General features: G+C 37.9%; 2 protein-coding genes and 4 non-coding genes across 6 annotated transcripts; 4 read left to right on the forward strand and 2 right to left on the reverse strand.

Moving 5' to 3' along the window:
• Positions 1 to 1,207: 1,207 nt before the first annotated feature.
• On the reverse strand, positions 1,208 to 1,311 carry LOC130977404 (small nucleolar RNA R71). The gene has a single exon (XR_009085095.1). It is a non-coding gene; the product is annotated as a small nucleolar RNA R71 (small nucleolar RNA).
• A 15,769-nt stretch (positions 1,312 to 17,080) lies between these two features.
• LOC130978252 (small nucleolar RNA R71) lies at positions 17,081 to 17,184 on the forward strand. Its single transcript, XR_009085905.1, has one exon. It is a non-coding gene; the product is annotated as a small nucleolar RNA R71 (small nucleolar RNA).
• A 9,176-nt stretch (positions 17,185 to 26,360) lies between these two features.
• LOC130975335 (uncharacterized mitochondrial protein AtMg00860-like) lies at positions 26,361 to 26,696 on the forward strand. The gene has a single exon (XM_057900145.1). It carries the CDS (start codon positions 26,361 to 26,363, stop codon positions 26,694 to 26,696), a length of 336 nt encoding a protein of 111 aa, XP_057756128.1.
• A 4,019-nt stretch (positions 26,697 to 30,715) lies between these two features.
• Positions 30,716 to 30,823, reverse strand: LOC130977839 (small nucleolar RNA R71). The gene has a single exon (XR_009085513.1). It is a non-coding gene; the product is annotated as a small nucleolar RNA R71 (small nucleolar RNA).
• A 10,018-nt stretch (positions 30,824 to 40,841) lies between these two features.
• On the forward strand, positions 40,842 to 40,949 carry LOC130977312 (small nucleolar RNA R71). Its single transcript, XR_009085010.1, has one exon. It is a non-coding gene; the product is annotated as a small nucleolar RNA R71 (small nucleolar RNA).
• An 18,213-nt stretch (positions 40,950 to 59,162) lies between these two features.
• Positions 59,163 to 59,840, forward strand: LOC130975337 (uncharacterized mitochondrial protein AtMg00810-like). Its single transcript, XM_057900146.1, has one exon. The coding sequence runs from the start codon at positions 59,163 to 59,165 to the stop codon at positions 59,838 to 59,840; it is 678 nt and encodes a 225-aa protein (XP_057756129.1).
• Positions 59,841 to 72,089: the final 12,249 nt, after the last annotated feature.

Here is a 72,089-nt window from a genome sequence, read left to right on the forward strand (position 1 = left end):
CTTTTTCTTATCTTTATATCAAAATTTTCAAAAATTCACTAACAATTAATGTGATTGATTCAAAAATTTGAAGTTTGTTACTTTCTTGTTAAGAAAGGTTCAATCTTTAAGTTTTAGAATCTTATCTTGTAATTTCTTGTTTGTGAAGTAAGTAATTTCAAATTTTTGAATTAAATCTTTTTATATTTTATCATATCTTTTTCAAAAATTTTATCTTTTTCAAAATTTGATTTCAAAATATCTTATCTAACTTCTTATCTTCTTATCTTTTTAAATTTTGATTTCAAATCTTTTTCAATCAACTAACTAACTTTTTGTTTGTTTCTTATCTTTTTCAAAACCACCTAACTACTTTTCCCTCTCTAATTTTCGAAAATATCTCACCTCTTTTTCAAAAATTCTTTTTGTTCTAAATTTTAATTTTAATTATATTTTATCTTTAATTTTTGAAAAATTACTAACCCCTTTTTAAAATTATTTTTGAAATTTTCCCTCTCTTTTCTTATTCTATTTAATTATTTAATTACTAACACTTCTCTTCACCTCTCTCCATCTAAATTTCCGAACCCACTCTTCTTCATCCTTCTTCCCTTTCTTCTTCTACTAACATAAAGGAATCTCTATACTGTGACATAGAGGATTCCTCTTCTTTTCTTGTTTTCTTCTCTTTCATATGAGCAGGAACAGGGAAAAAGGCACTCTTGTTGAAATTGATCCTGAACCTGAAAGGACTCTGAAAAGGAAACTAAGAGAAACTAAATTACAACAATCCAGAAACAACCTTTCAGAAATTTTCGAACAAGAGAAGGAGATGGCAGCCAAAAATAATAATAATGCAAGGAGAATGCTTGGTGACTTCACAAATCCAACGTCCAAATTTGATGGAAGAAGCATCTCCATCCCTGCCATTGGAGGCAACAACTTTGAGCTGAAACCTCAGCTAGTTGCCTTAATGCAACAAAACTGCAAGTTTTATGGACTTCCATCTGAAGATCCTTATCAGCTTTTAACTGAGTTCTTGCAGATCTGTGAGACTGTAAAGACGAATGGAGTTGATCCTGAAGTCTACAGACTCATGCTTTTCCCTTTTGCTGTAAGAGACAGAGCTAGAATATGGTTGGATTCACAACCTAAGGATAGCCTGGACTCCTGGGATAAGCTGGTCACAGCCTTCTTGGATAAATTCTTTCCTCCTCAAAACCTGAGCAAGCTGAGAGTGGATGTTTAAACCTTCAAACAAAAAGATGGTGAATCCCTCTATGAAGCTTGGGAAAGATACAAGCAGCTGACCAAAAGATGTCCATCTGACATGTTTTCAGAATGGACCATATTAGATATATTCTATTATGGTCTCTCTGAATTTTCAAAAATGTCATTGGACCATTCTGCAGGTGGATCTATTCACCTAAAGAAAATGCCTGAAGAGGCTCAAGAACTCATTGACATGGTTGCAAACAACCAATTCATGTACACTTCTGAGAGGAATTCCGTGAATAATGGGATACCTCAGAAGAAAGGAGTTTTTGAAATTGATGCTCTGAATGCCATATTGGCTCAGAACAAAGTGTTGACTCAACAGGTCAACATGATCTCTCAAAATCTGAATGGATGGCAACATGCATCCAACAGTACTAAAGAGGCAGCTTCTGAAGAAGCTTATGATCCTGAGAACCCTACCATGGCAGAGGTTAATTACATGGGTGAACCTTATGGAAACACTTATAACTCATCATGGAGAAATCATCCAAATTTCTCATGGAAGGATCAACAAAAGCCTCAACAAGGCTTTAACAATGGTGGACGCAACAGGCTGAGCAATAGCAAGCCTTTTCCATCATCTTCTCAGCAACAGACAGAGAATTATGAACAAAACACTTCTAATTTAGCCAATCTAGTCTCTGATCTGTCAAAGGCCACTTTCAGTTTCATGAGTGAAACAAGATCCTCTATTAGAAATCTGGAGGCACAAGTGGGCCAGCTGAGTAAGAAAGTCATTGAAACTCCTCCCAGTATTCTCCCAAGCAATACAGAAGAGAATCCAAAAGGAGAGTACAAGGCCATTGATATAATCAATATGGCCGAATGCACAAGGGAGGAGGAGGACGAAAATCCTAGTGAGGAAGACCTCCTGGGACGTCCCTTAAGCAAGAAGGAGTTTCCTATTAAGGATCCACAGGAATCTGAGGCTTATATAGAGACCATAGAGATTCCATTAAATCTCCTTCTGCCATTCATGAGCTCTAAAGACTATTCTTCCTCTGAAGAGGATGAAGATGTGACTGGAGAGCAAGTTGCTCAATATTTAGGAGCTATCATGAAGCTGAATACCAAGTTATTTGGTAATGAGACTTGGGAAAGTGAACCTCCCTTGCTCATTAGTGAACAGGATACCTGGATTCAGCAAATTTTACCTCAAAAGAAACAAGATCCTGGCAAGTTTTTGATACCTTGTACCATAGGCACCATGACCTTTGCAAAAGCTCTGTGTGATCTGGGATCAGGAATAAATCTTATGCCACTCTCTGTAATGGAGAAGCTGGGGATCATTGAGGTACAACCTGCCTTGTTCTCATTACAATTGGCAGACAAGTCATTGAGACAAGCTTATGGAATAGTGGAGGACATGTTAGTAAAGGTTGAAGGCCTTTACATCCCTGCTGATTTCATAATCTTAGACACAAGGAAGGAAGAGGATGAATGCATCATCCTTGGAAGACCTTTCCTAGCCACAGCAGGAGTTGTGATAGATGTCAACAGAGGTGAATTAGTCCTTCAGTTGAATGGGGACTACCTTGTGTTTAAGGCACATGGCCATCTCTCTGTGACAAAAGAAAGTAAGCATGAAGAGCTTCTCTCAGTTCAGAGTCAAGAAGAGCCCCCACAGTCAAACTCTAAGTTTGGTGTTGGGAGGCCACAACCAAACTCTAAGTTTGGTGTTAAGACCCCATATACAAACTCTAAGTTTGGTGTTGGGACTATACAACATTGACCTGATCACCTTGCGACTCCATGAGAGCCCACTGTCAAGCTATTGACATTAAAGAAGCGCTTGTTGGGAGGCAACCCAATTTTATTTATCTAATTTTTATTTTATTTTATTTTATTGTTATTTTGTGTTTTATTAGGTACATGATCATGTGGAGTCACGAAAAAAATATAAAAATTAAAAACAGAATCAAAAACAACAGAAGAAAAATCACACCCTGGAGGAAGCACAGGCTGGCGTTCAACGCCAGTAAGAAGCATCTGGCTGGCGTTCAACGCCAGAACAGAGCATGAATCTGGCGCTGAACGCCAGAAACAAGCAACATTCTGGCGTTTGAACGCCAGGAATGTGCCTAGAAGAAAAGCTGGCGCTGAATGCCAATAACAAGCATGAAACTGGCGTTCAACGCCAGAAACATGCTTTACATGGGCGTTGAACGCCCAGAACGTGCACCACTCGGCGTTTAAATGCCAGAATAGTATGCAAAGGCATTTTACATGCCTATTTGGTACAGGGATGGAATTCCTTGACACCTCAGGATCTGTGGACCCCACAGGATCACCTCAGGATCTATGGACCCCACAGGATCCCCACCTAACATATTCCCACCTTACCTCCTAATCCTATTTTACTCTTCCCAATAAACACTCCTTTCCAAAAACCCTTCACCAATCACCTCAATCTCTCTTCCCAAACACTTATTCACCACTCACATCCATCCACTCTTCCCCATAAACCCCACCTACCTTCAAAATTCAAAAATAATTTCCCACCCTAAATGGCCGAACCTACCCTCTCCCCTCTCCCTATATATACCCTTCCATTCTACTTCATTTTCACACAACACTACCCCCTCTACTATACCCTGGCCGAATCCATCTCCCCTCACTCTCCTCCATTTTCTTCTTTTTCTTCTTCTTCTTCTTCTTCTCTTCTTTCTTCTATTGCTTGAGGACGAGCAATATTTTAAGTTTGGTGTGGTAAAAGCATAAGCTTTTTGTTTTTCCATTACCATCAATGGCACCTAAGGCCGGAGAATCCTCTAGAAAAGGAAAAGGGAAGACAAAAGCTTCCACCTCCGAGTCATGGGAGATGGAAAGATTCATCTCCAAGAGCCATCAAGACCACCTCTATGATGTTGTGGCAAAGAAGAAGGTGATCCCTGACGTCCATTTCAAGCTCAAGAAAAATGAGTATCCGAAGATCTGACATGAAATCCGAAGAAGAGGTTGGGAAGTCCTAACCAACCCCATGCAACAAGTCGGAATCTTAATGGTTCAAGAGTTCTATTCCAACGCATGGATCACTAGGAACCATGATCAAAGTATGAACCCGAGTCCAAAGAATTATCTCACAATGGTTCGGGGGAAATACTTAGATTTTAGTCTGAAGAATGTGAGGTTGGCATTCCACTTGCCCATGATGCAAGGAGATGAACGCCCCTACACTAGAAGGGTTAACTTTAATCAAAGGTTGGACCAAGTCCTTATTGACATATGTGTGGAAGGAGCTCAATGGAAGAGAGACTCCAAAGGCAAGCCAGTCCAACTAAGAAGACTGGACCTCAAGCCTGTAGCTAGAGGATGGTTGGAGTTCATTCAACGCTCTATCATTCCCACTAGCAACCGATCTGAAGTTACTGTGGATCGGGCCATCATGATTCATAGCATCATGATTGGAGAGGAAGTAGAAGTTCATGAAGTCATCTCCAATGAAATCTACAAAATAGCCGAAAAGCCCTCCACCATGGCAAGGCTAGCTTTTCCTCACCTCATTTTCCATCTATGTTACTCAGCTGGAGTTATCATAGAAGGAGACATCTCCATTGAAGAGGATAAGCCCATCACCAAGAAGAGGATGGAGCAAGCAAGAGAGACCCTTCTCGGATCTCAAGAGATGCATGAGGAAGCTCATCATCAAGAAATCCCTGAGATGCCTCAAGGGATGCACTTTCCTCCCAACAACTATTGGGAACAACTCAACACCTCCTTAGAAGATTTAAGCCACAATGTTGAATAATTAAGGGTGGAACATCATGAGCACTCCATCATTCTCCATGAAATAAGAGAAGATCAAAGAGCAATGAGGGAGGAGCAACAAAGGCAAGGAAGGGACATAGAAGAGCTTAAGAACATTGTTGGTCCTTCAAGAAGAAGACGCCACTAAAGGTGGATTCATTCCTTGTTCTTATTTCTTTCTGCTTTTCGGTTTTTTATGTTGAATTTACCTATGTTTTGTGTCTCTACTTCATTAGTATGTAGTAACTATGTCTTAAAGCTATGAATAAAATCCATTAATCCTTCACCTCTCTTAAATGAAAAATGTTTTAATTCAAAAGAACAAGAAGTACATGAATTTCGAATTTATCCTTTAATTTAATTTAATTATATTGATGTGGTGACAATACTTTTTGTTTTCTGAATGAATGCTTGAACAGTGCATATTTTTGATCTTGTTGTTTATGAATGTTAAAACTGTTGGCTCTTGAAAAAATGATGAACAAAGAGAAATTTTATTGACAATCTGAAAAATCATGAAAATTGATTCTTGAAGCAAGAAAAAGCAGTAAATAGCAAAAGCTTGCGAAAAAAAATAGAAAGAAAAAGAAAAAGCAAGCAGAAAAAGCCAATAGCCCTTAAAACCAAAAGGCAAGGGTAAAAAGGATCCAAGGCTTTGAGCATCAATGGATAGGAGGGCCCAAGGAAATAAAATCCAGGCCTAAGCGGCTAAATCAAGCTGTCCCTAACCATGTGCTTGTGTCATGAAGGTCCAAGTGAAAAGCTTGAGACTGAGTGGTTAAAGTCGTGATCCAAAGCAAAAAGAGTGTGCTCAAGAGCTCTGGACACCTCTAATTGGGGACTTTAGCAAAGCTGAGTCACAATCTGAAAAGGTTCACCCAGTTATGTGTCTGTGGCATTTATGTATCTGGTGGTAATACTGGAAAACAAAATGCTTAGGGCCACGGCCAAGACTCATTAGTAGCTGTGTTCAAGAATCAACATGCCTAACTAGGAAAGTCAATAACACTATCCAAAATTCTAAGTTCCTAGAGAAGCCAATCATTCTGAACTTCAAAGGAAAAAGTGAGATGCCAAAACTGTTCAGAAGCAAAAAGCTACAAGTCCCGCTCATCTAATTATAATTAATATTCATTGATATTCTGGAATTTATAGTATATTCTCTTCTTTTTATCCTAATTTATTTTCAGTTGCTTGGGGACAAGCAACAATTTAAGTTTGGTGTTGTGATGAGCGGATAATTTATACGCTTTTTGGGATTGTTTTTAGGTAGTTTTTAGTAAGTTCAAGCTACTTTTAGGGATGTTTTCATTAGTTTTTATGTTAAATTCACATTTCTGGACTTTACTATGAGTTTGTGTGTTTTTCTATGATTTCAGGTAATTTCTGGCTGAAATTGAGGGACTTGAGCAAAACTCTGAAAAAGGCTGACAAAAGGACTGCTGATGCTGTTGGAATCTGACCTCCCTGCACTCAAAATAGATTTTCTGGAGCTACAGAACTCCAAATGGCGCGTTCTCAACCGCGTTGGAAATTAGACATCCAGAGCTTTCCAGCAATATATAATAGTCCATACTTTATTCGGAAATTGACGACGTAACTTGGCATTGAACGCCAAGTACATGCTGCTGTCTGGAGTTAAACGCCAGAAACACGTCATGATCCAGAGTTGAACGCCCAAAACACGTTATAACTTGGAGTTCAACTCCAAGAGAAGTCTCAGCTCGTGGATAGATCAAGCTCAGCCCAAGCGTACACCAAGTGGGCCCCGAAAGTGGATTTATGCATCAACTACTTACTCATGTAAACCCTAGTAGCTAGTCTAGTATAAATAGAATAATTTACTATTGTATTAGACATCTTTTGATAGTTTAATCTCTTGACTGTTTAGTCTTTGATCATTCGGTCTCTTGATCATTCAGGGGGGGCTGGCCATTCGGCCATGCCTGAACCTTTCACTTATATATCTTCAACGGTGGAGTTTCTGCACACCATAGATTAAGGGTGTGGAGCTCTACTGTACCTCAAGTTTCAATACAATCACTATTACTTTCTATTCAATTCTCTTTTATTCTTATTCCAATATATACGTTGCACAACACTTTGATGAATGTGATGATCCGTGACACTCATCATCATTCTCACCTATGAACGCGCGTGACTGACAACCACTTCCGTTCTACCTTAGACCGGGCGCATATCTCTTAGATTCCCCAACAGAATCTTTGTGGTATTAGCTAGATAGATGGCGGCATTCATGGGGATCCGGAAAGTCTAACCTTGTCTGTGGTATTCCGAGTAGGATCCTGGGATTGAATGACTGTGACGAGCTTCAAACTCCTGAAGGCTGGGCGTGATGACAAACGCAAAAGAATCAATGGATTCTACTCCAACCTGATTGAGAACCGACAGATGATTAGCCGTGCTGTGACAGAGCATTTGGACCATTTTCACTGAGAGGATGGGATGTAGCCATCAACAAGGGTGATGCCTCCAGACGATTAGCCGTGCACTGACAGCGCATAGGACCAATTTTCCGAGAGGATTAAAAGTAGCCATTGATGATGGTGATGCCCTACATACAGCTTGCTATGGAAAGGAGTAAGAAGGATTGGATGAAAGCAATAAGAAAGTAGAGATTCGAAAGGATTCTAGCATCTCCACACGCCTATCTGAAATTCCCACTATTGATTTACATAAGTATTTCTATCCCTTTTTATTTTCTATTTATTATTAATTTTTGAAACCCATAACCATTTAATCTGCCTAACTGAGATTTACAAGGTGACCATAGCTTGCTTCATACCAACAATCTCTGTGGGATCGACCCTTACTCACGTAAGGTATTACTTGGATGACCCAGTACACTTGCTGGTTAAGTTGAACGGAGTTGTGGAAAGAAAGTGCTGAGTTAGTTTTTAGGGACATGCCAAAGAGCCATTATTGTTGATCACAATTTCGTCCACCAAGTTTTTGGCGCCGTTGCCGGGGATTGTTCGAGTATGGACAACTGACGGTTCATCTTGTTGCTCAGATTAGGTAATTTTCTTTTCAAAAACTTTTTCAAAATTTTCTTTTCTTTTTCGTTTTTCCAAAAAATATTTTCGAAAAAAATTAATAAAAATCCAAAAAAAATTAGAAAATCATAAAAACAAAAAATATTTTGTGTTTCTTGTTTGAGTCTTGAGTTAATTTTTAAGTTTGGTGTCAATTGCATGCATTTAAAATTTTTTTCTTGCATTTTTCGAAAATTCATGCATTCATGGTGTTCTTCATGATCTTCAAGTTGCTCTTGGTAAGTCTTTTTGTTTGATCTTGATGTTTTCTTGTTTTGTGTTGTTTGTTATTTTTCATGTGCATTTTTCGTTTGTTAGAGTCCATGCATTAAAGATTTCTAAGTTTGGTGTCTTGCATGTTTTCTTTGCATCAAAAATTTTTCAACATTATGTTCTTGATGTTCATCATGATCTTCAAAGTGTTCTTGGTGTTATAAAAATTTTAGTTATTTCTTATTATGATTTGAGCATTTTATTGAAAATAATTATAAAATTGATGAACAAATAGTATTTTATACATTATTATTATTAGATTAGAATTTATTTCTAATTACTATATTATCCCTATTTTTAAATAAAATTACTAAAATGTCCCTAACCCTAATTTTCAAAATGATGAAACCCTAAAACCGTAACCCAGTACCCGTTTCCCCCATGACCCAGCAGCCGCACCTCCCTACCCTGTTTTCCCCTCTCAACCTAACGGTTACCCAACACCCACAGAGCTGAGGAAGAAGCTTAGAGATGAGAAATGGAAAAGAATTAGAGAAGGAAGAGAGGAAGAAGGCCGCGCTGATGTCACTATCAATCTGCGCAGCCATGGTCATCTTGTCCACGGGGCTGTGAGTCGTGCCTTGTCACCGAGAGGAGGAGGGAGAAGACACGCCGCTGGAGGAAAGGAGAAGGGAAACTCACCGCGTCGTCACCGACCATGACGCTGCCGCCGATTCGTCACGCGAGGAGCCATGCCGTTGCCGATCATCCTTGCACAGCGTCAGAGGCAGAACCGCGACCTGAAGAGAGCGCGAGCCATGGCCACCGATGGAGAAGGAGGAGCGCGCGCGGAGAAGGTGAAGCCGCCGCTATCGTTGGCACCTCCAGGCCGTGTCACCATCGAACCCACCGAGGTCCTCCGCTGCTGTGTACAGAGAAGAGCAGCGCCGCGTGAATCAAGGAAAGGAGATGCCTTTTTGCCTTTGCTCCTGGGTCTTGGAATCTGACAAAATGCCGCTATCGCTGTTGGAGTTGATGTTGCTCTAGCCTTGCCCTGGCTCCATCTTGAACCGTGAGAACCGCTACTGTTGGGTAAGCTTTACCCTGTTTCTGATTCCCTCTTGTTCCATCAATTCGTTTCTACCTAGAAGCATTGTTGCTGACACTAGTTGTATTGAATAAAATGGTTATAGTAAGTTGCATTGCCACTGCCCTTATCGGAGGTAGTTGCTGGCTGCGTTTGGAGATTTCTGTTGCAACTAGTGATCGTTCTGGGACTGTTTCATCTATTGCTGGAACTACTGACGGAGCAGGCTGAGTCACAGTGATTTTGGCTGCCAAGGGCGGTTTTGTGGCTATCGGAACCACCATTGAGGCTTCTGTTCTTTGGTTCAGACGGTATTCTTTAGTTACAGTAAGTATCTCGGTATTGAAACCTCCCCCGTTCGTATCCCATTATGTGTTTTAAGGCTTTCGCAATAATAATGTTTACTAGGATTAATTTATCAGAGCCATATGTGCGCGTAAGTGTTGTATTTGCTGCTGCAAAGGTGAACAAAGCTGTGATGCAAGCTGCCAGTAACTTCGGGTTGATAGAGACTTCTGTGAGGCGCTTGGGTTAAGGTTTTGTGTTTTGAGGTAGGGGCACTTTCCGAAAATTATAGTTTATTATTGGAATTATTATATATAGATACTGATGTGAGAGAATGTGTATTTGGTGATTATATCGGTCTTATGTATGGTTTGATTTGTCTCGATTGATTATGAACTTTGTTGGTTGGATTGTTGTGTTTTGTGAAACGAAATGCTTTTGAAGTTGTTTCTTTCTAAAGCTTTGAAATCGAGTTTAATCCGTTGTGAATTGATTTGAGTTAAGTTAATTTTCTTAATAATGTGGAAAGTAGAATGCACTTTTGAATTCAGCCTGGTTTACTTTAATTGACTTGGTTTTGATAAATTATTTATTGCTGAACCGATTTTTTAAAGCTTTGGAAATGAGTTAAATCGGTTAATATTGAATTGATTTTGAAATGGTTTCCTTGAGATATGCCACTGAGGCGACTGTTGGATTTAGCTTACTTTTGAATTGATTTGTGGTTTTGAGCTGTTGAAAAGGAATGAGATACGGTTTAGTTGGAACCCGAACCGGGTGGCAAAAGTCCAAGTTTTAGGGGAAGTGCTGCCAAAATTTCTACAAAATCCTAGTCTTGTCTGAAAAGTTATTTAAAAAGGGTTGGATTTGAGAAATTGTATTATTTGATTTATTAAGAGAATATTTATGTTTTCAAGCTTAATTTTTTTAATGAACTTTATGCGTTGAGTTCGGCTTATTTAGAAATGAACTATTTTTACCGTTTGAATCACTAAAGGAAAGAATGATGCTCTAATATTGATTTCAATATAAAAAGGAGTTTTTAGTGATTTTAAAGGAATCTAGACTTTTGATTGAGTAATTAAGTTTGAGGCATTTCGGAAGAGTTAGAAAAATTGATTCCGAAAGAAAAACCTGAAAGTAGTTTGATTCAAATGAACCGGTTCCGTTTCAAATGAGTTGATTTTTGGACCGGGTTGGAACTTGTGATTTTGTATGGTCGGTTTCATAATAAATTCAGTTTTATTTACTTGAACCGAGAATCTATGATTTTAAGAGTTTCAATGAATTTTAAGGAACTGATATAGGTTGACCTTCCCTAAAGACTTGGGACTCTGTCGGGAAACTTTTGTTATAAAATCCCATTGTTGGAAGGGTGATTTTAAATACTTTGAAATAAATCCTTAACTTGCCATGGTTTTGGAAGTTTTGGAATGAGAATGCCGAGAGTGGCTTTGTTTTAAAAAAAGGGAACTCATTTTGAGTAAATTTGGCTTATGAGCCTGAGATGATTTGAGAAATGAGATCTTTAAAGCCAAGGCTGAAAAGAGTTGAAACTTGATTTCAAAGTGAAATGGATTGAGAAAAGTGATTTATGGCTTAAATGTCGATGTATGAATTTGATGATGTCGAATGGTGGAAGTGCTATTTTGTTATGAGCCGGAATGACTGTGTAAGCTATTGAACTATGGCTGATTGCCGAATGAGTTGTGGGCTGTATGGATGATTATGAAATATAAGTTTAAGCCGAAGGACTGTATTTATTGATAAATTGACTGGTTCTGTATTGAACCGTAAGCCGGATGGCTGAGATGAATGTTGTATGTGAACATGCTTGTGTTTTCTCTCTGGTTGTAAGGGTGACAGGGCACCGATACCCTCTAATGGCGACAGGGCGCAGATACCCTCTAATGGCGACAGGGCGCAGATACCTTCTAATGATATTAATGCGCAACAGAGAGACTGTGCCTGGGTTAGCTACTGGACACGTCGGGTTGGCTTGGTAACCGACAGATGATATCATCAGCCACTATTACAGGCATGCATCATATGCATCTATGTGACATTGTTTGGGTGTGCATATTGTACTTAGTTTGCCTATGTGATTAACTGCTAATTATTATACTTGCTGTAACTGTTTGTTTGTGTTTGAACCTTCCTACTTGTGTTTGCGACTGAAACCCTGTTGGATTGTGGTGGATTGGTTGCTGTTGGATTGTATGGGCCCAGGGCTGTGGTTGAAATGAGATGGACCAATGGTTGGTTTCGGTTGTGTTTCTGGTTTGGAGAAATATGAAAGGCTATTTTGGTTCAGCATAGATAAACCTTTTTGAAAGGCTTTTGAGTTTTAAGAACTGAACAGCTCCTCTTTCAGAAAAGACTTCCAACTTTACTTTTACTGTAAATCGTTGTTTTTGAAAAGAGGCATAAGACTGTTATTAATCACTGGTACGGTTTATCTTCACGTATCCTATTATAGTAATTCCCAAAAACCCTCTACTGAGAACTCTTTCGATGATGATGTTCTCACCCCTACATTTTTCCCCTTTCAGGATTTGGGCGCAGAAGTCACGAAGAGTTTAATTATTTGTTGTTGAGATGCTCTGTATTGCTTTAGATTATTATTTATTATATCCTCGCCCTTATCTTGGTATATTCTGTAAGAGGGATAGGAATTGTATTGGCTAATGCTTGTAATATGATATGTGATGTACCTTTTTGGAATGAGTTTTTGTATAGTATGTATGGATGTACGTTGTATAGCAAAAGTATTTATTTTGGGAGCGTTTTTGCGGTTTAAAGTTTTAAACAGGCTCATAATTCAGTATTAAATAGTATAAGTGTCGTCGTAATGTCCGAGCTATCAGAGTCGCGCAGCCGGAAGAATGAGTTTTGGTAGTTAGGGTGTTACAGAGGAGATGGTGGGAGAGATAGTCAAAACTGATCCAATCCGAACAAAACCAACCAACCGAACAAAAAAAACCGATAACCGAATAAACCAAAAATCGAAAAAACAAAAAAAATGAGATTTTGCAGTTTTTCTGCGGTTCGGTTCGATTTTCGGTTCTGATAAGAAAAACCCTAACCGAACCAAACCGAACCAGTTTTATAAAAAATCCTAAACTAGACCTACCCCCAAGCCCAAATGACCTAACAGCCGCAGCAACAACATAACCCTAACTCTCTTTTTACCCCTTTGCCTCCAATCCTTTGAACCCTCAGCAGTGCCTTTTGCTCTCCCTTTCCCTTCCTCTTCGTTCTTCTGCTCCGCGCCTCCATCATTGCTGCCGGCCTGCTGTTGGATAACACCAACCCTGACTCGCGTCCCGCGGTGCTGTTCTCTCCTTCTCCTTTCCTCGTAGCACCACTCTCTCTCCGTCGTCCTCCCTGGCACGGCTCCACGCAACACGTCGTCGTCCTCTCCCAGTAGGACGCCATCATTCTCCACGGATCCACGAAGGCCGCAGCAACACGCCGTCGTCCTCGTAGCGCCTTTCTCTCCGTCGTCCTTCCTGCCCTCATCCAGTCTGTCTGTATCAGCAAATCATCAAGAATGGAGCCTGAGTCAGGTTGGTTCTTTTACTTCTGATCCGGCCTCTTGCTATTTTTTGCTTTTTGATTTTCTGTGTTCTATTGATTTTTTTACTTCTTGATTTACTGTTCTCTCTTTTAATTTTTGCTGGCTACTGCTAAGAGTATCTTTTTTTTAATTTGTTAATTATTAATTTTAATTTGTTAATTAATCATTATTATTTCTACTGCTACTGTTAACTGTTATGGTTTATTGTAGGTTCATATTTGTTCACTAGTTTGAAATTGATATGAAGCAAATCATGAATATGGGTTCTTGCTACAGGAATCAGGGTAAGTGGCAAGTTAGACTAATGAATTTGTTTAATGCTTCTTTTTAAATTGTGAAGTAAGGGGAAATGATTGCGATTTAAAGAAAAAATGAATACTTAACTGAAAATAGTTATGTTAATGAGAAGAAATTTTGAATTTACCAATTATGGAGATTTTCAGTGATTACAGTTTGTGCTAGTTTTAGAATATTATGGCTAAGGAAGATTGATGCTATTGAAACTTGGTTGATTAACAGAGTAATTGGAGAAATCTACTTTACTAATGCTTTAATTGTGAGATGCAGGTCAGAAGTTTTATTTTTACAAAGGGTCTGCCAGCATTGCATAGTAGCAGATATAAAATCCATCAACAAAGCCACTCCATTTCTGAGGTTAGTTAATTTATGCACATTGCTATACTGCTTTGAATCCCATTTCTTATAGTTTTAAAGCTATATCATATTTCACTTTCTTTACATAGAAGCTTCTACATTGCAGAACAGAATTAAAAAAATCTATTTGAGTTGCTACATTATTTATAAATTTCACTGTTAGGATATCCATAACTGTAGATGTTCTCTAGAGAAGCTTAAACTAGTTCGATGATTTATTGTTATTCTATTTTTAGTTTTAATTCACAGTTGTGTTAATATTTAATGTTGTATCTTAATATTTTTGCAGTTTGGTCATAGTATGAAGGATAATATTGGTGAAAGTGAAAGGTAGAACTAGTGGAGTGGTGGACATGTAATGCTCCTCCAAACAAATCTGCAAATATAAGATCACTAACAAATTGATTGATTGAATCATTTTTTTCACTAATCTAGCTTTTTTTATAAATATTATTTGTTATGATTGTTCCTTGTTTTATAGAAGTTGTATCCATTCCTATCCTTTTTTATATGTTTTATATGATTCTTCCTTTTTTTAATTTTGTATCATTATGAATTTATGATGAGCTATGTGCTCATATTATTCATTGTTTTTGTCTGAATTAATTAAAAAAACTGAACAAACCTAATTGGTTTGGTTTGGTTCGGATAGTCTTGGCAAAAAACTGAACCAAACCGAACCGCAGTTTTAATAAACGATCGGATCGGATGGCTTTTCCTTAAATAACCAAACCAAACCGCACCGTAAACACCCCTAGTGTGAAAATGAAGGAGTGAAAAGGGGTATTTATAGGGAAAGAGAGGGAGAGTGGCCGAATGAAATTGGGTGGGTTTGGGAGGGAAAAGTGTTTGAATTTAAAAAGTGAGGTAGGTGGGGATTTTGGGGAAGAGGGGTGGAGGTGATTGGTGAAGAGAATATAGGGAAGAGGATAGGATTTGATAGGTGAGTGGTGTTTTGGGTAGAGTGTTATAGAGATGTGTGAGGGGGAGAGAGAGAGGTGGGGTAGGTGGGGATCCTGTGGGATCCACAGATCCTGAGGGGTCAAGGACTTCTCATCCCTGCTCCATTTAGGCGTGCAAAACGCCCTTAGAGTGCAATTCTGGCGTTTAACACCAGACTGCTGCTTGTTTCTGGCGTTAAACACCAGCTTTTATACCATTCCTGGTGTTTAACGCCAACTTGATGCTCTGTTCTGGCGTTAAACGCCAGTCTAGTGCCCATTTCTGGCGTTAAATGCCCAGAATGGTGCCAGGCTGGACGTTTAACGCCCATTCTGCTACTCTTACTGGCGTTTAAACGCAAGTAAGCTTATCCTCCAGGGTATGCTATTTTTAATGCTATTTTTGAATTCGCTTTGATTGTTGCAGTTATTTTTGTTACTCCACATGGTTATCAACCTAAAGAAAACATGAAATAACATAGATAAATAAAAATTGGGTTGCCTCCCAATAAGTGCTTCGTTAATGTCAATAGCTTGATAGTGGGCTCTCATGGAGCCTCACAGATATTTAGAGCATGGTTGGGGCCTCCCAATACCAAACTTAGAGTTTGGTTGTGGCCTCTCAACACCAAACTTAGAGTTTGGTTGTGTCCTCCCAACACCAAACTTAGAGTTTGAATGTGGGAGCTTTGTTTGATTCTGTATTGAGAGAAGCTTTTCATGCTTTCTCTCCATGTGTACAGAAGGAGAACCTTGACTCTTGAATATAAAGTAGTCCTCATTCAATTGAAGGACCAACTCTCCTCTATCAACATCAATCACAGCTTTTGTTGTGGCTAGAAAAGGTCTGCCAAGGATGATGGATTCATCCTCATCCTTCCCAGTGTCTAAGATTCTGAAATCAACAGGGATGTAAAGGCCTTCAACCTTCACTAGAACGTCCTCTACTAGTCCATAAGCCTTTTTCATGGATTTGTCTGCCATCTCTAGTGAGATTCTTACAGCTTGAACCTCAAAGATTCCCAGTTTCTCCATTACAGAGAGTGGCATAAGGTTAATACCTGACCCTAGGTCACACAGAGCCTTTTCAAAGGTCATGGTGCCTATGGTACAGGGTATTAAGAATTTACCAGGATCCTGTTTCTTTTGAGGTAAAGTTTGCTGAACCCAGGTATTCAGTTCATTAATGAGTAATGGAGGTTCATCCTCCTAAATCTCATTACCAAATAGCTTGGCATTCTGCTTCATGATTGCTCATAAATACTGGGCAACTTGCCCTTCAGCAATGTCTTCATCTTTTTTAGAAGATGAATAGTCATCAGAGCTCATGAAGGGTAAAAGGAAGTTCAATGGAATCTCTATGGTCTCGGTATGAGCCTCAGATTCCTTTGGTTCCTCAAATGGGACCTCCTTTTTGTCCAAAGGACGTCCCATGAGGTCTTCCTCACTGGGATTCACGTCTTCCTCCTCCTTTCTAGGTTTGGCCACACCAAGTAAGGTTATGGCCTTGCACTCTCTTTTTGGATTCTCTTCTGTATTGCTTGGGAGAGTACTAGGAGGAGTTTCAGTGACTCTTTTACTCAACTGGCCTGCTTGTGCCTCTAAATTTCTAATAGAGGACCTTGTTTCATTCATGAAACTGAAAGTGGCTTTAGATAGATCAGAGACTATATTTGCTAAGCTAGATGAATTCTGCTCAGAATTCTCTGTCTGTTGCTGAGAGGATGATGGAAAAGGCTTGCCATTGCTAAACCTGTTTCTTCCACCATTATTATTGTTAAAGCCTTGTTGAGGCTTTTGTTGATCCTTCCATGAGAAATTTGGATGATTTCTCCATGAGGGATTATAGGTGTTTCCATAGGCTTCACCTATGTAATTCACCTCTGCCATTGTAGGGTTCTCAGGATCATAAGCTTCTTCTTCAGAAGATGCTTCTTTAGTACTGTTGGATGCATTTTGCAAACTATTCAGACTCTGAGAAATCATATTAACTTACTGAGTCAACATTTTGTTCTGAGCCAATATGGCATTTAGAGCATCAATTTCAAGAACTCCCTTCCTCTGAGGTGTCCTATTATTCACAGGATTCCTTTCAGAGGTGTACATAAACTGGTTATTTGCAACCATTTCAATGAGTTCCTGAGCTTCTGCAGGCATTTTCTTCAGGTGAATAGATCCACCTGCAGAATGGTCCAATGACATCTTAGACAATTCAGACAGACCATCATAGAATATATCCAGGATGGTCCATTCTGAGAGCATGTCAGACGGACACTTTTTGGTCAATTGCTTGTATCTTTCCCAAGCTTCATAGAGGGATTCACCTTCTTTCTGCCTGAAGGTTTGAACATCCATTCTAAGCTTGCTCAGCTTTTGAGGAGGAAAAAATTGGCTAAGAAAGTCGTGACCAGCTTATCCCAAGAGTTCAGGCTATCTCTAGGTTGAGAGTCCAACCATATTCTAGCTCTGTCTCTTACATCAAAAGGGAAACGCATAAGCTTATAGACCTCGGGATCAACTCCATTGGTCTTAACAGTATCACAGATCTGCAAGAATTCAGTTAAGAACTGAAAAGGATCTTCCGATGGAAGTCCATAAAACTTGCAATTCTGTTGCATCAGAGAAACTAATTGAGGCTTTAGCTCAAAATTGTTTGCTCCAATGGCAGGAATTGAGATGCTTCTTCCATGGAAGTTAGAATTTGGTGCAGTGAAGTCACCAAGCATCTTCCTTGCATTATTGTTAGGTTCGGCCATTACTTCTTTTTCGAGATTCTCTGTAAGGTTTTCTATGGATTGTTGTACTTTAGCTTCTCTTAGCTTCTTGTTCAGAGTCCTTTCAGGTTCAGGATCTGCTTCAACAAGAATGTTCTCGTCCTTGCTCCTGCTCATATAAAAAAGAAGAGAACAGAAAAGGAAGAGGAATTCTCTATGTCACAGTATAGAGATTCCTTTATGTGAGTAGAAGAAGAAAAGAATAGAAGAATGATGTAGAGAGAAGAGATGAAGAATTCAAACACAGAGAGGGAGAGAGGGCTCGAATTATAAGAAGAAGAGAAGAGTGTTAGTGATTAAATAAATAAATAGAAGAATATGAAAGAGAAAATTTTCGAAAATAATTAAAAGGAAAAGGAAAATATTTTTGTTTTTATTTTAAAATTTTGTTAGAGTTCGAAAATTAAGAAAATGAATAAAATTAAAAGTTAAAACAATTAGTTAAATAAAATATTTTTGAAAAAGAGGAAGGTGATTTTCGAAAATTAGAGAGAGAAAAGTAGTTAGGTGGTTTTGAAAAAGATAAGAAATAGTAAAACAAACAAAAAGTCAATTAGTTAATTGAAAAAGATTTAAAAATCAATTTTGAAAAGATAAGAAGTTAGAAAAGATTTTGAAATTAAAGTTTGAAAAAGATATGATTTGAAAAAGATATGTTTGAAAAGATATGATTGAAATTTATTTTGAAAAAGATTTAATTTTTAAAATCAGAATTAATGACTTGACTCACAAGAAATCAAAAGATATAATTCTAAAATTTAAAGTTTGAATCTTTCTTAACAAGAAATTAACAAACTTGAAATTTTTGAATCAAAACATTAATTGTTAGTATTAATTTCAAAAAAATGAGGTAAAAATAGGAAAAAGATTTTGAAAAGTTTCGAAAGAGATCTTTGAAAATTTTCAAAAAACAAAGAAAAAAATGAAAAAGATTTGATTTTGAAAAGATAAATTTTTGAAATTGAAATCTTGACTTGACTAACAAGAAACAACTTATTTTAAAAAATTTTGACTAAATCAACCCAAAGATTTCGAAAATTATGAGTAAAGTAAGGAAAAACTTTTTTTGAATTTTTAATGGGGAGAGAGAAAAACACAAAAATGACACAACATGAAAATTTTCGATCAAAACCAATGATGCATGCAAGAACACTTTGAATGTCAAGATGAACACCAAAACACTTTGAAGATCATGATGAACATCAAGAACTTATTTTTGAAAAATTTTCAAGAAAAGAAAAACATGCAAGACAGTAAACTTAGAAATTTTTAATGCTTAGACACTAACAAACTAAAAATGCATATGAAAAACAAGAAAAGACACAAAACAAGAAAATATGAAGATCAAACAAGAAGACTTGTCAAGAACAACTTGAAGATCATGAAGAATGCAATGCATGAATTTTTCGAAAAATGCACAAATTTTAAAAATATGCAATTGACACCAAATTTAAAATGTGACATTAGACTCAAACAAGAAACACAAAATATTTTTTGTTTTTATAATTTTATTAATTTTTTTTGGATTTTTTTTCGAAAATTAATTTTGGAAAAACAAAAAAGAAGAAAAATTTTGAAAGATTTTTAAAAACTTTTTAAAAATAAAATAAAGGTTGAAACAAAAAGAAAATTACCTAATCTGAGCAACAAGATGAACCGTTAGTTGTCCAAACTCGAACAATCCCGGTAACGGCGCCAAAAACTTGGTGCACGAAATTGTGATCTCAATGGCACCAACAACTTGGTACGCACAATTGTAATCTCAACTCTTTTTCACAACTTCACACAACTAACCAGCAAGTACACTGGGTCGTCCAAGTAATAAACCTTACGTGAGTAAGGGTCGACCCCACGGAGATTGTCAGCTTGAAGCAAGCTATGGTCATCTTGTAAATCTCAGTCAGGCGGATTCAAATGGTTATGGAGTTTTGATAATTAAAAGATAAATAAACATAAAATAAAGATAGGAATACTTATGTAATTCATTGGTGGGAATTTCAGATAAGCGTATGGAGATGCGTTATTCCTTTTGAATCTCTGCTTTCCTACTGCCTTCATCCAATCCTTCATACTCCTTTCTATGACAAGCTGTATGTTCGGGCATTACCGTTGTCAATGGCTACCTCCCGTCCTTTCAGTAAAAATGGTCCTCTACGGTTTCCCGCATGGCTAATCATCTGTCGGTTCTCACTTGTGTTGGAATAGGATCCAGTGATCTATTTGTGTCTGTCACTACGCCCAACAGTCATGAGTTTGAAGCTCGTCATAGTCATCCCATCCCAGATCCTACTCGGAATACCACAGACAAGGTTTAGACTTTCCGGATCTCAAGAATGATGCCAATTGATTCTAGCTTATACCACGAAGACTCTGATCTCAAGGAATTGAAGGCTCTGTTGTCAGGAGAGGCAATCAAACGCATGGACCAGGAATCCAAGTGATACGCATTCAAGCTTGTTTTCATGTAGAACGGAAGTGTTTGTCAGGCACGCGTTCATAAGTTGAGAATGGTGATGAGTGTCACATAATCATCACATTCATCATGTTCTTATGTGCGAATGAATATCTTAGAACAAGAATAAGCATGAATTGAATAGAAGAACAATAGTACTTTGCATTAATACTCGAGGAACAGCAGAGCTCCACACTTTAATCTATGGTGTTTAGAAACTCCACCGTTGAAAATACATAAGTGATAATAGAGTAGGCATGGCCGAATGGCCAGCCTCCCAAAACGTGAACAATGGTCCAAAGATGTTCCAAAAGATGTGAGTACAATAGTAAAAAGTTCTATTTATACTAAACAAGTTACTAGGGTTACAGAAATAAGTAAATGATGCAGAAATCCACTTCCGGGCCCACTTGGTGTGTGCTTAGGCTGAGCATTGCAGCTTTTATGTGTAGAGACTTTTCTTGGAGTTAAACGCTAGTTTTTATGCCAGTTTGGGCGTTTAACTGCAACTTCTCTCCTGTTTCTGGCGTTTAACGCCAAAATAGGGTAGGAAGTTGGCGTTTGAACACCAGTTTACATCATCAAAACGCAAGCAAAGTATAGACTATTATATATTTCTGGAAAGCCCAGGATGTCTACTTTCTAACGCAATTATAAGCGGAAAAATTGGGCTTCTCTAGCTCCGGAAAATCCATTTCGAGTGCAGGGAGGTCAGAATCCTACAGCATCAGCATTCCTTTTTCAGCCTCTGAATCAGTTTTTTGCTCAGGTCCCTTAATTTCAGCCAAAAAATACCTGAAATCACAGAAAATACACAAACTCATAGTAAAGTCTCAAAATGTAAATTTTGCTTAAAAACTAATAAAAATATACTAAAAAGTAGCTAGATCCTACTAAAAACTACCTAAAAACAATGCCAAAAAGCGTATAAGTTATCCGCTCATCACACATCTAGGTTTGGAACGCATTGCAGAAGGCGTTCTAGACAACTGTGCTTAAGCACGTCATATCACCCCAAATAGAAAGGACCATGCAGACATTGGAAGACATGTTAATAGCTTGTGTCCTATATAGACTGGGAAAGTGGAAAGGTCACCAACCACAGATCGAGTTTGCTTATAACAACAGTTATCATGCTAGCATTGGGATGGCACCATATGAGGCCCTTCACGGGCAAAAATGTCAATCTCTTTTATGTTGGTATGGACCATAAGAAAGAGGATACTTAAGACCGGAATTAGTAAGACAAACCACAAAGGATATCAAAAACATAAGGGAAAGAATACGTATCGTCCAAAGTTGACAAAAGAGCTATGCAGATAAACGAAGGAAGCCCCTCGAGTTTCAAGAGGGTGATCACGTGTTCTTAAAAATCACCCCCACCACCAAGGTAGGAAGGGCTCTTAAGGTGAGAAAATTAAGCCCACAGTACCTGGGTCCATTTTAAATCCTTTGATATATAGGAAAATCAGTATATCATATCACCCTACCTCCAAATCTATCAAGGTTACACAACGTGTTTCACGTGTCTCAACTCTGAAAATACTAGCATGATCCAAGCCATGTATTGCGACAAAAGGATATAGCGCTCAAGGATGATCTAATTTTGATCTACCAGCCATGGAGATCGTAGACAAAAGTGTGAAGCAACTAAGGAAGGAGACAATACGGTTGGTAAAAGTGGCACAGGGTAGTGGCAACTCAAGGGACTACACATGAAAAATAGAGGTGGATATAAAACAGAAGTTTTCAGACTTGTTTACAGGTAACAATCATTGTGGAGTTTTTCTTTCCTTCCCAATAGCAGAGAATTTCAAACAAAACACCTAAGCTATCTAATAACCCTCATCGACCAATTCAAGATGTGAAATTTGGGGACAAATTCTTTTATAACGGGGGTGGTAATGTAACAATCTCCCCTCACCCTTTCTAGAAAATTCAATTTGAAATTTAAAAACGATAGACTTAGAATTTTAAATTATAGATAGAAATCTAACAACCGCCCATCTTTTGTATTTAAAATACCCTAGTCACACCTACCACTAGAAGTATATAAATAGGGTTACACCGATAAGTAGAAGATCACCCCCTCTTAAACACTAATCCTCCCCCTTCTCTTTCTACAAAATATTCAGTGTATAAACACAAGAGTTAGCCTCATAGTTAATAAAGAGGTATTAGAAAAAAGTAGGAAATTATGTTTGTTTACTTTTACCCTTGACATGCACTATGTTCTATTTTATTATTTATCATCTATATTGCTGCTATATGATGCTCTTATACTGTTATCATGATTATGTTTTTGTGGCATTATTTTCCCTTTTCCTTTTCCTTACACACATGCATTATGTTCATCATCAAAGTTTCTTTCATATGCAAATCCATCATTATTTAAGACTTTTTGATCAAGAGTACATGCATTCTTTTATAATTTCGTGATGAATGCTATTCCTTTAATTGTTACTACTACCTTACAAGCCATTTAAGTCAAGAGTACATGCCTTTTTATAAACTTTGTTTGATTATTTAATATGCATTATTTTCATTATGTGCATTAAAAATATGATACTACACGATCCTTTAACTTATGCTATTATGTTATTAATATCTCTTTAATTATAGAGTACATGCCTATCCTGTGCCATATAACTATAGTATCATGAATATAGAAACATTATTTTATAAGTTCCTTTTATTGTTATATATGTCTATCTTCTTGCATGATTTCCTTCTTGTGTATACTTAAATAATCATATTTGGAAATTGAACTAAGGGAATGATCCTTCGGTAAGGGAAGGTGATCCCCAAAGAGAAGATATCAATATGATCCTTCGGTAAGGGAAGGTGATCGCCAAAAGACTTGGGATAAGAACCTTCCGTAAGGGAAGGGGATTCCCACCTTTTATACCGGTTTGAGCTCAATACCTTTCATAAAAGCTACCAGTTAAGAAAGAAAAATGTATAAAGGAAAAGTTTGCTTGTGTTATTAATTTCAAAGTTACATCTAGCTTAAGTTGTGATTATGTTGAGTGTCTATAAGCTATGATTCTTCTGTTTGGCTTATCTATATTGATTATGTTATTATTTTCCTTTATATATGTATACCATGCCATAATTTTAAAATCTCGTAAGTGGGCTGGGGATAGATATGGAGGTGTTACAGAGCACTCCTACTGAGATCTTTTAAGTTTTCACCCCTTCTCTTTTCCATACTATCTCTAGAAGAGCATGATACAATGGATAGAGACGACGTATCGCCCCCCAAGGGTGACTTCTAAGTATGATCCCTCAAAGCACACCGTGCTCCAAACTATCTACTTAGGTCGAGATTTCATAGGAGAAAACCCTCAACTGTCTGTCATAATCTTCCTAGATACGAGCACTTCAACACCCAAGAAATGGTCACCCGAGGTAATCTACTTCGAATCAGATTTTAAGACAGAGGAAGAGGAGTCCAGCAGTCCTAGCCAAAAGGAGGACCCAGAGGAGAAATTGACTTTTCACGGAAGTCCAAATGTGGAGTACATGCCCTATTCTCCCACTTCAGCACCTCGTCAGATCTTAGTTCACCACACATAGCAAAATCAGATCTTCACCCTGCGAAAAAGTATTGGAAGAGGATTGCTAGTACCCCGATTCATGGAAGACTGAAGTGTCCCAATGAAGGATGGAATATGATACAAGGATGGGAGTTTCTTGAATAAACTTAGTTAGGAAGCATCAAGTTTTTGTGATCGATATTTTTGTTAAGCATCTTTATTGTTAGGAACCGTACCATGGAAACCTTGTTGTCTTTTTTTTTGTGTTTGCTTGAACTTGCTTATGTGTGTTCAATTCTGTCTTTCTAATTGCTTATTTATTTTACCCAAATGATCATGCGTATTCCTCTTCTTTCTTGCATAATGATTGAGGGATAGCTTGCTTCCCTAAAGAGTGACACCTTATTCAAAGGCCCCCAAGGATAGGATTTTACCTAGGGTGTTACATTATTGGTATCAGAGGAAATTCAATCCTAGGGACCCTATCTTAGGAGGTATAACTAACAAAACTTCTCCCTATGGCTATCCATGAATAGGAAACCTATGGCAAGCCATGGACACCCACGTGGCTCAAGCTCGAGCTCCGCAAACCTAGCAAAGCACATGAAGGATATGGCATAGGCGATGAAAAAGCAAGGCCAAGCCACCACTCTGATGGCCCAATAATTATCCACTGTGGATTGGGATTCCAATACTCATAGTTGGACAAGCCCGCACAACTTTTGCGGACTTCAAGAAGATTGGCCTGCCTGAGTTCCGTGGAGCCCTCAACCTAGATATGGAAGAAGAATGGCTGACAGAAATGGAAAAAGTATTCACCATTTTTTCATGGCCCGAGGTGCAGAAGGTGAGCTACGCTACCTTCATGCTCAAAGCTGACGCCGAGTTCTGGTGGGATGGAGCAAAATGGTTGTTGGAGGATGCTGGGACAGATATCAACTGAGCCACCTTCAAAGAATCTTTCTACAAGAAGTACTTTTCTCTTTCTGTTTGAGAATCTAAGGAGATAGAGTTTCTTCAGCTAAGGCAGGATAGGATGAGTATTGCAGAGTACACGGAGAAATTCGAGGGACTTTGCAAATTCTCTGCCATGTATAAGGCTAATCCAGATGAAAAATAAAAGTGTATAAAGTATCAAGAAGGGCTCAGGGAAGAAGTCCTAACCATAATAGCCCCACTGAAAATCCGAGAGTTCTCCTCCCTTGTTAGCAAGTGCCAGGTGATCGAAGAGTGCACCAAGAAACTAGCGTCGGAAAGAAGTGAAGCTTTTAAGAAAAGGTAGCAAAACCAAGGATCTTCTCAACAGCCACCATAGAAGACGGCCTTTCTTAGAAGACCTACAAGAAGGCAACCTCAACAGGGCACAAACTGCCAAAAACCTTCCACTGATGCCTTAGCAAAGACCACCGAGCTTAAAAAGTATGCTTCGTGTGGGAAGCAACATAGGGGTAGGTGCTTTGCTGGGCAAAAATGTTTTCTTCCGGTGTTTTTGGGGCATATTTCCAAGGAATGCTCAACAGTTTTCCCACCCCTACCGATTCACCACAGCGTCAAGGGTGAGTCTTTGCCCTCAACAGCGAGGAAGCCCACGAGTCAGAAGATCGAATCGAGGGTAATTGTACAATTAATGGGGTCTCTTTTGATATTCTATATGATACTGGTGCTTTTCATTCATTCATATCTCGCTCTGCTACTAATAAGATTAGCTTACCTATGACCAAATTACCATATGTCTTAATTAGTGACCACTCCAGCCGGTAAAAGTGTCAAAACTCAGCTAGTCTATCTGAGGACTTGTATTCTCATTTCAGATAAGTTGTACCTTGCTAACCTCTTGTGCCTCTCTTTAGTAGGGCTAGATATAATCTTAGGAATCAATTAGCTCAGTGAAAATCAAGTCTTACTAGATTGTTTTGAGAAAAGTGTATCTTTCCCCTTTGATCCCAACAAAACACAAATGACCTTCTTACTGCTTTCCCAAGACCGTCTGAAGGTATAGATAAAGGTCAAGGGTGTGCCTTGCTAGCTTCGATAAGAGTGGACTCTAGTAAAAAAACTGGGTGATGTACTAATGGCACGAGAATTTTTAGATATCTTCCTTGAAGATATACCCGCCTTTCCTCCCGAACGACAAGTCGAGTTTTCCATAGACTTGTTACCCGGGACAGGCCAATCTCCATAGCTCCTTATCGGATCGCCCCATTGGAACTCGTTGAACTAAAGAACCAAGTAGAAGAACTATTGTAAAAAGGATTTATCTGACCAAGTGTCTCTCCCTAGGGAGCTCCGGTACTATTTTTAAGAAAAAAGGATGGCAGTATGCAGCTTTGCGTAGACTATAGACAACTCAACAAAATCACAGTGAAGAATAAGTATCCTTTCCCAAGGATAGATGACTTAATGGACCAACTACAAGGGGCAATGGTGTTCTCTAACATTGACATGAGATTAGGGTACCATCAAATAATGGTAAGGGAGGAAGACATCCCAGAGGCAGCTTTTCGAACAAGGTACAGACACTACGAGTTTACAGTAATGCCTTTTGGGTTGACCAATGCTCCCGCCGTCTTTATGGACTACATGAACAGAATTTTTTGACCCTACCTTGACAACTTCGTGGTGGTAATCATAGATGACATCTTAATTTATTCCAAGGCACAAGAAGAACATAAGGAGCACTTGCATATGATACTAGGAATCCTTCGAGAAAGAAAGTTATACGCAAAACTACCTAAGTGTGAATTTTGGATGAAGGAGATTCAATTTTTTGGACATATGGTTTCTGACAACAGGATATCAGTAGACCCAAGCAAGATAGAGTCTGCGGTAAATTGGGAGAGGCTGACATCAGTGACTGAAATAAGGAGTATTCTAAGGTTGGCAGGCTACTACAGAAGGTTTATAAAAGAATTTTCCCAACAAGACATACCATTGAGTCGCCTAACTAAGAAGGACACCCCGTTCGTGTGGATACCATATTGTGAAAGCAGCTTTCAAGAGTTAAAAGAACGGTTGACATCTGCCCCAATGCTAGTCTTACCTAATCCTGATGTAGTTTTTGAGGTTTATTGCGTTGCCTCGGGACAAAGACTGGGTTACGTTTCAATGTAAGACAAGAAGGTAGTGGCATATGCGTCAAGACAACTAAAGACCCATGAAGTCAACTATCCAACCCACGACCTTGAGCTAGCCGTGGTAGTATTTGTACTGAAGATATGGATGCACCACTTGTATAGGGTTGGGTTCCAGGTGTTCTCTAACCACAAAAATTTAAAGTACTTGTTCGACTAGAAGGAACTCAACATGCGGCAAAGGAAATGGATAGAGTTTTTTAAAGACTATGACTTTGTCCTAAACTATCACATGAGAAAAGGGGACATGGTGGCCGACACCCTGAGCTGAAAAGTGCTCAAGGCATCATGGTTGGTGATAAAAGAGGCAGAGTTAGCAAATGATGAGCGGATAATTTGTACGCTTTTTGGCATTGTTTTTAGTATATTTTTAGTATCTTTTAGTTAGTTTTTATTATATTTTTATTAGTTTTTAGTTAAAATTCACTTTTCTGGATTTTACTATGAGTTTGTGTGTTTTTCTGTGATTTCAGGTATTTTCTGGCTGAAATTGAGGGACCTGAGCAAAAATCTGATCCAGAGACTCAAAAGGACTGCAGATGCTGTTGGATTCTGACCTCCCTGCACTCGAAGTGGATTTTCTGGAGCTACAGAAGCCCAATTGGCGCGCTCTCAACGGCGTTGGAAAGTAGACATCCTGGGCTTTCCAGCAATATATAATAGTCCATACTTTGCCCAAGATTTGATGGCCCAAACCGGCGTTCAAAGTCACCTACAGAAATTCCAGCGTTAAACGCCGGAACTGGCATAAAACTTGGAGTTAAACGCCCAAACTGGCATGAAAGCTGGCGTTTAACTCCAGAAAACGTCTCTACACGAAAATGCTTCATTGCTCAGCCCAAGCACACACCAAGTGGGCCCGGAAGTGGATTTTTATGTCATTTACTCATCTTTGTACACCTTAGGCTACTAGTTCTCTATATGTAGGACCTTTTACTATTGTATTTTTCATCTTTTGGACATCTAGTTCTTAGATCAGATCTTGGTTCTTCTGGTTCCTTCTCTGGGGCCGAAACCAATGATCACTTTTGTTCTTATGTATTTCAACGGTGGAGTTTCTACACACCATAGATTAAGGTGTGGAGCTCTGCTGTACCTCGAGTATTAATGCAATTACTATTGTTCTTCTATTCAATTCCGCTTGTTCTTTGTCCAAGATATCACTTGTTCTTCAACCTGATGAAGGTGATGATTGACGCCCATCACCATTCTCACCCATGAACAAGGTGACTGACAACCATTCTTGTTCTACAAGCAACCAAGGCTTAGTGAATATCTCTTGGATTCTTTAATCGGAATCTTCGTGGTATAGGCAGGACCTGATGGCGGCATTCAAGAGAATCCGGAAGGTCTAAACCTTGTCTGTGGTATTCTGAGTAGGATTCAATGATTGAATGACTGTGACGTGCTTCAAACCTGTAACCTACTGGGCGTTAGTGACAAACGCAAAAGAGTGATTCTATTCCGGTAGGGGAGGGAACCAAACCGGTGATTGGCAGTACTGTGACAGAGTGCGTGCATTAGCTTTCACTGCGCGGATGGGAGGTAGCTGCTGACAACAGTGAAACCCTACACGAGCTTGCCATGGAAAGGAGTAAGAAGGATTGGATGAAGACAGTAGGAAAGCAAAGAGACGGAAGGGAAGGCATCTTCATACGCTTGTCTGAAGCTCTTACACCAATGATATACATAAGTATCCCTATCTTTATCCTTATGTTATTTTCGTTTATCACTATACCCATTTGAGTCTGCCTGACTGAGATTTACAAGGTGACCATAGCTTGCTTCATACCAACAATCTCCGTGGGATCGACCCTTACTCGCGTAAGGTATTACTTGGACGACCCAGTGCACTTGCTGGTTAGTTGTGCGAAGTTGTAGTGATCACAATTTCGTGCACCTAGTTTTTGGCGCCGTTGCCGGGGATTGATCTTGTGTATGGACAACTGACGGTTCATCTTGTTGCTTAGATTAGGTATTTTTCTTCAGAGTTCTTAAGAATGAATTCTAGTGTTTCAAGGTGATGTTCTTATCATCACCAAGGCTGATTGATTCTCATCAATTTGGCTCTTGAATGCAATGTCCTGCTGAAGCTTAGCCGGCCATGTCTAATTCCTTTAGACTAAAGCTTTAGACTAACATTGCATGATTCCTGGAATTCTCATTAAGAATTTTGATACCTTTATTTTCCTTTTCACTTAATTTTCGAAAAAGCACAAAAAAATTTTACAAAATCATAAAAACCAAAAATATGTCTTGTTTGAGTCTAGAGTCTCATCTTAAGTTTAGTATCAATTGCATGTTTCTGTTCTTATTGCATTCATGCATGTGTCCTCATTGATCTTCAAGTTGTTCTTGATGATTTTCTTGTTTTGATCTTTGAATTCTATTGACTTGAGTGTTTTGTTGTTTCTCATATGCATTCTCATCTTGTTAATGTCAGTAGTATACAAACTGCTAAGTTTGGTGTCTTGCATGCATTGTTATTTGATTTTAGTTACATTTTGATTATTCCTCATTATTAAAAATCCAAAAATATTTTTAATTTGTGTCTTTTCAAGTCAATAATACAGAGAATTGAAGATTCAGAACATACTGCAGAGGAATCACACAGAAAAAGCTGAGCATTCAAAAATGCTCAGTGAAGAAGACAGACTGGCGTTTAAACGCCAGCCAGGGTACCTGGTTGGGCGTTTAACGCCCAAAGAGGTAGCATTTTGGGCGTTAAACGCCAGAATGTATACCATTCTGGGCGTTTAACGCCAGGATGGTGCTAGGGGGAAGATTTTGTTTTCAAATCAATTTTTTTTCAAGTTTTTCAAAATCAAATCTTTTTCAAATCATATCTTTTCAATCAAATGTTTTCAAAATCAATTTCTTTCCTTTTTCAAAGATACTTACTAACAATTAATGATTTGATTGAACATTTTTTGCCTTTTCTGTTAAGAAAGGTTTTATGTTTGAATCATATCTTTTCTTGTTAGGCAAGTCATTAATTTTTAAAATCATATCTTTTCAAATTGTTTTCAAATCATATCTTTTAAAATTGTTTTCAAATCATATCTTTTCAATCACATCTTTTTAAAACCAATCATATCTTCTTAACCACATCTTTTTCAAAATAGTTTTCAATCAAATCTTTTTAATTTCTAATTTCAAAATCTTTTTCAAAAATCACTTTACTTCTTTCCCACTTTTGTTTTCGAAAATCAATTAGTGTTTTTCAAAAATTTTTCAAAATCTTTTACTTAATTTTCGAAATTACTTCCCTTCTTCTCACATCCTTCTGTTTATGGACTAACACTATCTCTTAATGCAAAATTCGAACTCCATCTTCTTTGATAAGTTCGAATTTTCTACTTCTGTCTTCTATTTCTCTTCTTCCTCTGACACCTCAAGGAATCTCTATACTGTGACATAGAGGATTCCATATTTTCTTGTTCTCTTCTCTTTCATATGAGCAGGAACAAAGACAAAGGCATTCTTGTTGAAGCTGACCCTGAACCTGAAAGGACCTTGAAGAGAAAGCTAAGAGAAGCCAAAGCACAACTCTCTTTAGAGGACCTGACCGAATTCTTCAAAGAAAAAGAAGACATGGCAGCCGAAAACAACAACAATGCCAACAATGCAAGGAAGGTGCTGGGTGACTTTACTGCACCTACTCCCGACTTCTATGGGAGAAGCATCTCTATCCCTGCCATTGGAGCAAACAACTTTGAGCTTAAACCTCAATTAGTTTCTCTAATGCAACAGAATTGCAAGTTCCATGGACTTCCAATGGAAGATCCTCATCAGTTCTTAACTGAATTCTTGCAAATCTGTGACACAGTCAAGACTAATGGGGTAGACCCTGAGGTCTATAGACTGATGCTATTCCCTTTTGCTGTAAGAGACAGAGCTAGAATATGGTTGGATTCTCAACCTAAAGAAAGCCTGGACTCTTGGGAAAAGCTAGTCAATGCCTTCTTGGCAAAGTTCTTTCCACCACAAAGATGGAGTAAGCTTAGAGTGGAAGTCCAAACCTTCAGACAGAAGGATGGAGAATCCCTCTATGAAGCTTGGGAAAGATACAAACAATTAATTAGAAAATGTCCCTCAGACATGCTTTCTGAATGGAGCATCATAGGTATTTTCTATGATGGTCTCTCTGAACTATCTAAGATGTCCTTGGATAGCTCTGCTGGAGGATCTCTTCATCTGAAGAAGATGCCTACAGAGGCTCAGGAGCTAATTGAAATGGTTGCAAATAACCAATTCATGTACACTTCTGAAAGGAATCCTGTGAACAATGGGACTAGTCAGAAGAAAGGAGTTCTTGAGATTGATACTCTGAATGCCATATTGGCTCAGAATAAAATATTGACTCAACAAGTCAATTTGATTTCTCAAAGTCTGTCTGGAATGCAAAAAGCACCAAGCAGTACTAAGGATGCTTCATCTGAAGAAGAAGCTTATGATCCTGAGAACCCTTCAATGGAAGAGGTGAATTACCTAGGAGAACCCTATGGAAACACCTATAATTCTTCATGGAGAAATCACCCAAATTTCCCATGAAAGAATCAAGAGAGACCTCAACAAGGTTTCAATAACAATAATGGTGGAAGAAACAGGCTTAGCAATAATAAGCCTTTTCCATCATCTTCTCAGCAACAGACAGAGAATGCTAAGCAGAATACCTCTGACTTAGCAACCATGGTCTCTGATCTAATTAAAACCACTCAAAGTTTCATGAATGAAACAAGGTCTTCCATCAGGAATTTGGAAGGACAAGTGGGTCAGCTGAGTAAGAAAGTTACTGAACTCCCTCCTAGTACTCTCCCAAGCAATACAGAAGAAAATCCAAAAGGAGAGTGCAAAGCCATAAACATGGCCGAATATGGAGAGGAAAGAAAGGAGGTGGACGCCACTGAGGAAGACCTCAATGGGCGTGCACCAACCTCCTCTGAGTTCCCCAATGAGGAACCATGGGAATCTGAGGCTCAAAATGAGACCATAGAGATTCCATTGGACTTACTTCTGCCTTTCATGAGCTCTGATGAGTATTCTTCCTCTGAAAAGGATGAGTATGTCACTGAAGAGCAAGTTGCTAAAGATAATTTGTACGCTTTTTGGCATTGTTTTTAGTATGTTTTTAGTATCTTTTAGTTAGTTTTTATTATATTTTTATTAGTTTTTAGTTAAAATTCACTTTTCTGGACTTTACTATGAGTTTGTGTGTTTTTCTGTGATTTCAGGTATTTTCTGGCTGAAATTGAGGGACCTGAGCAAAAATCTGATCCAGAGACTCAAAAGGACTGCAGATGCTGTTGGATTCTGACCTCCCTGCACTCGAAGTGGATTTTCTGGAGCTACAAAAGCCCAATTGGCACGCTCTCAACGGCGTTGGAAAGTAGACATCCTGGTCTTTCCAGCAATATATAATAGTCCATACTTTGCCCAAGATTTGATGGCCCAAACCGGCGTTCAAAGTCACCTACAGAAATTCCAGCGTTAAACGCCGGAACTGGCATAAAACTTGGAGTTAAACGCCCAAACTGGCATGAAAGCTGGCGTTTAACTCCAGAAAACGTCTCTACACGAAAATGCTTCATTGCTCAGCCCAAGCACACACCAAGTGGGCCCGGAAGTGGATTTTTATGTCATTTACTCATCTTTGTACACCTTAGGCTACTAGTTCTCTATAAGTAGGACCTTTTACTATTGTATTTTTCATCTTTTGGACATCTAGTTCTTAGATCAGATCTTGGTTCTTCTGGTTCCTTCTCTGGGGCCGAAACCAATGATCACTTTTGTTCTTATGTATTTTCAACGGTGGAGTTTCTACACACCATAGATTAAGGTGTGGAGCTCTGCTGTACCTCGAGTATTAATGCAATTACTATTGTTCTTCTATTCAATTCCGCTTGTTCTTTGTCCAAGATATCACTTGTTCTTCAACCTGATGAAGGTGATGATTGACGCCCATCACCATTCTCACCCATGAACAAGGTGACTGACAACCATTCTTGTTCTACAAGCAACCAAGGCTTAGTGAATATCTCTTGGATTCTTTAATCGGAATCTTCGTGGTATAGGCAGGACCTGATGGCGGCATTCAAGAGAATCCGGAAGGTCTAAACCTTGTCTGTGGTATTCTGAGTAGGATTCAATGATTGAATGACTGTGACGTGCTTCAAACCTGTAACCTACTGGGCGTTAGTGACAGACGCAAAAGAGTGATTCTATTCCGGTAGGGGAGGGAACCAAACCGGTGATTGGCAGTACTGTGACAGAGTGCGTGCATTAGCTTTCACTGCGCGGATGGGAGGTAGCTGCTGACAACAGTGAAACCCTACACGAGCTTGCCATGGAAAGGAGTAAGAAGGATTGGATGAAGACAGTAGGAAAGCAAAGAGACGGAAGGGAAGGCATCTTCATACGCTTGTCTGAAGCTCTTACACCAATGATATACATAAGTATCCCTATCTTTATCCTTATGTTATTTTCGTTTATCACTATACCCATTTGAGTCTGCCTGACTGAGATTTACAAGGTGACCATAGCTTGCTTCATACCAACAATCTCCGTGGGATCGACCCTTACTCGCGTAAGGTATTACTTGGACGACCCAGTGCACTTGCTGGTTAGTTGTGCGAAGTTGTAGTGATCACAATTTCGTGCACCAGCAAAGAACTTCAGAGACATGAATTTACAAGTCACCTTCACCCCAAGAGGCATACACTTGAGCCACCTAACAGTGACAAGTCAATTCAAGGAGCAAATAGCCAAGGCGCAAGACTCTGACCCAGACTTTCAAAAAACCCTATGCCTTGTCAAGGAATGGAATTTGAAAGGCTTTTCCAAAGGAGAAGACGATATGTGGAGATACCAAGGTCGAATCTGTGTCCTAAAGGAAGGCGACCATCAGGAGAAGATTGTGGAAGAAGGCCATAAAGGAGATTTTACCATCCATCCTGGCATGATAAAAATGTACCATGATTTGAAAAAGATATTCTCGTTGCCAGGGATGAAGAAGGATTTGACTATAGTAATAAATAAATGTCTGGTTTGTCAGAAGGTAAAAATTGAGCACCAGAAACCTCTAGGAGTATTGTAACCCCTTGGCATTCCAGAGTAGAAGTGGGATTGCATATCGATGGACTTCGTCATAGGACTACCTCATACTCAAGTCAGACGTTATGCCATATGGGTTATTATGGACTGGCTAACAAAGACTGCCCATTTTCTACCAGTCAAGGCGACCGACTCATTGGAAAAACTAGCCATGCTATATATCAAAGAAATTGTAAGGTTTCATGGGGTGTCATCCACCATAGTCTCAAACAGAGATCCAAGGTTCACATCTAGGTTTAAGAATGCATTGCAGAAGGTGTTCGGGACAATACTATGCTTAAGCACTTCATATCACGCCCAAACGGACAGACAAACAGAAAGGACCATTGGAAGAGATGTTAAGAGCTTGTGTCCTAGACAGACCGGGGAAGTGAAAAGGTCACCTACCATATATCTAGTTTGCTTATAACAACAATTATCATGCTAGCATCGGGATGGCACCATATGAGGCCCTTTACGGGAGAAAATGCCAATCTTGTTTATGTTGGTATGGAACAGAAAAAAGTAAATACTTAAGAGCAAAATTAATAAGACAGACCACAGAGAATATAAAGAAGATAAGGGAAAGAATATGTACCGCCCAAAGTCAACAAAAAAGTATGCAAATAAACGAAAGAAGCCCCTCGAGTATCAGGAGGGTGATCACGTTTTCCTAAAAATCACCCCTACCACTGGGGTAGGAAGGGTTTTTAAGGTGAGAAAATTAAGCCCACGATACCTGGGTCCATTTCAAATCCTTCGACATATAGGGAAGTGGTGCACGAAATTGTGATCATCAATGGCGCCATCAACATGGTACGCTCAATTGCAATCTCAACTTTTTATCACAACTTCGCACAACTAACCAGCAAGTGCACTGGGTCGTCCAAGTAATAAACCTTACGCGAGTAAAGGTCGATCCCACAGAGATTGTTGGTATGAAGCAAGCTATGGTCATCTTGTAAATCTCAGTCAGGCAGATTCAAATGGTTATGAATGATTTATGAATAAAGCATAAAATAAAGATAGAGATACTTATGTAATTCATTGGTGAGAATTTCAGATAAGCGTATGGAGATGCTTTGTTCCCTTCCGTCTCTCTGCTTTCCTACTGGCTTCTTCCAATCCTTCTTACTCCTTTCCATGGCAAGCTGTATGTTGGGCATCACTGTTGTCAGTGGTTACAGTCCCGTCCTCTCAATGAAAATGTTCAACGCGCTCTGTCACAGCACGGCTAATCATCTGTCAGTTTTCAATCAGGTTGGAATAGAATCCAGTGATTCTTTTGCGTCTGTCACTAACGCCCAGCCTTCAGGAGTTTGAAGCTCGTCACAGTCATTCAATCCTTGAATCCTACTCAGAATACCACAGACAAGGTTTAGACCATCCGGATTCTCTTGAATGCCGCCATCAATTCTAGCTTATACCACGAAGATTCCGATTAAGGGATCCAAGAGATATCCACTCAATCTAAGGTAGAACGGAGCTGGTTGTCAGGCACACATTTATAGGTGAGAATGATGATGAGTGTCACGGATCATCACATTTATCAAGTTGAGGACCAAGTGATATCTTAGAACAAGAACAAGCTGAATTGAATAGAAGAACAATAGTAATTACATTAATACTCGATGTACAGCAGAGCTCCACACCTTAATCTATGGTGTGTAGAAACTCCACCGTTGAAAATACATAAGTGATAATGGTGATCATTGGCTTCGGCCCCAGAGAGGGAACCAGAAGAACCAAGATCTGATCTAAGATAGCATAGTACTGATCAAATATAGTTACCAAGATGAAAATACAATAGCAAATGGTCCTATTTGTAGAGAACTAGTAGCTTAGGGTTTACAAAAATGAGTAAATGACATAAAAATCCACTTCTTGGCCCACTTGGTGTGTGCTTAGGCTGAGCATTGAAGCTTTCAAGTGTAGAGACTTTTCTTGGAGTTAAACGCCAGCTTTTGTGCCAGTTTGGGCGTTTAACTCCCATTCTTGTGCCAGTTCCGACGTTTAACGCCAGGCAGTTTTGAGCTGATTTGGAACGCCGGTTTGGGCCATCAAATATCGGGCAAAGTATGGACTATTATACATTTCTGGAAAGCCCAGGATGTCTACTTTTCAACGCTGTTGAGAGCGCGCCAATTGGGCTTCTGTAGCTCCAGAAAATTCACTTCGAGTGCAGGGAGGTCAGAATCCAACAGCATCTGCAGTCCTTTTCAGTCTCTGAATCAGATTTTTGCTCAGGTCCCTCAATTTCAGCCAGAAAATACCTGAAATCACAGAAAAACACACAAACTCATAGTAAAGTCCAGAAAAGTGAATTTTAACTAAAAACTAATAAAAATATACTAAGAACTCAACTAAAACTACTAAAAACATACTAAAAACAATGCCAAAAAGCGTATAAATTATCCGCTCATCACAACACCAAACTTAAATTGTTGCTTGTCCTCAAGCAACTGAAAATCAAATAAGATAAAAAGAAGAGAATATGCAATGAATTTCAAAAACATCTATGAAGATCAGAATTAATTAGATGAGCGGGGCTTTTAGTTTTTTGCCTCTGAACAGTTTTGGCATCTCACTCTATCCTTTGAAATTCAGAATGATTGGCTTCTTTAGGAACTCAGAATCCAGATAGTGTTATTGATTCTCCTAGTTAAGTATGATGATTCTTGAACACAGCTATTTTATGAGTCTTGGCCGTGGCCCAAAGCACTCTGTCTTCCAGTATTACCACCGGATACATACATGCCACAGACACATAATTGGGTGAACCTTTTCAGATTGTGACTCAGCTTTGCTAGAGTCCCCAATTAGAGGTGTCCAGGGTTCTTAAGCACACTCTTTTTGCCTTGGATCACAACTTTATTTCTTTCTTTTTCTTTCTTTTTCTTTTTCTTTCGTTTTTTTTTCGCTAGCTTCCCCTTTTTTTTTTATATTCACTGCTTTTTCTTGCTTCAAGAATCATTTTTATGATTTTTCAGATCCTCCGTAACATGTCTCCTTTTTCATCATTCTTTCAAGAGCCAACATTCATGAACCACAAATTCAAAAGACATATGCACTGTTTAAGCATACATTCAGAGAACAAAAAGTGTTGCCACCACATCAAAATAATTAAACTGTTATAAAATTCAAAATTCATGCAATTCTTATCTTTTTTCAATTAAGAACATTGTTTATTTAAGAAAGGTGATGGATTCATAGGACATTCATAACTTTAAGGCATAGACACTAAGACACTAATGATCATAAGACACAAACATAGATAAACATAAGCACTAAAATTCAAAAAACAAGAAAATAAAGAACAAGGAGATTAAAGAACGGGTCCACCTTAATGATGGTGGCTTGTTCTTCCTCTTGAAGGTCTTATGGAGTGCTTGAGCTCCTCAATGTCTCTTCCTTGTCTTTGTTGCTCCTCCCTCATGATTCTTTGATCTTCTTTAATTTCATGGAGGAGGATGGAATGTTCTTGGTGCTCCACCCTTAGTTGTCCCATGTTGGAACTTAATTCTCCTAGGGAGGTGTTCAGTTGCTCCCAATAGTCTTGTGGAGGAAAGTGCATCCCTTGAGGCATCTCAGGGATCTCATGATGAGAGGGGTCTCTTGTTTGCTCCATCCTCTTCTTAGTGATGGGCTTATTCTCATCAATGGGGATGTCTCCCTCTATGTCAACTCCTACTGAATAACAGAGGTGACAAATGAGATGAGGAAAGGCTAACCTTGCTAAGGTGGAGGACTTATCCGCCACCTTATAGAGTTCTTGGGCTATAACCTCATGAACTTCCACTTCTTCTCCAATCATGATGCTATGGATCATGATGGCCCGGTCTATAGTAACTTCGGACCGGTTGCTAGTGGGAATGATTGAGCGTTGGATAAACTCCAACCACCCTCTAGCCACGGGTTTGAGGTCATGCCTTCTCAATTGAACCGGCTTCCCTCTTGAATCTCTCTTCCATTGGGCGCCCTCTTCACAAATGTTAGTGAGGACTTGGTCCAACCTTTGATCAAAGTTGACCCTTCTAGTGTAAGGATGTTCATCTCCTTGCATCATGGGCAAGTTGAATGCTAACCTTACATTTTCCGGACTAAAATCCAAGTATTTCCCCCGAACCATAGTAAGCCAATTCTTTGGATCCGGGTTCACACTTTGATCATGGTTCTTGGTGATCCATGCATTGGCATAGAACTCTTGAACCATCAAGATTCCGACTTGTTGAATGGGGTTGGTGAGAACTTCCCAACCTCTTCTTCGGATCTCATGTCGGATCTCCGGATATTCACTCTTTTTGAGTGAAAAAGGGACCTCGGGGATCACCTTCTTCAAGGCCACAACTTCATAGAAGTGGTCTTGATGCACCCTTGAGATGAATCTCTCCATCTCCCATGACTCGGAGGTGGAAGCTTTTGCCTTCCCTTTCCTCTTTCTAGAGGTTTCTCCGGTCTTGGATGCCATAAATGGTTATGGAAAAACAAAAAGCAATGCTTTTACCACACCAAACTTAAAAGGTTTGCTCATCCTTGAGCAAAAGAAGAAAGAAGAGAGTAGAAGAAGAAGAAATGAGGAAGAAGGGAATGGCTATATGTTCGGCCAAAAAGGGGGAGAAGTGGTGTTTAGGTTGTGTGAAAATGAAGGGGTGAAGAGGGGTATATATAGGAGAGGGGGGGCTCATGGTTCGGTCATGTATGGGTGGGTTTGGGAGGGAAAGTGGTTTGAATTTGAAGGGTGAGGTAGGTGGGGTTTTATGAAGGATGGATGTGAGTGGTGAAGAGAAAGATGGGATTTGATAGGTGAAGGGTTTTTGGGGAAGAGGTGTTGAGGTGATTGGTGAATGGGTGAAGAAGAGAGAGAGTGGTGTGGTTGGTGGGATCCTGTGGGGTCCACAGATCTTGTGGTGTCAAGGAAAAGTCATCCCTGCACCAAATGGCATGCAAAATCACGTTTTGAGCCAATTCTGGCGTTAAACGCCGGGCTGGTGTCCATTTCTGGCGTTTAACGCCAGGTTCTTGCCCTTTCTTGGCGTTTAACGCCAGTTTGGTGCCCCTTTCTGGCGTTAAACGCCCAGAATGGTGCCAGACTGGGCGTTAAACGCCCACCTGCTAGCCTTACTGGCGTTTAAACGCCAGTAAGTTCTTCCTCCAGGGTGTGCTGTTTTTCTTCCTGTTTTTCATTCTGTTTTTGCTTTTTCAATTGATTTTGTGACTTCTCATGATCATCAACCTACAAAAAACATAAAATAACAAAAGAAAATAGATAAAATATAATATTGGGTTGCCTCCCAACAAGCGCTTCTTTAATGTCAGTAGCTTGACAGAGGGCTCTCATGGAGCCTCACAAATGATCAGAGCAATGTTGGAACCTCCCAACACCAAACTTAGAGTTTGAATGTGTGGGTTCAACACCAAACTTAGAGTTTGGTTGTGGCCTCCCAACACCAAACTTAGAGTTTGACTGTGGGGGCTCTGTTTGACTCTGATTTGAGAGAAGCTCTTCATGCTTCCTCTCCATGGTGACAGAGGGACATCCTTGAGCCTTAAACACAAAGGATTCTTCATTCACTTGAATGATCAGTTCACCTCTATCAACATCAATCACAGCCTTTGCTGTGGCTAGGAAGGGTCTGCCAAGGATGATGGATTCATCCATGCACTTCCCAGTCTCTAGGACTATGAAATCAGTAGGGATGTAATGGTCTTCAATCTTCACCAAAACATCCTCTACAAGTCCATGAGCTTGTTTTCTTGAGTTGTCTGCCATCTCTAATGAGATTCTTGCAGCTTGCACCTCAAAGATCCCTAGCTTCTCCATTACAGAGAGAGGCATGAGGTTTACACTTGACCCTAAGTCACACAGAGCCTTCTTGAAGGTCATGGTGCCTATGGTACAAGGTATTGAAAACTTCCCAGGATCTTGTCTCTTTTGAGGTAATTTCTGCCTAGACAAGTCATCCAGTTCTTTGGTGAGCAAAGGGGGTTCATCCTCCCATGTCTCATTTCCAAATAACTTGTCATTTAACTTCATGATTGCTCCAAGGTATTTAGCAACTTGCTCTTCAGTGACATACTCATCCTCTTCAGAGGAAGAATACTCATCAAAGCTCATGAAGGGCAGAAGTAAGTCCAATGGAATCTCTATGGTCTCATTTTGAGCCTCAGATTCCCATGGTTCCTCATTGGGGAACTCAGTGGAGGTCAGTGCACGCCCACTGAGGTCTTCCTCAGTGGCGTTCACTTCCTCTCCTTCCTCTCCAAATTCGGCCATGTTGATGGCCTTGCACTCTCCTTTGGGATTTTCTTCTGTATTGCTTGGAAGAGTACTTGGAGGGAGTTCAGTAACTTTCTTGCTCAGCTGTTCCACTTGTGCCTCTAAATTCCTAATGGAGGACCTTGTTTCAGTCATGAAACTTTGAGTGGTTTTGATTAGATCAGAGACCATGGTTGCTAAGTCAGAGGGGTTCTGCTTAGAATTCTCTGTCTGTTGCTGAGAAGATGATGGAAAAGGCTTGCCATTGCTAAACCTATTTCTTCCACCATTATTGTTGTTAAAACCTTGTTGAGGTCTTTCTTGATTCTTCCATGAGAAATTTGGGTGATTTCTCCATGAAGAATTATAGGTGTTTCCATAGGGTTCTCCTAGGTAATTCACCTCTTCTATTGAAGGGTTCTCAGGATCATAGGCTTCTTCTTCAGATGAAGCATCCTTTGTACTGCTTGGTGCATTTTGCATTCCAGACAGACTTTGAGAAATCAAATTGACTTGTTGAGTCAATATCTTGTTCTGAGCCAGAATGGCATTCAGAGTATCAATCTCAAGAACTCCTTTCTTCTGACTTGTCCCATTGTTCACAGGATTCCTTTCAGAAGTGTACATGAATTGGTTATTTGCAACCATTTCAATTAGCTCTTGAGCTTCTGTAGGCGTCTTCTTCAGATGAAGAGATCCTCCAGCAGAGCTATCCAAAGACATCTTGGATAGTTCAGACAGACCATCATAGAAAATGCCTATGATGCTCCATTCAGAAAGCATGTCAGCAGGACATTTTCTGATCAATTGTTTGTATCTTTCCCAAGCTTCATAGAGGGATTCTCCATCCTTCTGTCTGAAGGTTTGGACTTCCACTCTAAGCTTACTCAATTTTTGAGGTGGAAAGAATTTTGCCAAGAAGGCATTGACTAGCTTTTCCCATGAGTCCAGGCTTTCTTTAGGTTGTGAGTCCAACCATATCCTAGCTCTGTCTCTTACAGCAAAAGGGAATAGCATAAGTCTGTAGACTTCAGGGTCTACCCCATTAGTCTTGACAGTGTCACAGATTTGTAAGAATTCAGCTAAGAACTGATGAGAATCTTCCAATGGAATTCCATGGAACTTGCAATTCTGTTGCATTAGAGAAACTAATTGAGGCTTAAACTCAAAGTTGTTTGCTCCAATGGCAGGGATAGAGATGCTTCTCCCATAGAAGTCGGGAGTAGGTGCAGTAAAGTCACCTAGCACCTTCCTTGCATTGTTGTTGTTTTCGGCTGCCATGGGTTCTTCTTCTTTGAAGATTTCTGTTAGGTCCTCTACAGAGAGTTGTGCCTTAGCTTCTCTTAGCTTTCGCTTCAAGGTCCTTTCAGGTTCAGGGTCAGCTTCAACAAGAATGCCTTTGTCTTTGCTCCTGCTCATATGAAAGAGAAGAGAACAAGAAAATATGGAATCCTCTATGTCAAAGTATAGAGATTCCTTGAGGTGTCAGAGGAAAAGAAAATTAGAAAGAACAGGTAGAAGAATTCGAACTTAGTCAAATAGAGTTCGAATTGTGCATTGAGAAGGAGTGGTACTCCATAAATAGAAGGATGTGAGAAGAGGGGAAGAAATTTTTGAAAATTAAGTGAAAGATTTTGAAAACATTTTGAAAAACCTTAATTGATTTTCGAAAACCAAGAGTGGGAAAGAAATCAAGTAATTTTTGAAAAAGATTTTGAAATTAGAATTTAAAAAGATATGATTGAAAACTATTTTGAAAAAGATGTGATTAAAAAGATTTGATTGAAAAGATATGATTTGAAAACAATTTTAAAAGGATTTGATTTTAAAAATTAATGACTTGCCTAACAAGAAAAGATATGATTCAAACATTAAACCTTTCTCAACAGAAAAGGCAACATACTTGAAATGTTCAATCAAATCATTGATTGTTAGCAAGTATCTTTGAAATAGGAAAGAAATTGATTTTGAAAAGATATGATTGAAAAGATTTGATTTTGAAAAACTTTGAAAACTTGAAAAAAAAAATTGATTTGAAAACAAAATCCTCCCCCTTGTGCCATCCTGGCGTTAAACGCCCAGAATGGTGCACATTCTGGCGTTTAACGCCCAATGCACTACCTTTTTGGGCGTTAAACGCCCAACCAGGCACCCTGGCTGGCGTTTAAACGCCAGTCTGTCCTTCTTCACTGGGCGTTTTGAACGCCCAGCTTTTTCTGTGTAATTCCTCTGCTGCATGTTCTGAATCTTCAGTTCCCTGTACTATTGATTTGAAAATAGAACCAAGATCAAATAAACAATGCATGCAAGACACCAAACTTAAAATTAGACACTAGACTCAAACAAGAAACATGAAATATTTTTGGTTTTTTATGATTTTGAAAATTTTTTTTTTTGGATTTTTCAAAAATTATATGAAAATAGGAAATAAAGGTTTCAGAATTCTCAGTTTGGATTCCAGGAATCATTGCAATGCTAGTCTAAGACTCCGGTCCAGGAATTAGACATGGCTTCACAGCCAGCCAAGATTTCAAAAAAAGTTTCGGTCCAAAACACTAGACATGGCCAATGGCCAGCCAAGCCTTAGCAGATCATTGCTCCAATAGCAAGATTGATAGAAATCAACAAGCTCTTGTGATGATAAGTTGAAAATTCGGTCCAATAAGATTAGACATGGCTTCTCAGCCAGCCAGATTTCAACAGATCATCATGAAATACTAGAACTCATTCTTAAGAACTCTGAAGAAAAATACCTAATCTAAGCAACAAGATGAACCGTCAGTTGTCCATACACAAAATAATCCCCGGCAACGGCGCCAAAAACTTGGTGCGCGAAGTTGTAGTGATCACGATTTCGCGCACCAAGGTGTTGAAGTGATTGGTGAATGGAGAAGAAGAAGAGAGAGAGTGGTGGGGTGGGTGGGGATCCTGTGGGGTCCACAGATCCTGAGGTGTCAAGGATAATTCATCCCTGCACCAAGTGGCGAGCAAAAATGCTCATTCTGCCAATCCTGGCGTTAAACGCCGGGCTGGTGCCCATTTCTGGCGTTTAACGCCAACTTGATACCCATTCCTGGCGTTAAACGCCAGTCTGGTGCCACTTTCTGGCGTTAAACGCCCAGAATGGTGCCAGACTGGGCGTTAAACGCCCATTTGCTGCCCTTACTGGCGTTTAAACGTCAGCAAGGTTTTCCTCCAGGGTGTGCTGTTTTTCTTTCTGTTTTTCATTCTGTTTTTGCTTTTTCAATTGATTTTGTGACTTTCCATGATCATCAACCTACAGAAAACATAAAATAACAAAGGAAAATAGATAAATATAACATTGGGTTGCCTCCCAACAAGCGCTTCTTTAATGTCAGTAGCTTGACAGTAGGCTCTCATGGAACCTCACAGATACTCAGAGCAATGTTGGAACCTCCCAACACCAAACTTAGAGTTTGAATGTGGGGGTTCAACACCAAACTTAGAAGTTGGTTGTGGCCTCCCAACACCAAACTTAGAGTTTGACTGTGGGGGCTCTATTTGACTCTGTTTTGAGAGAAGCTCTTCATGCTTCCTCTCCATGGTAACAGAGGGATATCCTTGAGCCTTAAACACAAAGGATTCTTCATTCACTTGAATGATCAATTCTCCTCTGTCCACATCAATCACAGCCTTTGCTGTGGCTAGGAAGGGTCTGCCAAGGATGATGGATTCATCCATGCACCTCCTAGTCTCTAGGACTATGAAATCAGCAGGGATGTAATGGTCTTCAACCTTCACCAAAACATCCTCTACAAGTCCATAAGCTTGTTTTCTTGAATTGTCTGCCATCTCTAGTGAGATTCTTGCAGCTTGCACCTCAAAGATCCCTAGCTTCTCCATTACAGAGAGAGGCATGAGGTTTATACTTGACCCTAAGTCACACAGAACCTTCTTAAAGGTCATGGTGCCTATGGTATAAGGTATTGAGAACCTTCCAGGGTCCTGTCTCTTTTGAGGTAATCTCTGTCCAGTCAAGTCATCCAGTTCTTTGGTGAGCAAAGGGGGTTCATCCTCCCAAGTCTCATTATCAAATAACTTGTCATTTAGCTTCATGATTGCTCCAAGGTACTTGGCAACTTGCTCTTCAGTGACATCTTCCTCCTCTTCAGAGGAAGAATACTCATCAGAGCTCATGAATAGCAGAAGTAAATTCAATGAAATCTCTATGGTCTCATTATGAGCCTCAGATTCCCATGGTTCCTCATTAGGGAACTCATTGGAGGCCAGTGGACGTCCATTGAGGTCTTCCTCAGTGGCGATCACTGCCTCTTCCTCCTCTCCAAGTTCGGCCATGTGGGTCATGTTAATGGCCTTGCATTCTCCTTTTGGATTCTCTTCTGTATTGCTTGGAAGAGTACTAGGAGGGAGTTCAGTAATTTTCTTGCTCAGCTGTCCTACTTGTGCCTCCAAATTCCTAATGGAGGACCTTGTTTCAGTCATGAAACTTTGAGTGGTTTTGATTAGATCAGAGACCATGGTTGCTAAGTCAGAGTGGCTCTGCTTAGAGTTCTCTGTCTGTTGCTGAGAAGATGATGGAAAAGGCTTGCCATTGCTAAACCTGTTTCTTCCACCATTATTGTTATTGAAACCTTGTTGAGGTCTCTGTTGATCCTTCCATGAGAGATTTGGATGATTTCTCCATGAAGGATTATAGGTGTTTCCATAGGGTTCTTCCATGTAGTTCACCTCTTCCATTGAAGGGTTCTCAGCATCATAAGCTTCTTCTTCAGATGAAGCGTCCTTAGTACTGCCTGGTGCAGCTTACATTCCAGACAGACTTTGAGAGATCATATTGACTTGCTGAGTCAATATTTTGTTCTGAGCCAATATGGAATTCACAGTATCAATCTCAAGAACTCCTTTCTTCTGATTCGTCCCATTGTTCACAGGATTCCTTTTAAAAGTGTACATGAATTGGTTATTTGCAACCATTTCAATCAGTTCTTGAGCTTCTGCAGGCGTCTTCTTTAGATGAAGAGATCCTCCAGCAGAGCTGTCCAATGACATCTTGGACAGTTCAGACAGACCATCATAGAAGATACCTATGATGCTCCATTTAGAAAGCATGTCAGAGGGACACTTTCTGATCAATTGTTTGTATCTTTCCCAAGCTTCATAGAGGGATTCACCTTTCTTCTGTCTAAAGGTTTGGACTTCCACTTTAAGCTTACTCAATTTTTGAGGTGGAAAGAACTTTGCCAAGAAGGCATTGACTAGCTTTTCCCAAGAGTTCAGACTTTCTTTAGGTTGTGAGTCCAACCATATCCTAGCTTTGTCTCTTACAACAAAAGGGAATAGCATAAGTCTGTAGACCTCAGGGTCAACCCCATTAGTCTTGACAGTGTCACAGATTTGCAAGAATTCAGCTAAAAACTGATGAGGATCTTCCAATGGAAGTCCATGAAACTTGCAATTCTGTTGCATTAGAGAAACTAATTGAGGCTTAAGCTCAAAGTTGTTTATTCCAATGGCAGGGATAGAGATGTTTCTCCCATAGAAGTCGAGAGTAGGTGCAGTAAAGTCACCCAGCACCTTCCTTGCATTGTTGGCATTGTTGTTATTTTTGGCTGCCATGTCTTCTTCTTCTTTGAAGATTTCTGTTAGGTCCTCTACAGAGAGTTGTGCCTTAGCTTCTCTTAGCTTTCGCTTCAAGGTCCTTTCAAGTTCAGGGTCAGCCTCAACAAGAATGCTTTTGTCTTTGCTCCTGCTCATATGAAAGAGAAGAAAACAAGAAAATATGGGATCCTCTATGTCACAGTATAGAGATTCCTTGAGGTGTCAGAGGAAGAGAAAAATAGAAGGAAGAGGTAGAGGAATTCAAACTTATCAAGAAAGATGGAGTTCGAATTGTGCATTGAGGAGGAGTGTTAGTCCATAAATAGAAGGATGTGAGAAGAGGAGAAGAAATTTTCGAAAATAAATTAAAAAGATTTTAAAAACATTTTGAAAAATACTAATTGATTTTCGAAAACTAAGAGTGGAAAAGAAATCAAGTGATTTTTGAAAAAGATTTTGAAATTAGAAATCAAAAAGATATGATTGAAAACTATTTTGAAAAAGATGTGATTAAAAGATATGATTGGAAGATATGATTTAAAAAACAATTTAAAAAGATTTGATTTTTAAAAAATGATAACCTGCCTAACAAGAAAGATATGATTCAGACATTAAACCTTTCTCAACAAAAAAGGCAACATACTTGAAATGTTGAATCAAATCATTAATTGTTAGCAAGTATTTTCGAAAATGGAAAGAAATTGATTTTGAAAATATATGATTGAAAAGATATGATTTGAAAAAGATTTGTTTTTGAAAAAAAATTTGAAAACTTGAAAAAAATTTGAATTAAAAACAAAATCTTCCCTCTTGTGCCATCCTGGCATTAAACGCCTAGAATGGTATACATTCTGGCGTTTAACGCCCAAAACTCACCCCCTTTCGGGCGTTAAATGCCCAGCCAGGCACCCTGGCTGGCATTTAAACGCCAGTTTTCCTTCCTCACTGGGTGATTTGAACGCCCAGCTTTTTCTGTGTAATTCCTCTGCTGTATGTTCTGAATCTTCAATTCTCTGTATTATTGACTTGAAAAGACACAAATTAAAAAATTTTTTGGATTTTTAATAATGAGGAATAATCAAAATGAAACTAAGATCAAATAAACAATGCATGTAAGACACCAAACTTAGAAGTTTGTATACTATTGACACTAACAAAATGAGAATGCATATGAGGAACAACAAAACACTCAAGACAAGAGAATTTAAAGATCAGAACAAGGAAATCATCAAGAACAACTTGAAGATTAATTAAGACACATGAATGAATTCAAAAAATGCAAGAAGAACAAAAACATGCAATTGACACCAAACTTAAAATGAGACACTAGACTCAACAAAAAACATAAAATTATTTCTTTGGTTTTTATGATTTTGTAATTTTTTTGGATTTTTTTTTTGAAAATTGAGTGAAAAAGAAAATAAGGATATCAAAATTCTTAATGAGAAATCCAGGAATCATGCAATGTTAGTCTAAAGCTTTAGTCTAAAGAAATTAGACATGGCTAGCCAAGCTTCAGCAGGACATTGCATTCAAGAGCTAAATTGATGAGAATCAATCAGCTTTGGTGATGATAAGGACATCACCTTGAAACACTAGAATTCATTCTTAAGAACTCTGAAGAAAAATACCTAAGCTAAGCAACAAGATGAACCGTCAGTTGTCCAAACTCAAACAATCCCCGGCAACGGCGCCAAAAACTTGGTGCACGAAATTGTGATCATCAATGGCGCCATCAACATGGTACACTCAATTGCAATCACCACTTTTTATCACAACTTCGCACAACTAACCAGCAAGTGCACTGGGTCGTCCAAGTAATAAACCTTACGCGAGTAAGGGTCAATCCCACGGAGATTGTTGGTATGAAGCAAGCTATGGTCATCTTGTAAATCTCAATCAGGCAGATTCAAATGGTTATGAATGATTTATGAATAAAGCATAAAATAAAGATAGAGATACTTATGTAATTCATTGGTGAGAATTTCAAATAAGCGTGTGGAGATGTTTTGTCCCTTCCGTCTCTCTGCTTTCCTACTGTCTTCTTCTAATCCTTCTTACTCCTTTCCATGGCAAGCTGTATGTTGGGCATCACCATTTTCAGTGGCTACAGTCCCGTCCTCTCAGTGAAAATGTTCAACGCGCTCTGTCACAACACGGCTAATCATCTGTCGGTTCTCAATCAGGATGGAATAAAATCCAGTGATTCTTTTGCGTCTGTCACTAACGCCCAGCCTTCAGGAGTTTGAAGCTCGTCACAGTCCTTCAATCCTTGAATTCTACTCAGAATACTACAGACAAGGTTTAGACCTTCCAGATTCTCTTGAATGCGGCCATCAATTCTAGCTTATACCACAAAGATTCCGATTAAGGGATCCAAGAGATATCCACTCAATCTAAGGTAGAACGGAGGTGGTTGTCAGGCACACGTTCATAGGTGAGAATGATGATGAGTGTCACAGATCATCACATTCATCAAGTTGAGGAACAAGTGATATCTTAGAACAAGAACAAGCTGAATTGAATAGAAGAACAATAGTAATTGCATTAATACTCGAGGTACAGCAGAGCTCCACACCTTAATCTATGGTGTGTAGAAACTCCACCGTTGAAAATACATAAGTGATAATGGTGATCATTGGCTTCGGCCCCAGAGAGGGAACCAGAAGAACCAAGATCTGATCTAAGATAGCATAGTACTGATCAAAGATAGCTACCAAGATGAAAATACAATAGCAAATGGTCCTATTTGTAGAGAACTAGTAGCTTAGGGTTTACAAAAATGAGTAAATGACATAAAAATCCACTTCCGGGCCCACTTGGTGTGTGCTTAGGCTGAGCATTGAAGCTTTCAAGTGTAGAGACTTTTCTTGGAGTTAAACGCCAGCTTTTGTGCCAGTTTGGGCGTTTAACTCCCATTCTTGTGCCAGTTCCGGCGTTTAACGCCGGGCAGTTTTGAGCTGATTTGGAACGCCGGTTTGGTCCATCAAATCTCGGGCAAAGTATGGACTATTATACATTGCTGGAAAGCCCAAGATGTCTACTTTCCAACGCAGTTGAGAACGCGCCAATTGGGCTTCTGTATATCCAGAAAATCCATTTCGAGTGCAGGGAGGTCAGAATCCAACAGCATCTGCAGTCCTTTTCAGCCTCTGAATCAGATTTTTGCTCAGGTCCCTCAATTTCAGCCAGAAAATATCTGAAATCACAGAAAAACACACAAACTCATAGTAAAGTCCAGAAAAGTGAATTTTAACTAGAAACTAATAAAAATATAATAAAAACTAACTAAAATATACTAAAAACATACTAAAAATAATGCCAAAAAGCGTATAAATTATCCGCTCATCAGGAAGTCGGCATATCTGATTGCCCTACTTTTAAATATGTCATGATTACACAATGTGTTCCACGTGTCTCAACTCCAAAAATACCACCATGATCCAAGCCATGTATTGCGACAAGAGGATGTAGCACTTAAGGATGACCTAACTTTTGATCTACCAGCCGTGGAGATCGTAGACAAAAGCGTGAAGCAACTAAGGAACAAGACGATATAGTTGGTAAAAGTGGCAAGGGGTAATGGAAACTCAGGGGCTACACATGGGAAATAGAAGCGGATATAAACAAAATTTTCGAACTTGATTACAGGTAACAATAATTGAGGATATTTTCTTTCCATCCCAATAGCAGAGATTTTCCAACAAAACCCCTAAGCTATCTAATGACCCTCATCGATCAATTCAGGATGTAGAATTTGGGGACAAATTTTTTTCTTATAGGGATGGTAATGTAACAACCGCCCCTCATCCTTTCTAGAAAATTCAATTTGAAATTTAAAAACGAAAGATTTAGAATTTTAAATTACGAATAGGAATCTAACAACCACCCATCTTTTGAATTTAAAATACCCCAGTCACATTTACCATTAGAAGTATATAAATAGGGTTACACCGATAGGTAGAAGATCACCCCTCTTAAATACTAATCCTCTCTCTTCTCTTTCTACAAAAATATTCTGTATATAAACACAAAGAGTCAACCTCAAAGTCAATAAAGAGGTGTTAGAAAAAAATAGGAAATTATGTTTGTTTACTTTATGCTTGGCATGTGTTATGTTCTATTTTATTATTTATCATCTATATTGCTGTTATGTGATGCTCTTATACTGTTATCATGATTATGTGTTTTATGGCATTATTTTTCCCTTTCCTTTTCTTTACACGCATGTATTATGTTCATCATCAAAGTTTCTCCCATACACAAACCCATCATTGTCTAAGACTTTTTGATCAAGAGTACATGCATACTTTTGTAGTTTCGTGATAAATGGTATTCCTATCATTGTTACTACTACCTTATAACCATTTAAGTCAAGAGTACATGCCTTTCTATAAATTTTGTTTGATTATTTAATATATCTTATTTTCATTAAAAATATGATACTACACGATCCTTTAACTTATGTTATTATGTTATTAATATCTTTTTAATTAGAGAGTACATGGCTATCCTGTGCCATATAACTATAATATCATGAATATGGAATCATTATTTCACATGTCCCTTTTTATGTTATATGTGTTTATCTTCTTATATAATTTTCTTCTTGTGTATGTCTAAACAATCATATTTATAAATTAAACTGAGGGAATGATTCTTAGAAAAGGTGACCCCAAAACAAGATATCGATATGATCTTTCGGTAAGAGAAGGTGATCCATCGAGATGATCCTTCGATAAGGGAAGGTGATCGCCAAAACACTTGGGATAAGAACCTTCGGTATGGAAAGGAGACTCGCACCTTTTATACTAGTTTGAGCTCAATACATTTCATAAAATCTACAAGTTCAGAAAGGAAAAAGTATAAAGGAAAAGTTTGCTTGTGTTATTAATTTCAAAGTTGCATCCAGCTTAAGTTGTTATTATGTTGAGTGTCTATAAGCTATGATTCTTCTGTTTGGCTTATCAATGTTGATTATGTTATTATTTTTCTTTATATATGCATACTGTGCCATATTTTTAAAATCCTATAAGTGGATTGAAGATAGATATGGAGGTGTCACATAACAGTCCTACTGAGATCTTTTCAGTTCTCACCCTTTCTCTTTCCCATACGGTCATACTATCTCCAGAGGAGCATGGCACAACGGATAGAAACGACGAAGCAGGGGCACTTTCGAATATGATTCCTCAAAGCAGTGTGGGTAGTTACGACCACTAGTGCTCCAAAATATCTACTTAGATCGAGATTTTGTAGGAAAAACCCGCAACTACTGTGATAACTTTTCTAGATACGAACACTTTAGCACCCAAGAAACAATCACTCGAGGTGGTCTACGTCGAATCAGAATTAGATTTTGAGGCAGAGGAAGAGGATTCCAATAGCCCTAGCCACGAGGAAGACCTAATGGTGGAGGACCCAGGTGGAGGACCCAGAGGAAAAATTAACCTTTTGCGAAAGTCCGAAGGTGGAGTACGTACCTTATTCTCCCACTTCAACATCCTATCGGATCTTAGTTCACCCCACACAACAAAATCGGATTTTCATCCTGCCAAGAAGTGTTGGAAGAAGATTGATAGTGCCCCAATTTATAGATGACTAAAAGGTCCCAACGAAGGATGGAATATGACACAAGGATGGGAATTTTCGATAAACTTAGTTAGGACGCGCCACGTTTTGTCATAGATATTTTTGTTAAGCAATCTTTATTGTTAGAAACCGTACTCATGAAAACCTTGTTTTCTTTATTTACTCGAATTTGCTTATGTGTGTCCAATTCCTTCTTTTAATTGTTTATTTATTTTACTCAAATTATCATGCATATTCATCTTCTTTTTTGCATGATGATTAAGGGATAGCTTGCTTTCCTAAAGAGTGACATCCTATTCAATGCCCTCAAAGATAAGATTTTGCCTAAGATGTTACATAATGTAATTAAAAATTTTAAAATCTCATATTTTTAGTAAACAACCTTTCTTTTTTAAAATTCTTAACTTATATATAAGTCACATATCTTAAGAATACAGCAATAGTAGAGCCATTAAATATGGTCAAACTCTAATAAAAATACAGAAGAAGATGATGATAATAATAATGTAATTGATGATATTATTATAACAATGTAGGTTAATATATCTAAAAGAGTGAACATGTATGTTTATGAAATATATGTACGTTAATTTGATATATGTGCTCAAATAGATAAATTGATATAAAGATGAAAGGTAATTAGAATTAGAATCAGGGGCGGAGCTAGAAGAAATATTAGAGGGGGGCCAAAAATATTTACACACTAAAAAAAGACTAAAATAAAATTTTAAGGAGGGCTAAACTGAAATTTACATATAATTTACATGTAAAAAATTAAAATTAGGGGGGGCGATTGCCCCCCTTTGTATGTATGTAGCTTCGCCCCTGATTAGAATCGTTCTAACCAAAATTAATGGTTTATGTTGTTATTATATATTAAGTAGAATAGTTGCTAACAATGTAAAATTAATTATAAAAATAATATTTCATATATTTAATGTAATTAAAAATTTTAAAATTTTATATTTTTAGTAAGTAATATTTTCTTTTTTTTTAAAAAAAAATTCTTAACTTATATATAAGTCACATATTTCAAAGATACAGAAATTTCATTAAGCATAATCAAATTCTAATAAAAATCGAAAAAATGATGATGATAATGTAATTGATGATATTATTATAATATCGCAAGTTAATGTATCTAAAAGAGTACACAAGTTAAGGGGTTGGGGGGCATGAATGCATTAATTATTTTATGATCTCACTCACATCACATATATGTAAGTGTATTGTTAGCTAGTGGAACAAAACATGGGAAGTGAATTAAAGAGAAAGCAAGTGGCAAGTGATGGCAAAGTTATAAGGTGATACTGATATTGATGATAATTTTTGACCTTCTTAAAATTTTACTAGTGTAAACAAAACAAGTTTAGGTGAAATTGAAATCGTTTATTAAAAAAAATGTAAGTTATTAAATAAAAATATATAAATAATCATTTATTTTATATAATCTTTTATATAAAATTTTTTTGTTGGTTTATGTAATTTTTTATATAGAATTTTATGATTGTTTTTTGTCGTGCTGAATTTTCTTTTTTAAATTAATAAAATAAAAATCTAGACCTTTTAGAGAAATTTTATATAAATTAATTATAAAAATAATATTTCATATATTTAATGTAGTTAAAAATTTTAAAATCTCATAATTTTAGTAAACAACCTTTTTTTTAATTTTTAACTTATATATAAGTCACATATTTTAAGAATACAGAAATAGTAAAGTCATTTAACATGATCAAATTCTGATAAAAACACAAGAGCTAATAATGACAAGGATGTAATTAATGACATTATTATAATAATGTAAGTTAATATATCTTAAAAAGTGATCAGATATATCTATAAAATACATGTATTTTAATTTGATATATGTACTCAAGTAGATAAATTAATATATAGATAGAATTTAATTAAAACTAAAATATTTGATATAATTAAAATAAGATATTAAAAATAATTAAAAAATTTAATTTATATTTTAATATTAATAAAATATAAAAATATCATTACAATTTATTTAAAAAATATTTTATATTTTATATGTATATGTGTCTCCGTGTCATATGAAATTTTAAAATTTGTATGTTGACATGTTTCGTATCTGTATTAATATCTGTGCATCATAGCATATAAATCATATATTTTAAGGATATATAAAGCCATTAAAAATGGTCAAACTCTAATAACAATAGAGAAGATGATGATGATATAATTGATGACATTATTATAAAATCGCAAATTAATATATCTAAAAGAGTGAACAGGTTAAAGGACCAGCCCATAAATGCATTAATTATTTTATAATCTCACTCACATAATCACATACATGTAAGTGTGTTGTTAGCTAGTGGAACAAAACAGAAAAAGTGAATTGAAGAAAAAGCAAGTGGCAAGTGATAGAAAAGTTATAAGGTGATATTGATATTGATGATATTTTCTGGCCTTCTCAAAATTTCAGTAGTGCAAACAAAACAAGTTTAGGTGGGATCGAAATCGTTTATTTAAAAAAAGGTAAGTTGTTAAATAAAAATATATGAACAATCATTTATTTTATATAATCTTTTATATAAAACTTTTTTATTGGTTTATGTGACTTTTTTGCATAGGATTTTATGATTTTTTTTGTCGTGCTGAATTTTCTTTTTTAAATTAATAAAATAAAAATCTAGACCTTTTTATAGAAACTTTTTATAAAAATAATATTTCATATATTTAATGTAATTAAAAATTTTAAATTTTTATATTTTTTGTAATCAACCTTTTTTTAAAAAAAATTTAATTTATATATAAGTCATATATTTTAAGAATACAAAATAGTAGAGCTACTGAACATGATCAAACTCTGATAAGAATACAAGAGCTAATGATGATGATGATGTAATTAATGATATTATTATAACAATGTAAGTTAATGTATCTAAAAGAGTGAACTGATATGTCTATAAAATACATGTATTTTAATTTGATATATGTACTCAAGTAGAAAAATTAATATATAGATGAAATTTAATTAGTGTTAAGAGAATAATTAGAATCAAATCAGATCAATTAGGATTATTTGTATTTATATAACGTATCTACATATTAATTGTAAGATTCTATACTTTTATTACTTTGATTCTTCTAGCATCTATATATACTCCTTATATATATTGTATTTTTTCTTAGACTGAATAATATACAAAACACTTTCTTTAGTTTGGTCTCTTGTTTTTAACATGATATCAAGAGTTTAAGTTGTTTTTTTTAGAAACACTTGGTTTTTAGCTCCTTTATCTTGTTTCACCGGCAGTACTTTGCCCCCAGTTTTCGACTTCCTCCCGACGCTTTGGTTCATCAACGCTGCCACCCACGCCTTCTCCTCGTTGCAAGCTTTCTAACGTCGTCACACTCGCCGTCTACTGCCGCCGGCCGCTCCCTCATGTGCCGCCAGAAGACCGGTCACCGCCTTAGTCACTTTTTCGTTCACAAGTTTTGATTTCTTTTCCTCCTTCAGGCAGCCTCTTTCGTCCTTACTTTGCTCGCCTTCCCAACCTCTTCATTTGTCACAGACCATATCATTGTCTTCATCTCATCCTCACGATTACAAAGAGCCCAGCCAAATTTCCTGAAACGTCCGCACGCACCCCCACACGCTGTTGGAACATCGCTGGCCGCACCCATTCTTCTCGGCCCAGAACCTTCAGCAGCCATTGGATCTTCGCGCAGATCGCACGCTCCAGAGGCCTCCACGTATCACGCCATTAGGCTCCAGCATCTCCAACCTGCGTTCTACCCGCCTGACTCGCGACTCTGATCTGCATCTCCGCCCGCATCCAGCTCAGCGCCAGCGTGCTTCCTCTATCTATTTAGACGCTGATGCGTGAGCATTTTTCCTATCTTTTCCTAGTGAATTTACATCTAAATTGCTAAGTTTAATAAAGAATTAATTATATTTTAGCCACTATAGGTGCTACTTTGAATCTTGTGTAATTTTGTTTATTTTAGGTAGCATTCGGCTGGATTTGATAAAATTTCTGCAGTATAAGAATCAAAGGAGATGGTAGCAAGGAGCGACGCGCATGCGTACCTGACGCGAGCGCGTGATTTGGAGCTTTCCATGGCGACGCGTGCACGTGACTGACGCGTACGCGTGATTTGAAGAATTGCACAGCGACGCGTCTGCGTGACTTGCAAAAAAGACCATTGACGCATACGCGTGACTGACGCGTACGTGTGACATGCGCCACGTGTAGAAAACGCAGAAAACGCTGGGGAGTGATTTCTGGGCCCCATTTTAGCATCCAAGTTAGGCGCAGATCCAGTGAAGCCAAGTGGTCCCCACGTTACAAGACGCGGAGTAGTTAATTAATTCTGATTTAAATTGAAATTTGAATTTGAAAAGAGGAAAAGATATTATCTTAATTTTAGATATTAGATTTTAAATTAATTAGGATTAGTTATAAAAAGGAGAGACTTCTCTTCTATGGACATTCCATTAAGGGGGATTCCATTAGGAAATTCTATACAAATTTACATTCCACATTCCATGAGTAACTAAACCTCCACTGTTAAGGTTAGGAGCTCTGTCTATTTGTATGGATTGATTTTTATTGCTTTCTCTATTTTAATTTATGTATGGATTTATAATTTAAGAATTGTTTTCGCTCTTTATTTTATGAATTTGGGTGGAACGGAAGTATGACCCTCTTTCTATTTGAGTTCCTTTGAAATTTGGAAAAGCTCTTTACTTGAACAACAGCTTGAAAACATATTCTCCTAAATTTTAATTATCTGGATTTAACGGGATACGTGACATATAATCCTTCTATTTTTGGATAATTAGAGTTTTTGTGGCATATAAACTGGAATTTGATCATGTAGCTTCTAATTGGAATTAATTGACCAAGGAATTGGTAGTTAATGAATTTTAGAGGAGACTAGAAAGGTCTAAGGAATTATGGTCTAGTCACATATAGTTTGCCATAAATTAAATCCTACATAATTAAAATAGTTAGTAAGAAAAGTAAATCCGAAAAAATAGATAACTCTGAAACCTTAACTATCTTCTCCATATTTTATTCCCAATTTATTCACTTATTCACCTGTCTCTTCAAACTCTTCTTTACTCTTTAATGCTTTTTGAACATCTAAACACTATTTTCTGCTTGTCTAACTAAGCCTATCAAACACTATTGTTGCTTAATCCATCAATCCTCGTGAGATCGATCCTTACTCACGTAAGGTATTACTTGGTACGACCTGGTGCACTTGCCAGTTAGTTTGTGGGTTATTAAATCACCCCACCAGACGCTGCCACATGTCCCCGCTTTGCTGATGTGGCGCCGACGTGGCATTGACGTGTCTCTGATGTGACAGATAGTGGGACCCTCCCTAAGGTTTTTGGGTGAGCTCTTTCCGATTCTGCACTCTGATTTCTCATTTTCTGCTCTGAAATTGCTGTTTTCTCTCCTCTCTTTGATCTTTGTGACTACTATCATGGACAAGCCAGATATTTTTGCTGCCACAGACAGAAAGAGTAAATTCTATCAGAACTGTAACTGTTCTAGGCATGTCTTTTCCGACTGTCCTTCTGTTGAATGTCGCACATGCCACCAGAAAGGTCATATTAGCTACCATTGTTCACAGCTGTTCTGCCGTTACTGCAAGCTCTTGGGACATTTAATTACTGCCTGTCCTACTCGCCCACCACGTCCTAATCCACTCAACTCGTCTCCTGACTCTCTATCTGATATTGCGTCTCTTCTTCAGCGTCTTTTCTCCATTTCTGGTAATACCCCTGCTGCTTTTTCGACCCCTCCAGGTAATTCTAAATGATATTTTGACTCGGGTTGCTTTAATCACATGTCTCCGTTGCGTAATATTTTCGCGTCCCTGTCTACCATTACAAATGGACCTTTTGTCAATACTGCAAATGGCTCCCTCTTGCACGCAACACACAAGGGTTCTATATCCCACTCAACTTTTAATCTTCCTAATACTTATTATATTCCCAAATTAAACTTTAATCTTATTTCTGTTGGTCAACTTGTTGATCTGGGTTTTGATGTCACTTTTTTCGTTTCTGGTTATCGTGTACAGGATCCTCGGACGGGACAAATCATCGGGACTGGACGTAAGGTAGGAAGGTTATTTGAACTCGAGAATCTTCATAGTCCTCCTGTACTAAATCTCTGTGCTGCTTCTTCTCCTTCTACCCTTCACTTATGGCATCAACGTCTTTCCCACACTTCTTTAGGAAAACTGCGTCCTCTTGTATCTCAAGGTGTTTTAGGTCAGGTTCCAAATGAATCTTTTGATTACATTTCTTGCTAAACTGCCAAATAACTGCTTTATCTTTTCACAATAATTCATCTCTTGCTTACTCTCCTTTTGATCTCATTCACTCTGATGTTTGGGGCCCCCACTCCCACTGCCTCTATGGGCGGAGCTCAATACTTTGTCGTTTTCATTGATGATTATTCCCGTTTTACTTGGGTTTATTTGATGACTAATCGCCATGAGTTAATCTATATTAACTTTGCAACTATGATTAAAACTCAGTTTTCCAAGGTCATTAAGGTTTTTTGACGTGATAATGCTATGGAATACCGTGATTTCAAACTCTTAACATTTCTTGCAGAACAGGATACTTTGTCTTGAGTTTTCTTGTCCTGGTACATCTCAACAAAATGGCAGAGCTGAACGCGAACACCGTCCGTGCAATGCTTCTTGCTTCTTCGTGTCCTGAGCGTACTTGGGGTAAAGCCGTTCTTACTGCTGTTCATGTTATCAGTAGACTCCCTTCTTCTGTTCTTGGTAATGTTACTATCTTTGAGCATCTTTATCATACCTCCCCAGATTATAGTTCTCTTCGAGTTTTCGGTTATGTATGTTTTGTTCTTCTTCAACCTCATAAACATAGTAAACTTGAACCTTGGGCTCGTATGTGTTGTTTCCTTGATTATGGCACTGAACACAAGGGTTATCGTTGTTGGAATCCTCTCTCTAACTGTATTCGTATATCTCGTCATGTTGTCTTCTGGGAGCATCACATGTTTTCTTGGTTCTCATCCTTTGAGTCCATTCTGCCTACTCAGTCACCTTTGTTTACTAACCCCAATGTTGATCTTTTTTCTAGTGATAATTTTACAAGTTCTATCTCGAGTGACCCTCCACAGCCTCCTATTCTTCTGCCTTCTCCATCTTTCGATAATTCCAGACCAGACGATGATCCTGCTCCTACCGTCATACCTCCTCCTCCCACTCGTTCTTCTAGGGTAAGAAATCCACCTCCTCATCTTCTTGATTATCATTATTTTTCTACTATCCTTCATCAACATGAACCTAAGTCATTCAGAGAAGCCTCCACAAATCCACATTGGCAACAAATAATGCAGGAAGAAATACAGGCACTTGAAAAAGCACACACTTGGGATTTGGTAGATCCTCCTTCTAATCAGGATGTTTTGGGAAGCGGATGGATATACAAGATCAAGACTCGCTCTGATGGTTCTATTGACCGTTATAAGGCATGATTGGTTGCTCAGGGTTGTACACAAGAATATGGTATTGACTACGAAGAGACTTTTGCTCCTGTTGCTCGGCTCACCTCTATTCGAGCTCTATTGCTATTGCTGCTGTCAAAAAATAGTCTCTCAATCAGATGTACGTGAAGAATACATTTCTTAATGGAGATTTGAAAAAGACGGTCTATATGAAACCCCCTCCGGGTTATCCTTGTCCTTCTAGCAAAGTTTGTCTCCTTTGCAAGGCACTCTATGGACTTAAGCAAGCTCCTCGTGAGTGGTTTGACAAGTTTAGCACTACCATATGCAATCTTGGTTTCACTTGCAGCCCTCATGAGAATGCTCTCTTCATTCGTAAAAGCGAACGTGGAGTTGTTCTTCTACTTTTGTATGTTGATGACAATGATCATTACTAGCGATGATTTTGATGGTATCCCTTCAACATACTTTTGAGATGAAAGATCTTGGTTCTCTCAGCTACTTTCTTGGTTTAGAAGTCATCTCTACCGTTGATGGCATCTATCTCTCTCAGGCTAAATATGCTTTAGATCTCCTTGCTCAAGCTAGAATTACAGATAGTCACACTGAATCTACTTCTCTTGAGCCTAATGTTCGATTTACTCCTATGGATGGCATTGTTCTGGATAATCATACTCTTTATCGACAGCTAGTTGGCGGACTCGTCTACTTAACTGTCACCCGACCAGACATCGGCTATCCGGTTCATGTTCTTAGCCAGTTCTTGTTAACTCCTCGTACTACTCACTATGCGGCAGTTCTTCACGTTCTTTGTTACATCAAAGGCACCCTATTCCATGGCCTTTATTTTTCTGCCTGTTCCTCTTTATCCCTTCAAGCGTACTCAGATGCTGATTGGGCTGGTGATCCTACTGATCGTCGTTCCACTACTGGTTATTGTTTGTTTCTTGGCGACTCTCTCATTTTCTGGCGAGCTAAGAAGCAAACATTCACTGCTCGGTCAAGCACCGATGTTGAATACCGTGCCCTTGCTGACACCACTGCTGAAGTTGTCTCGATTTGTTGGTTTCTCGCAGACTTGGGTGCTTCTCAGTCATCCCCAATTGATTTTTTGTGACAACTGCAGTACTATTCAGATTGCCATAATGATGTTTTTTATGAATGCACCAAACACATTGAGATTGATTGTCACTTTGTTCTGCAACGTATCCTTATTGATGCTGTTCGTCTCATCGCTGTTGGAACACTGAATTAGACTGCTGATATCTTCACAAAGGCTCATCATCAGACTCGTTTCCGGATTCTATTATCCAAACTCAAGTTGGTATCCTTAACTTCCACTTGGGTTTGAGGGGAGATGTTAAGAGAATAATTAGAATCAAATCAGATCAGTTAGTATCATTTTTATTCTTATAGCGTATCAGTATATTAATTGTAAGATTCTATACCTTTATTATTTTGATTCTTCTAACAACTATATATACCTTTTGTATATTATATTTTTTTAGACTGAATAATAAACAAAACACTTTCTTTAATTTGGTCTCTTGTTTCTAACAATTAAAATTAGAATTAGAATTAGAATCGTTCTAACCAAAATTAATGGTTTATGTTGTTATTATATATTAAGTAGAATACTTGCTAACAATGTAAAATTATTTATAAAAATAATATTTCATATAATGTATGTAAAAGAGTGAATAGGTTAAGGGGCTGAGCCATGAATGCATTAATCATTATATGATCTCACTCACACAGTCACATACATATAAGTGTATTGTTAGCTAGTGGAACAAAACAAGAGAAGTGAATTAAAGAGAAAGCAAGTGGCAAGTGATGGCAAAATTATAAGATTGATATTAATATTGATGATATTTTTCGACCCTCTCAGGATTTTAGTAGTGCAAACAAAACAAGTTTAGGTGGGATGAAATCGCTTATTTAAAAAAATGTAAGTTGTTAAATAAAAATATATGAATAATCATTTAGTTTATTTAATCTTTTATATAAAACTTTTTTTTGTTTATATAACTTTTTTACATAAGATTTTATGATTTTTTTCTCGTGTTGAATTTTCTTTTTTAAATTAATAAAATAGAAATCTAGACCCTTTTATAGAAACTTATATATATATATAGTTTCCCTTTTAGGGTTTATTTAGGAATCCTTTTGTACCTTTAATATATTTCTCCCCTCCTCACTAACTCGTACTATAATTGTGAAGTAAAGGGTATTCAGCCGGGTAAAAATCCAAAACTAATATTTTTTATTAAAAGGACTATTTTGAAAATTTATTATAATATTGAAGATGATTTTAAAAATAAAAAATATTAACGATTTTAAGTTTTCGTAAAAATTTTGAGGCAAAATAATACTTATCTATCTTATAAATTTCAAGCTTATTTAATTTCAATTTCATTTTGTTTTGTGGATCGCTAATCGCTAATACACAATTTCAATATTAAAAGTATATATGAAAATAATGACTAAATATTCTATTCGGACTTAAAGAATATGATTAGTTTCTTCAGCTAGCGTGAACGCAATCATGTCTTTTTGTGTTTCCATTGCTTTAAAATTGGAGCATAAATTAAAGACCCACTAGTAAGTTGTTGCATAAGAAAGTGTAGAACATGCAATATGTAATAATGGTGGAAGGTTTGAATGGAAGCACCATTGATATTATAATGATCACTTCATACACTTCACATTAAAGTGATATTTTGATATTGCTTCCTATCTAATTCGGCTACCGATTATAGGACATCCCGGCCGGCCATTGTGGAACATATATCCCTTTGGGCCCTATGCATCTTACGTGAGAGTTCGTGACACATTTCTTGACCCAATAACATGATACTTCATATGTGACATAAAATTGTTTGTAAATTCAATTTAATTTTGGAAACGTTTCACAGCGGTCCTCAAAGAGCATATGAATGTTTTACGTTTTTTTTGGAAACAAAAAACTCAATACAATAAGATAGAGCAGGTAGAAAGTACAAAATTATTAGGTAACAAAATAGAAAATTAAATTATAGTTATTTTTGACATTGCCATTAACAATTAGAAGGATCAAAATCAATCCACTCTTTGTAGCTTCTAATCGACTTGTTAATAATCTCCACAACACCTGCTTCTTGATTCCTAAATATCCTGTCATTCCTTTCTAATCAAGTATTCCAGATGATAGTACAAAAACCAATCAACCACCTATCGCGTTCATCCTTCCTAGCAGGAGTCATGTCCAACTCTTGAAGTATTGCTTAATTGTTCTTAGAACAGACCATAGTTTTTTATAGGCGAACAACCAAGTACACCATACCTACTAAGTAAACTCACAACCTAGAAATAAATAATAATCATGCTCAGAATCCTTTTAACACAACACACAATCAATATCGTTTTGACCAACAATGCCATATCTGCTTAATTTAATTTGTCCTTAGTATTAACCCTGCCAACTAACACAAACTAGGTGAACAACTCCACTCTTGGTAGAACCAACTTTCCTCCGAATGGAACAAGTGAAGCGATAACTGGAAATGTCCTCCTGGAGTGTTTCAGCTTGCAAAACCTGCACAAAAAAGTCAGTAGAATAAATACCCGATCTATCAAATTTTCACTCTAAATTCTGTCCTCTTTCTCGGATGCTAAATTGATAGATTGTAGCACCCCATAAAGCTGATTCACTAATTCCAACTCTCATTAGAACAATTCTCTTCTCCATTGAAAATTCCATATCCACTCTAACCCATCCCAAAATCCACAATCCCTAATTAAGATCTAGTTTGGTTTGAAACACGAGAAAAACCATGGAAAGATGTCCTTTAGCACACCACAGACCAACCAATTATCCTCCCAGAATCGAATTCTTCTTCCATCCCCTACTTTCAAAGACAATTCTCTGACCATCTTATCCCTCACCTATTGATCTTTTATCTGCAGCAGACAAACATTCCTCCATAGACCTCTTCTTTCAGGTACAGGCTGACTAGAGAGTGGAATATTTGAGTTCATGTCATTGTAAGAGCACACAATTTTCTTCCATAATGGATAATTTTCTTTCAAAAACTGTCACCACCACTTAAATAATAGTGTTGCATTCTGAACAACTGCATCACCCACTCCCAAACTTCCTAGTCGTTTTGGAGCTTGCATAATTTTTCACTTTACCAAAGGTATCCCGTGCTTGCATCCTCTCTACTCCACAAAAACCTCCTCTGCAAGGAAATCAACTTCTCTACTACTGCTCTGGGCATCTTATATAAACCGAGGTAGTAAATTGACAGGCTATTAAGCACATATTTGATAAGGATTAGTTTATCAGCTTTCTTGAGCATTTTGGCTTTCCACAAACTGAGCTTCTGTTTCACTTTGTCAATTATTGGCTTTCAAGTCTTGATTAATCTCGAATTCACTTCCAGAGAAATACCTAGATATTTGACTAGTAGCGGTCTAGCGGAGCTTCTTTGCACCTTAGCACTCTACACATCCTTTGTCCCCACTTCTACTCATAATTAATTGAAATCAAGCTAGATTTATCAAAACTAATACTCAGACCAGACATCATCTCAAAACACCACAGAAGCTGCTTGTAGTTCCTGACAGTCTCCTCTTCTTATGTAAAAAATAGTATGGTGTCGTCCACAAATTGCAAGTGGGACAACTCAATATTGTTTTTACTAACCAACAGAGGAGTAATCCTTCCATTCTTTACTGCCTCTCCTACCATCCTATGAAGAACATCAACAGTAAGAACAAATAGGAATGGAGAAAGATGATCACCTTGTCTTAAGCCTCGTTCCATCTTAAAGGATTTAGAAGGCGACCTATTCATCAGAACCGACATCGACGCCATGCAAACACATTCCTTAATCCACCTTCTCCATCTTTGTCCAAACCGCATCTTCTGAAGTACAATATCTACAAAAGTCCACTTTACTCTATCATAAGCTTTTTAGAAATCCACCTTGATTATCGCCGACCTCTTCTTACTTGTCTTCAACCACTGCATCGTCTCACACGCAATCAAAGTACCATCATGCATCTTCCTACCCTTCACAAAAATACTCCGAGCCTCTCCTACTAATCCTAGTATTACCCTTTGCATTCTTCGAACTAACACCTTCGATATGACCATCTACACACATCCTACCATGCTAATCGGCTGAAGATCTTTGAGATCCTTGCACTTAATATAGTGATAGATCCTTTGTACCAAATTTTGCTAGGATAATATATTTTTCAAACTCGAATCTTTCTTTCAAATTTTAAGATAAGTTCCTTTGTCAAAAGATAAAATTTTGAATCTATGAACAATATCATTGAAAAGTTTTTTTCCTTGAGTAATGTTTATACTATTTAATTTATACATGAGTACGTTTTAAGGCATTTTTGGGCTTGTCCCAAATTAAACATATAAAGTTAAGGTCAAAATTGATTATGTGCATCTTATGATTATTGTACAACTTTTACATAATAAATTTGAAACTTATTCTCGATTGACAACTTATTAAATAAAAAAATGATGTTATATGATGTATTTTATTATGCCTACAGAGAATTATGTTTTGATACTCACGCCTATGTTATTTTGTTTGTATCTTTTCTCGTATTTGGTTGTCTAAATGGTGACCTGGGTATCCTTCATTGAAATATCCAAAGAAAAAGTGTTTGTAATAGATCTTACAAACGAAAACCTCTACATAGCTGGAAGACACAACATCCATTTTTATTTCATGCCATACCAATCTTTTCATGAACCTCTCTTAAATCTTTTGTTAGTTTGACCCCACAACATTGTACAACTTTTTACTTATCGAATTACACTACAATACACCTCCTTATTCACCAACTCTTACTCCTTAGAACTCCTCACTATCCCATGATTCGTCATACCAATTTTTTCCTCAAAGCCATCTTTCCTCATTAGATTCCAACCCATACTTAAGACCACTTAAAGAAATTATTACTCTTTTTGTCTCGGGTGACTCTCCATCTAGTTGGTAAGAAAATTTCTCAAAAGCTTCCTCCATTTCACTACCTAGTAAAAGCCACTAATATACTAAGTGGATATAAGGACTTATCCTTTCTACTATAGCAGTTTCACTTTTTTTGTTTGTAGTATCAATACTTATGACATGTTATGTATGTCCATATATATAATTATGTGTATTACTAGTAAACTCTTATTTTCATCTCTCCATGATTGTAAATCCTCAGAACCAGCTTGTATCAAAGATCCAATATGATGCTCATTGAAGGTTTTCTAGGCCTTGAGAAAATAGGGGATTTGAATCAAGGCGCTCTTTTAAAACTTGATGCATATAACAGAGTAAGCAAGAGATTTTTTCGGTTTAGTCTCTTGTAACTGTAAAAGATAAAAGAGAACAGAGTATAGAGAATGAGACCAGTATCTAGTTCAACCTCAAAGTGCAATGAGGTCTACGTCCAGTCTCCACCACAATAATGACAAAATTTTACTATATCGAATTCAATATTACAAACACCAATGCCAAGATCAAGACCAAGATAAGACAAAGACAAACCGAACCAAACCGATTCTACACTAAGACAAATGAATCAACAATTTTGTGCTTCACGAACCAATGCCAAGACCAAACAAAATGCTAAGAACAAAAAAAATCTAAGACCAAATTAATTTAGAGTTGTGTAGGCTTTTTTTCCTAGTTTATAACTATTCACTCATAGAATTTTCAAACAATCTCTCACTAAATCATTAGCCTTTTTCTCTTTATTAGAAAAACTTAAACAAAACATCAAAATTGAGACCAAAGTGAAGAAGAAAGTACACAACTGTGCAGCGTTTGGGTTTATGAATTTTCTGCTTGAGGTGCCTTGAAAACTGATTCTTCTTATAGCAAAAGACTAGTTTTGCTAGTCATTGCTAGGGATGGCAGGAGTACCCGAACCTGTGGGTACCCGACCCGCCCCTACCCAGCCGGGGCAGGTTTAAACCCGACTCGAAGTGGGGTGGGTGATGAACGGATATTTTATACGCTTTTTGGGAGTAATTTCATGTAGATTTTAGTATGTTTTAGTTAGTTTTTAGGCAAAATTCATATTTCTGGATTTTACTATGAGTTTGTGTGTTTTTCTGTAATTTCAGGTATTTTCTGGCTAAAATTGAGGGAACTGAGCAAAAATCTGATTTAGGCTGAAAAAAGACTGCTGATGCTGTTGGATTCTGACCTCCCTGCACTCGGAATGGATTTTTTGGAGCTACAGGAGTCCAATTGGCGCACTCTTAATTGGGTTAGAAAGTAGACATCCAGGGCTTTCTGGAAATATATAATAGTCCATATTTTGCGCGAAGATAGATAACGTAAACGGCATGCTGCAGTCTGGCATTCAGCGCCAGAAACAAGTTGCAAGTTAGAGTTCAACGCCAGAAATAGGTTACAACCTGGCGTTCAACTCCAGAAACAGCCCAGGCACGTGAGAAGCTTAAGTCTCAGCCCCAGCACACACCAAGTAGGCCCCAGAAGTGGATTTCTGCACTATCCATCTTAGTTTACTTATTTTCTATAAACCTAGGTCACTAGTTTAGTATTTAAACAACTTTTAGAGACTTATTTTGTATCTCATGACATTTTAGATCTGAATTATATACCTTTTGACGGCATGAGTCTCTAAACTCCATTGTTGGGGGTGAGGAGCTCTGCAGCGTCTCGATGAATTAATGCAATTATTTCTGTTTTCCATTCAAATACGCTTGTTCCTATCTAAGATGTTCATTCGCGCTTCACTATGAAGAAGGTGATGATCCGTGACACTCATCACCGTCCTCAATCCATGAACGTGTGCCTGACAACCACCTCCGTTCTACATTAGATTGAATGAGTATCTCTTAGATTCCTTAATCAGAATCTTCGTGGTATAAGCTAGAATCCATTGGCAGCATCCTTGAGAATCCGGAAAGTCTAAACCTTGTCTGTGGTATTCCGAGTAGGATTCTGGGATTGGATGACTGTGACGAGCTTCAAACTCGCGAGTGTTGGGCATAGTGACAGACGCAAAAGGATCAATGGATCTTATTCCGACATGATCGAAAACTGACAGATGATTAGCCATGCTGTAACAGAGTATTTGGACCATTTTCACTGAGAGGATGGGAAGTAGCCATTGACAACGGTGATGTCCTACATACAGCTTGCCATGGAAGGAGCCTTGCATGTATGAAAGTGAGAAAGCATTATGTTGCAGGAATTCAGAGGACAAAGCATCTCCAAAACTCCAACATATTCTCCATTATTGCGTAAGAAGTATTTATTTCATGCTCTTTTACTTTTTACAATTAATCCTAAGAATCATTATTGATATTATATCCTGACTAAGAGTTACAAGATAACCATAGCTTGCTTCAAGCCAACAATCTCCGTGGGATCGACCCTTACTCACGTAAGGTATTACTTGGACGACTCAGTGCACTTGCTGGTTAGTTGTGCGGATTGCAAAAGTGTGATTGCAATTTCGTACACCAAGTTTTTGGTGCCATTGCCGGGAATTGTTTGAGTTTGAACAACTGACGGTGAATCTTGTTGCTTAGATTAGGAAAAATTTATCTTTTTGGTTTAGAGTCACTAGAATTACATTTTCTATTATTCCTTTTTAAAAATTTTTCTTCAAAATTTTTTTTATTTTTTTATTAATTGTTAGTTTTTCGTGAGTTTAGTGTCTTGTTGTAAGTTTGGTGTCAATTGCATGCTTGTCTTTGTCTTTCAATTTTCGAATTGCATGCTCTTTATTTTTCGTTGATCTTCAAATTGTTCTTGTCAATTTCTCTTGTTTAATCTTTGGTTTTTCCTATTCTCTGTGTTTTTCATGTTTTCCTTGTGCATTTTCAAAATATTTATTTTTAGTTATTAAAAATACCTCTTTAAAACACATTACATTTATAGCTCAATTGGCTAGAGCGTTGGTTTATGTTCTTGGTAACTGGGCATCTTCTTTTTAAAATATTTTTCAAAAATAATTTTTCTTTGATTGAATCTTGTGCCAAACTTTAAGTTTGGTGTTCTCTTGTCAATTTTTCTTTAATTTTCAAAAATTTAATTTGGTTTTCAAAAAAATTTTTTAAGTTTGGTGTTCTTTCTTTTGTTCTTATTGTTCTTGTGAATCTTCAAAGTGTTCTTGAGTCTTCTTTGTGTTTTGATCTTAAAATTTCTAAGTTTGGTGTCCCTTGGTGTTTTTACTCCAAAATTTTCGAAGAACAAGGAGCATTAGATATAAAAAATTTTAAGTCTTGTGCCTTTTATGTGTTTTTCTCTTTCATCATAAAAATTAAAAATAAAAAACTATTATCTTTTCCTTTAATTTCTCATAATTTTTGAATTAATTGGGTTGACTTGGTCAAAATTTTTCAAATCATATGTTTTTCAAACATATCCTAACCACTTCCTCTCCCTTCACTTTTTCGAAAATCTTCATAAAATATTTTCAATTTTTTTATTCTTTAATTTTTTTTATTTTTTGTTTTTTGTTTTAGTTTTTATTCTATTCTATTTTATTATTTCAAAAATAATTTTTTTATAATAAAATAAATAAAATAAATCCACATCATCTCCCTTTCTCCATTATGGACCTAAGTGGAAATGAACAGTCCAGAAGGACTCTGGGGTCTTATGCTAACCCCACTATTGCTTCATACGGGAGTAGTATCTGTATACCCTCCATCGGAGTCAGTAGCTTTGAGTTGAACCCTCAGCTCATTATCATGGTGCAGCAAAGTTGCCAGTATTTCGGTCTTCCACAGGAAGAACCTATAGAGTTTCTGGCACAGTTTTTACAAATTGCTGACGCAGTACATGATAAGGAAGTAGATCAGGATGTCTACAGGCTATTACTGTTTCTATTTTCTGTAAAAGACCAAGCCAAGAGGTGGTTAAATAACCAACCTAAGGCTAGCATAAAGACATGGAAACAGCTGTCAGAAAAATTCCTGAATCAATACTTCCCTCCAAAACGGATGACACAGCTAAGGCTGAGCATCCAAGGCTTTAAACAAGGAGATAATGAATCCCTTTATGATGCCTGGGAGAGATACAAAGAGATACTGAGAAAATGCCCCTCTGAAATGTTTTCAGAGAGGGTGCAGCTAGACATCTTCTATTATGGGCTTACAGACAGAGCTCAGATTTCTCTAGACCACTCAGCTGGTAGATCTATACACATGAGAAAGACAATAGAAGAAGCTCAAGAGTTTATTGATATAGTTGCCAGAAATCAGCATCTGTACCTAAGCAGTGAACCTTTCATCAACGAAGAGGCTAAAACAGTAACTTCTGAACTCAGTCTTGCAGATCAAGCTACTGAATTCATTCAGCAATTAGATTTTCTAACAAAATAGTTAGCCAAATTCAAGGAAATATTGCAAGAAACAAGAATGGCTAATATGAATATGGAAGTACAGTTGAAGCAAATAGAACAGCAGTTATCAAAACAAATAATAGAAGAATGCCAAGCAGTTCAATTAAGAAGTGGAAAAACCTTAAATACCTCGCTTCAAGGCAGCAGAAAGCCAAGAAATGAACAAACTGCTACCCAAAATCCCTCTGAGGGCAGTCAGAGCCCAGAGAGGAATAATTCTAGCGCCCAAACGCTAGAAAATGGGTGGAAAGCTGGCTTTGAATGCCCAACCCATGCTCAGTCCTGGCGTCCAACGCCAGAAACAAGCAAAGAATTGGCGTTGAACGCCCAAAGGAAGCACAGTTCTGGCATTCAGACGCCAGAAACAGGTAAGGAGTTGGCGTCTAACACCACTCCAGCTTCCACCCCTGGCATTCAAATGCCTGGGAGATCAGACACATACAAGTACTAATAGTGATGAGCGGATAATTTATACACTTTTTGGCATTGTTTTTAGTATGTTTTTGGTATGATCTAGTTAGTTTTTAGTATATTTTTATTAGTTTTTAGTTAAAAATCACTTTTCTGGACTTTACTATGAGTTTGTGTGTTTTTCTGTGATTTCAGGTATTTTCTGGCTGAAATTGAGGGATCTGAGCAAAAATCTGATCCAGAGACTCAAAAGGACTGCAGATGCTGTTGGATTCTGACCTCCCTGCACTCGAAGTGGATTTTCTGGAGCTACAGAAGCCCAATTGGCGCTCTCTCAACGGCGTTGGAAAGTAGACATCCTGGGCTTTCCAGCAATATATGATAGTCCATACTTTGTCCAAGATTTGATGGCCCAAACCGGCGTTCAAAGTCACCTCAAGAAATTCCAGCGTTAAACGCCGGAACTGGCACCTAAATGGGAGTTAAACGCCCAAACTGGCATAAAAGCTGGTGTTTAACTCCAAGAAGGGTCTCTACACGAAATTGCTTCATTGCTCAGCCCAAGCACACACCAAGTGGGCCCGGAAGTAGATTTTTATGTCATTTACTCATCTCTGTACACCCTAGGCTACTAGTTCTCTATATATAGGACCTTTTATTATTGTATTAGAGAGCTTTTGATCATGTTTTATGATTGAACTCAATTTGGGAGGCTGGCCATTCGGCCATGCCTAGACCTTGTTCTTATGTATTTTCAACGGTGGAGTTTCTACACACCATAGATTAAGGTGTGGAGCTCTGCTGTACCTCGAGTATTAATGCAATTACTATTGTTCTTCTATTCAATTCCGCTTGTTCTTTGTCCAAGATATCACTTGTTCTTCAACTTGCTGAATGTGATGATCCGTGACACTCATCATCATTCTCACTCATGAACAAGGTGACTGACAACCACTCTTGTTCTACAAGCAACCAAGGCTCTAGTGAATATCTCTTGGATTCCTGATAACACGATGCATGGTTGATCGCCTGACAACCGAGTGCTCGCCTGACAAACGAGCCAGCCATTCCGTGAGATCAGAGTCTTCGTGGTATAGGCGAGAACTGATGGCGGCATTCAAGAGAATCCGGAAGGTCTAACCTTGTCTGTGGTATTCTGAGTAGGATTCAATGATTGAGTGACTGTGACGTGCTTCAAACTCCTGAAGGCGGGGCGTTAGTGACAGACGCAAAAGAATCACTGGATTCTATTCCGGCCTGATTGAGAACCGACAGATGGATAGCCGTGCCGTGACAGGGTGCGTTGAACATTTCCAATGAGAGGATGGGAGGTAGCCACTGACAACGGTGAAACCCTTGCATAAGCTTGCCATGGAAAGGAGTAAGAAGGATTGGATGAAGACAGTAGGAAAGCAGAGAGACGGAAGGGAAGGCATCTTCATGCGCTTATCTGAAGTTCCTACCAATGAATTACATAAGTATCTCTATCTTTATCTTTTATGTTATTTTCGTTCATCACCATTATACATTTGAGTCTGCCTGACTGAGATTTACAAGGTGACCATAGCTTGCTTCATACCAACAATCTCCGTGGGATTGACCTTTACTCACGTAAGGTATTACTTGGATGACCCAGTGCACTTGCTGGTTAGTTGTGCGAAGTTGTGTAATGCCATGGGATTGAGCTACCAAGTTTTTGGAGTTCATGACCGGGGATTATGAGAGTTGTGAAAAGTATTGTTCACAATTTTGCGCACCAAGTTTTTGGCGCCGTTGCCGGGGATTGTTCAAGTTTTGAGCAAGCTCTTTGTCCGGTAACATCAGTGCCAAAATCCGGCAACAGCACCAAGTTTTTGGCGCCGTTGCCGGGGATTGTTTTGTGTATGGACAACTGACGGTTCATCTTGTTGCTTAGATTAGGTATTTATTTTTTTCGAAATTCTTGAAGATGAGTTCTAGAGTTTCATGATGATTTGTTGAAATCTGGCTGGCTGAGAAGCCATGTCTAATCTCATTGGACCGAGGTTTCAACTTATCATCACAGAAGCTTGTTGATTTTTTTTATCAATCGTGCTTTTGGAGCAGTGATCTGCTAAGGCTTGGCTGGCCTTTGGCCATGTCTAGTGTTTTGGACTGAAGCTTTCTTTGAAAGCTTGGCTGGCTGTGAAGCCATGTCTAATTCCTGGACCGGAGTCTTAGACTAGCATTGCACTGATTCCTGGAATTCTCATTAAGAATTTTGATACCTTTTTCCACTTAATTTTCGAAAAACACAAAAAAAAAAATTTATAAAAACCAAAAATATTTTATGTTTCTTGTTTGAGTCTAGTCTTATCTTAAGTTTGGTGTCAATTGCATGCATTCATTCATGTGTCTTAGTGATCTTCAAGATGTTCTTGATGATTTACTTGCTCTAATCTTTGAATTCTATTGACTTGAAGTATTTTGTGTGTCTCATATGCATTCTCATATTGATAGTGTCAGTGGTATACAAACTGCTAAGTTTGGTGTCTTGCATGCATTATTATTTGATTTTAGTTGCATTTTGATTCTTCTTTATCAT

Source organism: Arachis stenosperma, chromosome 4 (genome assembly GCF_014773155.1).
Source record: "Arachis stenosperma cultivar V10309 chromosome 4, arast.V10309.gnm1.PFL2, whole genome shotgun sequence".
Lineage (NCBI taxonomy): Eukaryota > Viridiplantae > Streptophyta > Magnoliopsida > Fabales > Fabaceae > Arachis > Arachis stenosperma.

Coding starts and splice junctions, on each gene's coding strand:
- LOC130975337 (XM_057900146.1), top strand. CDS start 59,163: ATGATTTTGATGGTATCCCTTCAACATACTTTTGAGATGAAAGATCTT.
- LOC130975335 (XM_057900145.1), top strand. CDS start 26,361: ATGGTTTCTGACAACAGGATATCAGTAGACCCAAGCAAGATAGAGTCT.